The following is a 72089-nucleotide window of genomic DNA, read 5'->3' as shown; positions in this document are numbered from 1 at the left end:
ACGAAAGAGAGATTAGAATTATCTTCTCTGGACTAATCATACAACTGAAGCTTAAGGGCGTAGTTACTAAAGGTGCAAAAAATACATAATAATGAGCAGGGTGCCCTGATGTCTAAATGTGGGGCACAAGGTAATAAGAACTCCTTATCAAAGCAAGGCCTTCTAAGGCATCATATTGTAGAATTTGGATGTGAATATAATTTAAAAAGCATCCAATGTATGCTCTATAAAGTATAAACTAGTCAGTAAGATTATAAAATAAGACCTGTAAGAGAATATGAAAAACTATTATGTTACATTTCTCCTAGGTGAATCAATCAAATTTAAGATGCTCTTTTGAAGTCTGAAAGAGTGCAAAGAAGCAAGTCAGCCAAAGAACGAGCTTCACGAAAGGGCTGCTCTGGACATGCGCCTAAGCATGAGGACTACACTTCGGCGCACCCTGTGCATAGGCACACACCTGTTGTGGTTTCAATATCTTGGCAACGAGAATCTCGAGGTTAAGAAAAATAAGCTCAATAAAAAATCCGAGGATACAATTTGGGCAACACAAGTCGTCATAACTGCAAGTAGAGACAAGATGGAACCCAAGGCATTGAGCTGCAGATCAGTCACTGTAGCAATTCCAACACCCACGAGAAGAAAAGCAAGAGAGAGCTGGACATTCCTACTGCGAATGGCAATCAAGACAAAATAAGTAGTAAACATTAAAATCTTATAATCATGAACTTGGCATATAAACTTGAAGTATACCAAGCTAAAGTTGTGAAAAAGCTTGGCAAGTTAAATCTTGACTGCGACAGAGGAAATTGAAAGAGCACCAGATATTTTTAAAATTAAACCATGGATAACTGATGTTTTACTTTGAGAGGTGTATTGATAAAAAAAAATTAAACATAGCATATCAAACTCCGCTCCCATGCCAAGAATATAATGATAAACGAACAAGCAAATTTTCAAATGAACCATATGCCATTGGTCAACAGAGCTATTGTTACAACAGCTCAACTAATGCCTTATCTCTTAAAGGTGCTGGACCACAATACAGATAACCTATACGAGTCCTTATTGACTCATAAATTCTGGTCTACACGGATACCATAGGCAACTAACAACTATCTCAATCTTCGCCAGAACATTCCCTCCAACCATCATTTCTGTAAATATTTACTCGAATTGTCTTTATGATGAACTAAAACCCAATTAATTATGAACGGTAGAAGGGATACTTGTATAAATAAGAAAGAATAAGGCATAAAAATGAGGTATCTGATCATCATATAAGCTAACGGGATGAATCAAGTATCAAATTACACTAACAGTAACCTGAAAATTTTTCTGAAGAAAAGAGTCTGTAGGAGGACAGTGCAAGGAATGATTGCCAACTTCGTCATCTGCAATTCAGAATCCCAAGAAAAATATTTAGAAAGTATAATTACTTGCAATATTGCAAAATATTTGGAATTACATAGCTCCAAATATGAATGTTACTGCAGATAACTGCTCAATAAGTATCTCAAACACAAAGTTAGTTTAACATACTCGTCTTTAAAAGACTAATCTATTTGTAATAATCAATCGACTATAATGAAAAGGAAATTAAAATAATGGAAAAAAACTAATAAATAGAAATCAAGGCAGCTAGGTACTTTCCAAACACTAAAAGTTGCATGCTTGCATAATCCTTTTCCTATCAGGCAACTACTATGAGGTATAAGAAGCTATAAAGGTTTCCCCTAAGTAGCTTGGACTCTTCTACTTGACATCTATACTTCACTATCTCCAACAGCTGTGGACAGAGTATATTAACGTGATCTACAAATATGAACAGTCTTTCGCAATTCATTTTTTAAATTGATACAGAACGTTGAGCTCGAGGTACTTCAACTGCCTTCAGCGAAATTTGGAGCTACCTTGAGTGGTAAACTTACAGAGAATTCTTTCTTCTAAAAGAAGATAAATAAAAAGCTAATAATTACTATCCAAACCTAGTGGACTGAAAATTTCGATAAAGAAGGCAACTCAGATTAACCTGATAGAAACCAACAGAATTGAAACCCAGGCTAAGATTCAGAAGTCCAATTGAGGTACCATTAAGAATTCCAAATCCCATAACAGCTCTAGGATCAAAAGGCTTGTGCTCAAACCATTTCATCCACAGAGCTACATGAAGAGAGCAAAACGTGACAAGAAGATGCCAGCTTGTCAAGGTAGTAGCTGAGGGAGCACAATCAAGGTAAAGAACCAAAGTTAATGACTTCAACAATTGTTATGCAGAATTAAAACAAGAGTAATTAGGAAAATCAAGAGATAAACGAGAGTGATGTGGCTGAGTCATAATGACTTTCCATCATATCAGACAAATAGGAATATTTAATGCACAGACTCAACAAATTAACAAGGTAAAAGGTTCTCAAATTGGGGTTTGACAAGGTTTGTACATATTACTTTTAGAGTATCATCTGCAGATTGCGAGTATAAAGCGTCTTCCACGAAAGAACTTCCTTCAAAGAAACATTAAAGTAATGAAATTCCCAGCATAATTTACATCCTCATCATTAACTAATTATGAAGTTTACTCAAATAACCAATGTTACCTGCTCATGAAATTAAGTTTTTTTTACTACAAATTCATGAAACGGGATACAATGACATGGCAGATATGCTGAAAAAGGAGAAAGTTACAGCTCAAGTGAATGCGAGCAACAGGGGGTACTCAAATGAATCATGATAAGGTGGGAAATAATATGAGACAGTATCCGAAATATTCATAATTGAGCTAAAAGCATGGGGCAAAAGTAAACAGACTCACCAAAACCCACCACCTTAAAAATATATAAAATCAGAGCCCTGGAGTAAAATATATTAATAGCATCGAAGTATGGAGCCCTCGTGCAAGGAGAGAAAGCAATATATGAATACAACTTTCAGGATAATGTTGCCAATACAATACTTTAAATTTGTCGAGATAGTTAAATCATAGAGACGGCCACAGAAAAACATAACACCACCACTCATGACCCACCAACTCATGTAGCTAGGGAATATAGATAATCAAGTGAATGACTTTAAAAATATAGGTGCATAGCTCAATTTCTGTTGACATTGATACCAAGTTGCATAGGAAAAAAATCAACTTGAGATGTCTATATATAATAGAACAACCATAACATCGAAATCAATTTCCTGCTCGGATTCACTTGCAGCTTATTCCCTGCTTTGAAAATTTTCCTGTTGAAATATAAAGTAACTCTTTGTTGATTCACCCATCACCACTGGATTACAGCCAACAGAAAGCAAAGTCTTCAAAGTTGATGTATAAACATCACTTACGCAGAAAAATTGATTTTTTTCCTTCTCAAGATGGCAGATTTTGTGCTTTATAAAAGCTTTCTGTCTTTTTCTGGGGCCAAATTAAAGGTATACAATCAACTTATGTTAAGTTTTGTACTGCACGGTCGTCTTAATAAAAACCATCATTTGTTCTTCCAACGAAGTCATAAAGACAGTAATGCACTTTTAATTCAAAAAACATTGTAATTTCTAGATTCCATGACTCATCATTAAACGAAATATAAAATGCAGTTGCGACAGCAAATTATTAGATCATACATTGAGCAGGTTGTTCCAGTTGTGATCAGCCAAGTATCATCTTCAATCTTCCAATTCCATTTTCAACATAACTATACAACCGTCCCCAGATTATTAAAAAATATCACGGTACAAATTACAACGTAATTGCTCACCAAATTAATAATTCACTCGATTAACTGTGTAGCTATGAGTCGAACAACCACAATGATGAAAGTACAATATCAGAAAAACACAAAGCCAATTTCAAAACGGAGCATTAACAGCAGCCCAATATGCCTGGATAAGCAAAGAAACACGTAACAGGCACAAAAATGAATTACTCCCAGAACCTCTCACCGAAAGTGAAACCAAGAGTGCTAATGAGCGCCTTGTTGCAAATCACAATGGACACGGATGAAACCACAGAGAGGCTAAGCGCTCCAATTGTTCCCAGCTGATACCGCTGGCCTTCGCTCATCTTTACGTTCACAGCTTCTGATCTAAATCTTCAATATTTATTCATCAAATACCATATGTTGCCGGAAAAAGTTCGCCTCCAAGATCATGAATGCTTATTATTTCAGTCAGTCATACAAATCAACCAAAATCCAGACGAAAATCCGCGGGTCCATCTAAGTGAATAGAATAAAGAATCTAAACAAAAAGGAAAAAGTTGAGAAATACTCATTAACATCAGAAAAAAGAGAGCAAAAGCAAGGAAAAACATGAAATTCACACATTATATACACTAGATCTGCTTCATCACAAGAACAAAAGCAGCATTACACATTCTATATATTGAAGCAGGTATACAAAAGTCGATGTGCAATTGTAATCACCTAGAGCGGACTAAAAAGTAGCTCGAAAATGACTCCGATCACTGATATTGAAGATGTGCGTTTGTAAATGGGATCTCATCTTTTTTTTTTCCTGAGAGAACAAAATTATGATTTAAAGAACAAAATAAGCATCTGTCTGTGTAGGTAGATTTATAGATGGATATATATAGGTTGTGTGTGTGTGTGTGTTTTGCGGAGAAGTGTGGAGTAATTGGGGGCTAAGCGGTGTATTTGGATGATTAAAATTTTGGATTTAGATTCGAAAGTAGAATTGGATTTGGAATTAAATTTGAAAACTCATGGATTTAGAATTTCATGTTTGATATTAAATTTAAAAATTCTATTTATAATTCATTTCTTGTTGAAAAAAAGCAAGATTTGAATTTGAAAATTTAAAATTTTACTAAATAATATTAATTATTTTTGACAAAAATCAAGATTTAAAATATATCATTCACGTTTTCAAAAAACTAAAAAATTAAAATTAATTTTATCATATATTTTTTTATATCATTTCAATTATACATTTGTGTTATACAAATTATATAAACTTTTATATAATTAATTAACTAATCTTAGCAAACACAAAATAAATTATTAAAATAAAATAATTAAACATAACATATAAATATTCAAATTTAAATTCTACGAAATAATATTTTAAAATTAAATATTAAACCACATCTAATTTTATAAATAGAAAATTAAATTTTTATTGAATAAAATATGCAAACACAAAAAATAAATAAATTTGTCATTTAATCCAATCATTACACATATAAAGATGGTAGAAAAATAATAATTAAAAAAAAATTGTTATGTATATTTTTTAGTTTTATTCAAATCCAAATCTCATCAAATCTGATCAATTTTGAGAATATTTGTTTATACACAATGAAATCCAGTCAAATCATGTCGAATCCCTTAAAATCCAATTCCATTTTAAAATTCGACTAACCAAACGGCTAAAACCAAGATTTACAAAACCAAATCCCTACAAATTCATCCAAATCCATGCTTCCAAACATAGTAAATGTTAATAACTTGTTTTTAATTAGAAATGGAAGATATTATATAAATTGGTTTTTTAATTTGAGACTTTGTTTTAAGTTTGCGATTTTGGAATCAAATAAGTTTAGAGATGTAAATGAATCAAGTCGCTTGCGAATTATTCGGAGCTCGGCTATAAAAATCTCGTTTGAGATCGTTAAACTTATCGAACCGAGCTCCAGCCGATCGCGAGTTTAAGGATATTCAGCTCGTAAGCTCTGGAGCTCGGCTAATTTGTTGAGTCTGAGTGTACAATAATTTGCATTGTCCCATGTAGAAATTTAAGTGTAAGTGAAGATATTGTAAGACTATAAAATGATAAACATACCCTTTAAATACACATATCTTAGTTGATCTTTTGACTAAGAACGTTCGACGAGCTTGAAAATGAGCTCGAAAACAAAGCCCATTTAACGAGTCGAGCTCGATCCAAACTCGTTAAACATGATAAACAAGTTATTAAAGAGTCGAGCTCAGGATATTCGCGAGCTTAATAATTTTAAAACGAACCGAGCTCAAACTCCATGATAAAATTTCGAATCGGCTCGACCTGAGCTCTACATACCTTAAACAAGTCGAGCTTGAACTGAAGTACATATGAGGATGTCATTTGCTTAATTAAATAGTTGATCGAGGTTATTTTACAAATTTTTCCGTTTGAAGATGTATTTTGTTTTTTAACCTCGATCAATTATTTAATTAAGAAAATCACTTCTCATATGTATTTCACTTGATACTGCTCGGCTCGACCCGACCCGACTCATTCACATCACTATATAAACTATAAGTCAACCTGATAAATTTTTTAATTTAATAGGTCTGAAAAATTGCGAACGGCGAGTTAAGAGTTAATTAAGTTGGTTGACCATCTGAAGCTAATCATGTGGGTTTTGGCATATTGCTTGGAAATTGAAGGTTTCATTGTATTTATTAAAATTAATTTAGGTTGATAAATGATTGCTTCATATTTATTTATATATTAAGGCCCAGTTTGGTTAGCCTGATTAAGGCGGGATTGTCTAGTTATCCTTTGTTTGCTTTCGTTTATAAATGTGATATTGACTATTAGTTAGATAAACTTTACTGTTCTCCTTGGACAACAAATCCATGCATTCATTGTGAATGGTATTTATCCTGCTGCTCACATAACGTTTATTGACCAAAATACCCCTTCTCTATATTAAAAAAAATGCAAGTGGCCTACGGACACGTCATTCTCCTTCTTCCTTCTGAAGAATCGATGGAAGCGCAGTACCTTAGAAATCGAAAGTGGTGAACAAAAAATCCTCATTTCTAAGTCCGATCTGTTCAATTTTCAAGTTTATTCGAAGGTAAAACTCGATAAACTACGACTTTGAATCTATGTGTGAGTATTGGTTATGTATTTATTCGAAGGTAAAACTCGATAAACTACAACTTCGGTTCATATCTTTCACGGATCTGACCTCGACTTACGATATTGAAGGAAGAACGATGTGGAGAGGGTTTTCATTTCCCGTCACATTTTTTGGGATACAGGGCGATGCTTAGGGGAGAAGTGAACAATTATGGCAACTATATCCCCATTTCTTCGAAAGATCTGAATAAAAATAAAATTTATTTAAATTAAAATATTAAAGGGTATTTTGGTCAAAAATCAGTTTATCAACATTTTATCCCTCTTGTTTATTTCACACCACACATGATATTATATATATCTCAAATTATATATATTAACTTATCAAACATTTATCAATCAAATTATCAATCATTCAATTATCACATCCTAAAAACCAAGCGAACCCATAACTAAAATGCAAGGGATTCAAATATTACCTTATAATGTTTATGTTGGCACGAGCCACAGTTAATCTTCCGAATATCTCATATTATAATATTTGAAACTTTTGTCAAATATTATCTTTATCTCACCACAAGAGATCATTAAGCAATTGGTACTAGAAAAATGTAATAATATTTGTGGATGTAAGTTGTTATACACAGTTCAATGTTCTCATGAACATAATATAAAAACAAAATTAATTCTCATTTTACAAGTCATGAAATATCTTTCCATTAGTGACTCTCTCACAACACAAGAATAAGGTCCTGCGACTAAAATAAAATCCTCCATCCAAGATAATTGTGAGAATCCGGACGCTAATCAGTTCTTAATCGTCATCAGGATCAATTTACTAATCAAGTAATTAGGGTTATAAAATTTTTTTCCTTTTAATGCGGAATGTAGTGAAATCAAACTAATATACAACTCAGTATAAAATAAAGTACAAGTCCTGTACCGTCTACAATTCAGTAAAAACTAAGGTTCAACATCTAATTATCAAGTGCCAAAACCCTATATACATCAAAGTCCGAAGTCTCCACTTTATCACGATCTCTCCTCATCTCCTGGACCTTGATCCTGTCCCACCTGTTGTCATGTACACATACAAACAAGACAACAGCCGGATAATTCCGGTGAGAATATAATCCCAGTATAAATCAACGAAACATGCAATCATATAAACAAATATAAAGCATGTAACAGATAACAACAATATGTATCAAAATCTGAAACATAATCAATATCAGACTGTCGACAATGCTCGTAACTCTACAATTCAGACTAGACTCAATCCTAGTCTAGGGATCCCGGTTTCCAGAAGTTGGCATTCCATATCGATCACCAGTAATAGAAGAAATTCCGATTCTATCCACATCGATATGGTATCGATTACCAGTAATAGAAGAAGCTCTGATTCTATCCACATCGATATAGTATCGATCACCAGTAATAGAAGAAACTCCGATTCTATCCACATCGACATGATATCGATCATCAGTAATAGAAGAGTTACGATTCTATCCACATCGATACAGTACCGATCACCAGTAATAGAAGGAGCCACATTTCTATCCACATCGATAGCCAATCATCCGGTGACAGACTTTGGCACTATCGCCCATACACTATCTTGTGACATCGTGCAATGTGCCCGTGGCGATCCCGCCACTATCAGGCACTTTTGTCACAAGATTACTCGTCTAATACCTGCTATCTATAAATCCAGAGAACAAGTACATCAATCAAATCAATGCAAATATCAATGCAATAAAGTAAAGTATGTGATTTAGGAAAACTCAAGTCTAAACCGACTTAAGTCGATCTCCCAATACCACATTGACTTATACCTTTCGTTTGTAGTCTCGGTCTGAAGCAATATCAGTTCTGAACTCAAGACTGTCTCTGTAAATCTGAAACGACATATTGAGAATCATAATATCAATATTCCATTCTCAATTCAACATTGAATCTGATTAATCCGGATTTAATTCAAATCACGGCATAACAGCACAATCTCAGTATCCCCGTCAATACCATATCAACAGACATCAATTACAAATCATAACTCATATCCGATACAATCTATAATCCATCCACAATTCAAATCTGTCTGGTATAAATCAATATACCCTGAAAATTCATAACAATTCCATAATCGATCTGTTTCTCAATCTGACTTCGATTCTATGATGTCTAACATGACAAGAACATCATATTTGATTCCTATTCAATTCTGACAATAGCATAATTTCAAAACATGTCAAAACGTAGTAAAACTTACGTCCAGTTGTAGCCTGCGTTGATAGGAACACAGTACCGTAGTCAGATTCAAAATCAGACGGACGGATTGTACACAACCGCGACTCCACGATTTCAAAAAACAATTTTGACAACGTTTCTTCGCTTTCCCTTTTCTGATGCTTAAAACGTATATGTTGATATATATATATATATACACATACACGTACATGCAACAAGGCAAATGGCTCACTCTACGTGCAACACGTCTCGCGCATATGCGCGACATCACTCGGCGCATATGCGCGAGACACTCTGTCTCCGCGCGTATCATGCACATCGCCTCGCGTATATGCGCGAATCTAAGTCGCGCATGTGCGCCCAACTCTCTGGACCTCTCGCGCATGTGCGCGTATTGAGGTCGGGCATGTGCGCCCAACTCTCTGGACCTCTCGCGCATGTGCGCGTATTGAGGTCGCGCATGTGCGCCCAATGCTCGGTCTCTCATTATGGCTTCCGCACAGCTCGCGCATATGCGCGCCTACTCTTCGCGCATATGCGCGAGACCTTCGGTCCTCACACCAACAATTCCCACATAAAATCTTCTTTTGTGTCTCGGTTAGCCCATCTCATAATCGTCTCGATTAAAATCAATAATCGTAATTTAACACGATATTAAATCGCGGGCATTACAATAATAATGACTCTACCACTTTTTTTATTTTATTTTTATTTTTAGTTAAGTGAGAAGTTTGTTACAATTGAATCTCGAATTCAAGATCTCGTCTTATATTTAAGACATTGATACTAGATAAACTATAAATCATCGACCTAAAAAATTCGATATACAAATTTGATATACAAACGCGACATGAATTATTGACAAATAATTTATGGTTTTAGCAACTCAAGCCTCAACAAATTGTTACCAATCCAACTCAGCTTGTGGAATCCCTTTTAATCATTTTCTCGACATCTCTTAAAAAAAACACTTGATATATATTTAGAATCAACTCCGATCATTCCATTTGATCCTTATTATTTGAAGAATAATATTTACCTTATTTTAAACTAGATATAAACCATTTTATATAATTAATAAATATGGTGTTGATAATTAGAGTCACCATTGAATTTATGCTTTCGAAACGGAGAAAATAATGATACTAGCGTATTCAATCATAACGACCATTGAACATACAACACATTTCATATATTCTTTTATATATATAACTACACGTTTCATATTTAGTATTAATACAAGATAAATGTGTGTTTTACCCATATGATGTCCTTAACCTACAATTGAGTTGCTCGGAGTGGTCGAATTATTGAAGTAGGAGAATGTTTAATTAATATGATCATGAGTTTGATTTTCTATGTCGAAACCTTCTCAAATGAGTTTGCCATACATGGTTTATTTGATGCGATTTATCTGACTAACGTGATATATATGCATGATGTTTCATTAACCAATGATTTACCCAAAACATTTACATTGCATGGTGTAACTAATAAAGTGCACGTGTATGGTGTGTAAACATGGACTGAGCTGTGCAGCCTGGGATTGTGAAACATTACCCAAATTTCTATTTTCCACCACGGTTCACAATTTTGGAACCGTCTAATATTTCGTTGAATTAAGTGCTCTTAATTGAATTCTTGTTTGTAATAACTTCTTTGCCAAAATTGTCAACAAAAATATCAATATAAATATATTTTCAAACATTTTAATTGTTGATTTAATATTGATGGAAATATATTTTTATTTGTTTCTAAAATTACAGGAGTTAACAAGATATGATATGGTGGAGATGTTTAATTTTAATGTAATTATTGATACGTTGAAAAAGTAATACTTTCACTTATTTTAAAATCAACATCATTGAGAAAAAAGTATACGAGGCTTCTCAAATATTCAATCTTACGTAGCTTATTTCATTTGTTAGAGCAAGTATCCAGTGAGTCAACTTGTGGTTTAAGTGTTATTGACTTTTATATAAAAATAATATTTATTTTAATAATATTTTACAGTTCTATCCAATTATTACATTTACTTTATCTGCATATCTATGCAAGCTGCATTGGTAAAATACTTGAATATATCAAAAACTATCATGATGTCTCTATCTCAATGTAAGATCATGAAATTTATTAGGAAGTGTATCGTATATTCTCAACAGGTTCCTAGTCGAATCAACAGAATAAAAATAAGGATAAATGTCGTTTGAGCTTGAGACTAACATATGTGATGTAAACGACATATCATCAGTAAGGGCAAGGAGATGTTTATCAATACAAATGAGTGATCATATGATAATGAACTGAACAATCATCTCTCGTATTGTCCAAGTTGTTATCATTTATCAAACAAAATAGTCTATGGTTATGGTTGTACAAAATTATTCCTCTAACCCAGGACAACGTAGAGGCTCTACATGCTAGCATGCACTTTCATCCGCTTACCGACTCCATTTACGGTAATCAGGTGATGAGATATGGTGTAGTTTTGAAATACGTTGGAGCCAATATATTGTAGTATGAGATTCACAGTTTGCCTACGGGTGAAAATATTTCATGTGATTTCATGAGTTAATAGTGCAAGAAGTCTCGGGCCAGAGCAAGACATGTGCTTTAGGGAAATCTGTTTTCCTTGTTGCATATACCATGCCATTGTTTATTACTTAAGATACATCACATCATTATCAAATTTATTTACAATTTTCGATTTACTAATGGTTGCAGATTTGATTGGGTTACATGAGTTAAAGGGACCATACTGTATGCTAAGTATAACTGAAGGTTCTTGCAGGCATTATCAGTGATAACTACAGGATCATGGGCGATGCTGCTAGACGCTCTTACCATAATCTAAAGGATGCAATCAGACTTGAGTTCTGACATTCTTGATCAAACGGTTGATGAAAAGAATAAGGCTGATTAGGGTAAGCGCGAATAAAAATAAATGTTATTCTGAATGACATGAAGTTGTGAACTCATGACTAGTTGTATCTCTGAACCATTGAGGGTCACACAAGTATTGTATTCTGTGTAACCGTTGAGAGAGTCAAGTTCAAAGAGTTGAATTTGGAGACTTTTTAAAGGAATCAAACAAATTGCTTGTAAAAGAGTTTATAAGTGGATTCCACATAATGGAAGTTGTGGAAGTTAGCTTAACCGTTAATTTAGTGAGGAGAGTGGAGCTGCATGTTTTGGTAAAGAGTTCACAAAACTGACAACTGCCAAAATGATAAGTGGAAATTTCGATATTGGAAATTTGAAATTTTTATTATATGAACAAGATTGTATCCTAGGTATATCGACGCTGTCAGATCTTTGATCAGGGTTGTAATGAGTTCACAATTATTTATTTAGTGAATTTAGAATCTGCTAATTAAATAATAATGTTAGTAGTGACGACTGCTATATGTACATAATTCTCATGAAATATTCTAGAGGGGTTTCGAATTGTTAATTAATAAAAAATTAATTAATAAATTAAATAATAGTTATTTAATTTTACATATATGTCTATATATGTACATATGTGCATATGTATGAATAGAGAGGAATTCCTAATATGATCAGGAATCAAAACTTATAAATATTTCATTAAAAATCATATGAAATAACACAAGTTTTATACACAAATTTTGGCAGACAATTTTTTCCACCAAATTTTTTTTCTCTTTTCCTCTCTCAAGTAAATTTCTGCCACCTTAGTTTTTTCATAAAGAAAATTAGGATATTTTCCACGGCCACATAGTCGTCGGATTTCTGAAATTCCAATGATTTATTCTAGACGCAAAATTGTTTAAGATCTTTAATGCGATATAAACAAGGAATCCAGTTTTCGATCGTGTACTTGATTAGGCGATCAATTGAGGAAAATCCGCTAATCTCGTACTGGTTTGCTGTCCAACATTGAATACACGAAGTTAAACAAATCTAAATACCATATGATTGAATCATACGACACCCAAAGAACGTTTCGAATGTCCAAAATACGATAACGTAATCCAACTGCAAGCAAATCTAAGGAAAATGAAAACTGATTAATTAAATAGTTTTAATGGCATGAATTAATTATGGTGTGTATGATTACATGTTTCAAATAGAGTTTTCTATTAGAATGCATAAAACTGTGTTTAAAGATTATTCGATACGCGATCGAGGAACGGAGACTTGAGACCATATGAGGGAAAATATTTTAATTCAATAATTATTTGTAATTGTTTAATGTGTGATGTATTTTAAATGGAAAGGAAGTTTTATGAGGTGTTTTTATACGCCGAATAGATGGTAAAGAAAAAAAATTATAGTACATTAAAAAAAACGAGTAGTGAACGTTTCATTTTGAATTTGAAAGAGTAACTATTTTTGACAACTAAGAGAGTGTTTGACATGTATCATAAGCTCTAAAAAACAACTTATAAGTTGTTTTAGAGCTTATAAGCTCTCACGGTTTGTTTTGTAAGAAAAATTACAAACAACTTATAAGTTGTCAAATAACATGTTTGACTTGTTATAACCTGTTTTTTAAAAAATTCAGGATATCTCACATTTTTCAAAAAAATTATTTTTATATTTCACATCCAATTTTTTAAATATTTTTTAAAATCTTCATTTTATCATCAGTTCATAAATCACTCACCACTTTATCACTTTATTTTTTTTATCAAATTTAAAATACGATTTTGTTTTATTTTTTTATAAGATATAAAAAAAATTGTTACTATTTTATTGAGTAAATTATCAACTACAATTTTTTTTAATTAAAATTTTATTTACATATATTAAAAATAATATTAAATATTTTTTCTCGTAAAGAACATAAATATTTTTAAATATAAATATAAAATAGATAAAAATTGTTTCTTCTTGAAAACGGTGTCGTGTATGATTGCGAGTTACAACCCCATTGAGAAGTGTTTTTCTAGTACACCAAAATATTTAGGGAGCCCAATTTGACATTTATTATTATTTTTAATTTTCCAACTGAAACAGATTGGATTCAAATTGCATTCGACACGATTCCCAGCAATCTAATCCCTCGTTTCGATTTTATCTTCAAATCAGGGTTTGCACGCTTTATCCTCCGGCATGGATATTGATCCCGATATCTCGAATTGGATCCTCGATTTCCTCCTCAGACAACCTTTAGAAGATCGCACGCTCAATACCCTGCTTCGCACTCTTCCTCTCCCAAACGATAAACCAAACCTTAAGATATCACTTCTGTTAAGGAAACTCGATTCTGATGTCTCACGTAATTCAGTTTCCGAAAGTGCTCTCGAAGTCTTGGAGCGACTCGAAGAACTCTCATTCCAACGAGGAACTGAAGAGGTTGCAGACGAAATGAAGCGTGCCTACTGCGCGGTGGCTGTTGATTGTACGGTGAGGTATCTAGCCAATGAGAATTGTGGGGAGATTAATGGTAAGTTCAAGTTTTTTGAGGCGGTGAAGAGGGTGTGGAGGGGAAGAGTTGGGAGAATGGAAAGATTGTTTGGGAAGGGAGGATTGGGTTCGGAAGAGTTGTGGGGTTGGAAGGATGAAATGGAGGCTGCGGTGTGGGAGGATGGTGCTTGCGATAATGTTTTGAAGAGGAGTAAGATGGTTAATGCGGTTGAGGCTGTTAGTGTTTATATAAGACAGGAAAGGGAGAGAATGGGCCCTTCTTTTATTGAGTTGGTGGCGCAGAGATTGAAGGATGACGAGGTTCTGAGGGAAGTGCTACTAATGGGTGGAAGTGATCCGATTGCTGAAAATCAAGAAACTTCTCATTACATTGAACGGAATACAGATGCTGGAGTACCCAGTAACGGTAATTTATAGTTGTTCAGTCAGTAAATTCTGTAATTAGTAAGTGACATTGGAGAGATCACAGGTAACCGGAATTCTTTGGTGACTCTTTACTAAGAATCATAGCTAATAATTATCTCTTTGGGGGCCTGCATGGTTAATGGAAAAAGTTGGGCTTGCAAACTAATTATAGAATCTTTGTTTATCAACTTGTTTTAACCATGTTTATGCTATTAAGGTTTCTCCTGCATGCGAAAGATTTCTACTGAGAACCTGACTGGTAATTTAGCCGTTTCTTGTTTTTTTTTAGTTATATCAAATGCTTTTGTTTAGATATTATAGAGAAGCTGAAAGGAGGTGACCAGTTAGTCTTTTTAGAACGTTTTTCCCATACAAGGAGCAGAACCCTGACAGAAAAAGGTGTTCTGCAAAAGTATAATGTCATGAAAACTTTATTGGGACGTGGGACAACTTCGTTTGATTAGGTTGAGATGTCGGTTTGGACGATGCAGCATAATGAGGTTGATGTTGAATCTGACGATGTCTCATCTACTTAGAATTTTCCTTGGGCACTCCTCATCTCCAGCGAACACTCTACCTGGAAGTCTTTGTCAATCATCTGTGGCACTTGATCAATTGCCATCCATCATAATGTGGCGACATCTCACCGCTGCAGACTTCATAACTGTCAATATTTCATCCTCCTCTTACCCGAGCCACTACTAAACAAATTAATAAATATGCATAATTAAACTTGATAATAACAATTAAACAACGGAACCAAATAATTTAATTATCTTACAACCCAAACGAAAAAAAGAACAATAATCGCAGTCTTAAACATTAATACAATCAATATCGAATCATAGTCATGCACGAGAATAGGAGAAACCAAATAAAATCTCCATTGGAGCACCAACGAAAACCAACTGCACTAGCCATTGCCCTGGCCGAACGAACCGTACAACCTAAAATTTGCCTCGTGGAATGGGGTGTCTAAAATGAACATAAGGACGTGGACGACAATCATCCAATACTATAATGTAAGAAGTGATTTAAAACTTGGGCTAGGCGGCTGCCTAGGCGCCGCTTGACCGCACCGAAAAGGTTCTAGGCGGCCAGCCTATGTGGCAAGGGCGCCTAGGCTGTTGAAGGCGGGCCTAAGCGTTTAAAGTTTTTTCGAGAAATTTTTTTTGGGCTTTTAATTTTTGAAAGCCGAATTAAACTAGAACATGACATGATAAAGAATTATAAGCTCGTGCTTTTAATTTTTTTGGATTGAAAGCCCAATTAAAACCACGATTTGTTGGCTTGCGCTTGCCCTAACACGCCACTCTCATCTTCTTTGTGTATTTAATTCTGCACACATAACAAAATCGAACCAGACCCTAAAGGTAATTTTTTTCTTTATTTTGATTTCTTTTGCATTATTATTCTGATCCGCCTTAAGTAGGAGGAATGAATCGGGTGTCAATTGAATTTTAACAAAGTTTCGGCTGAAATTTAGTTTTTAGAACCATTACAAGTCTCTTGATACCGTGGAATCCACCTAGCGACGCCTAGTCCTCGTTTAGGCTGCGTAGGCTCTAGGCGCTAATTTGGCACCCGACTAGCGTCTAGCGAATTTTAGAACCATGTGTAAGAGTTTATAAACTGATATGATGCATGTGAAATATCATATGCTTGGATATCAAGGATCAAGTCAAGAATCTCATCCTCAGTCTACAGGCGCTTGGGTGTGTAGTCTCTGATTTGCCCAAGACATGTTTTGCTCCCACATTCATCATCAAGCCGTGGATCTACAATGTCCAAGGTCATCGGAGCTCGCGGGTTCCGTCGGACACTGTAGCTCTCAATACCCACCGTCCACAATACAAAACAGGACCGAGCTCGCCAACAAACGAGATATATCTCAAAAGATATCGGGCCCAATGTGATATGCCATGCATAATACATCAAAGCAGTAAAACAAATATCATCATATAATAGATAAATATGCAGCATATAAGTGTGCATACTGCGCTTGAATATCTCAGTCAGTACATCACGTACATCACTAAGGCAATCTGACAGAAAGTCTACTCGTCTGAACTTAGACAATACAAGTGTACTGAAATTACTATCAAGCAAGATCTAGAATCACTAAACATGTTCTTCCTAATGATCTTTAAATCATTATTTAAAGTTTTAGGATTATATACGCGTCCATCGTCAGCACCCTAATGACGTCTCGATCTGCATGTTCTGGTTCACCGACCCCTCCTCGAGTCAACACTAGCTCCGAAGCTTCCCGCCACTAAACTGCCCAATAAACTAGCTAAAAACCTAAGGGATATGGCTAGAATTTGAGAGAGAAGATGAGGAAAAACGGTGTAGGAAACAAATGAAATCAACTTTTATTTATATGCTGCATCCGGATTAGTTTAGAAGATCCGAACTCAATCTTATCTGCCATGTGTCATAATCTCATTCGTTTAGTTGGATTTCTCTGGATAATATAATTTGAAGTAGATTGGATGATCTATTTTAATTCAGTGCGTACCAACATGTTGATCCCCAATTAATCAGTTCCTTAATAGTGCTTAATTAACAACTATTTAATCATGTCTTAATTAGTACTTCATTCAAATAAGGATTTGGGTCGTTACAACGACTGACAACAACTATACATTCTTGAAATTTCTTGATGAGACTTCAACGAGATTTCCAATATCTCATGAATTAAATAATTTCTGGATGTTTTACTAAGAATATGCACACAATTAGATTAAAAAAGGAGGGGATGAAGATCAAATCAAGGATTGGGATCAAAATACCAAATTGACAATGTAATTACGTCATATAGCTGCTCTAAATTCCAAGCTATAATCCACTGCAACTATACATGTCACATTATTAGTGGCTCTACTGAAATAGGAATTGATTATAGCAAAGTTGAATGGAGGTACTAGGTGTTATATGTGGCATCATTTTCTCATTTGGGTTTTTTCATCAAGTTTGTAACTATAGGCTCCACAGGGTTTAACGATTGGATCCCTTGAAAAAATAAGCGAGCAGATTCATTCATGTGTTGCAGTAGAGTCAGGTGCAAGGGTTTGTTGTACTTCAGGTGTAGAGGTGATAGTTGTGAAGCTTTCATGACATGGATTGCCTGAAGAACTTGTGTTTGGAAGGTGTTTGCTCTTGTTTCATTTTCTCTTTTTCGTACGCCTGCATGTGTCGGTTGTTGTCTGTGAGTTTGTTGGTTTGTTTGTGTTTACTTATATATTTTTCCATTTTAAGGTTTATAGTTGTTTCTTCAAGGGATAAAGGATTGATGCGAGCATGTAATTGGTTGCCCAATATATACATGTTTGGCCAATCTTATGGCCCAGTTAGGTATGTGTTGTACCTCATTAACACGAAATGTAATCACACGCATAATAATTTTTCCACCAAAAAAAGTATCTTCTTTCCTCAATTCTTTATGGACTGAAGGCCACTCGAAGTGCCAATTTATTTTCAATTTTTAGGTTCTATCTTTCCAGATAATAGCATCTTGTTGATAGGATTCACCTTAATATAATTTGTGGCAAGGAAAGAACCAATGTAGTGAATCCTAACTGTGGAAGTTGAGAATGAATCTTTCTATTCAATTAGGTTGGTCAATTAGGTTGGTTGAGGTGACGGAGGTGACGCATTATGAATGATAAATTATGCAGTGAGTATTAAAGTGATTAGATATCATAAGAATTATTTACAGATAAATAATACTATTTGTCGTGCAGATGATTATGTTTGGGAGAATTAATATGCTTAAATGGAAAGTTCAGAAAGTTAATATCTTAATCCCCAAGCAATATCATCCCCACCACCAATTCGATTTCTCATGTAGAGCCAGTTACCCTTGTTCATTTTTATGACCATATCATTTGTCTGCTGATGGATATATTTCACCCTTAACATTTTGCTTTTATTCTTTGTACTTTGTGGCTCACTTGAATGGGAAGCAGAAAACTAGAATTTGTGTGACTGGGTGAAGTTAAATAGAAACAGTTTATTTACACTCTTAAGGATTTTCAGGAAATATCTTACATTTCTATTTTTCATTAAAAACACAAAATGGTACCAAATGGTTTTTTCAAGTTTAAATAAAATATATTGCCTTTGTATGGCTTCTGCAAATCCAATCCCAGATCTAATGATTACAGTTTCCATATTTTAAAGCAATTTCTTTGTTTTGTTTTTATAGATGTTGAAAAGGGAAAATTTCAGCCCCAAAACATGCTTGCTGGTTTTAATCGTTCCAGAGGAGTGAAAATTGCTGATTCTAATTCAACTAAAACAGGAAAATCATATAGAAACTATAAATTACCACGTAGTTCGGAAGTTAATAGAGTTCGGGAAGCTCTGGAGTCAAGCTCATTGGAACTCCAAGCAGTTGTGAAGGATCCACTTCCTGATGCATTACGACTTGCAGAAAGAATCTCGAACATGGCAGGGCAGAGTATGAGTCATGATCCCATGGAAGTGGAGCATGTTGAAGCTAACCTTTTTGTTGTGGATGGTGCTGGTGTTGTTCATGGTAATGGATGTACTGTGGATAATATGCATAGACCAAGTTTGATGAAACGAAACAGCTCTGCCCGTACGCATGAGGTAAGTAACTTTTGCTTATTGTTTTATGTACTTCATTTGTTGTCGTGACCTAAGGGTGTCAAAATGCAACATGACCCGTCAATCTGACACGACCCAACACGAAAAAAATCAGGTTCGGGTTGGGGTTTTTCGGGTTCGGGTTGGGTGGGTTCGGGCTAGTGCCATGTTAGACGGGTTTCGGGTTGGGTTGGGTTGGGTCGTGGGTTGACCCGAAAACTTTTTTTTTGAAAATATTACCTATATTTTTATATATTGTATGTTTGAACAAAATTTATTGTATATTTATATGATAAATTTTCATCAATAATATTTATTTTGTATATTTTTTTATTTTTTTAACAATTGTTTATTTGATTTAGTAAATATATCTTAATTTTCTACAATTAAACTTTCAAATTTAAATCGAAAATTTTGTTATTGCGTGTTTAAATTAAAATTTTATTATTAGTTTTTATTTTTTCGAATTTTTTTCATTAATTTTTTTTTAAAAATAAATAATATTCGGGTTAGGCGGGTTGAGTCGCGTTAGACGGGTTCGTGTTCGGGTTACTTGGGGTTCGGGTTGAAAAAAAAATTTCGCGGGTTGACCCGAAACCCGACCCACCCGACCTGATTGACACCCCTATCGTGACCCGAACTTTTTAGTTTTTCAAGTTGATGGAGAAAAAGTTATCTTGCAATCTATTATTTTAGTTTATGTGCAGTGTCATGTCTCATTATTATTTGCAAATCTCGCAGTGGGAGGATTCAATTCGTGATTCACGTGGAGACTCAGAAGAAGATGGGGTTAGGCTTCAGTTACCTAGCCCAAGGACGATATGTGTTTCTCCTCTCAACAAATATGAAATCAAAACTTTTAAAAAGAGGAGGAAAGTTAGGAAATGGAGTCCTTTGGAAGAAGACACTTTGAGGACTGGAGTAGAGAAGTATGCTCTATGATTTTTTATTCATATAGTAGATCCATATATATTGTTTCTTATTGTTGTTCTCTAGACCTACCTTTATCTTGTAATTCTTGTTAAGAAACCCGTTACATAGCATAAAAACATCTAAGTGTGAGGCATTTCTAATGGCTATGATATTTATGAACTGATAAATTTCTCTGCAAGATGCTTCCTATTATGTGCCATTTTTGCTAGAGTTCTCATTTGTTTTTTCTATTTTACTTCCCTAAAATCGGTTCACTTCAAGTCTTGTAACATATGAATTTACCATGAATTATGTGCTAATTCATATTTACCATATCCTGAAGGTATGGAAAAGGAAACTGGAAGGTCATCCTAACTGTCTACCATGACATATTTGAAGATCGAACCGAGGTAAGTCTGCTGTGGCTTACTCTATTTTTGATTTCTTACCTTCATTTTACCCTAGGTATTGAATTTGGTTTCTTCAGGTTGATTTGAAGGACAAGTGGAGAAACTTAACACGCTACTAGAGAACTTTAGAAAGCTTCTCATGTAAACCGTAAAGGCGTGGCTATCGGACATTGGTGATTTTGACAGAAAGCATGTTCATATGGTTAGTGAAGTAGTAGTGGAATTGTATACGATGCCAATCTTACAGATATAATTTATTGGTAGTTGTATATTGTGTCCTGTAAAATTATCTACCGCAGTCTCCTTGTGTAATTGCAAGTTTGTCTTCAACCGACTTTTGTTTTTATTGTAAATTATGATTTTATTTAAGAGATGATGCAAGGTTACCGATTGTATGATTTTTTCAAATTGGCGGCCTCATTTTTCTTTTACTCCTGAAAATTATACTGTCTCGACTTTGTCTTTTGGGGGAATTTGTTCCTAAATGAAGTAGTGATGAGGTTTAGCTGAACCTTCTAATCATATTCTTCAGATCGTTTGACATCAAAGGGCTATGAAGTTCTTCAAAATTTTCCTCCTGATGTGAGACTCATTGTTCTATCTTTATTCCATCATAATATGCTTATAAATTATAAAAAATTCTGGTTAGGAAAAACAAATGTATGTTTCGAAACACGCGTTTGGTTTGCATACTTCATGATCCAACAAAACAATAATTTGTCAAATATGGGGACAATTACTTAAATTTTCAATAGATTATGTCTGAAATGATGAATTTGATTTAGGTAGGATTAAAGAGATACTTTCAAATGACAATTATTGTGGGTGTATTTTAAATTCATTGAATGTTATTTGAAATTCAACGTGTAGATTTAAAATTGACTTCAGTTTTTTTCATTCAAATAGATCAAGAAATTTGAAATCCTTTTACTTGAAATCTGTTCTCAAATCCATCAATAAAGCAAAATCTAAATTCTTTTTTGTTTTGAGAAATTCCGGCACAGATCATCATTGCATTTTTCATTTAGAAAATCCAAATTTTTACTTCCCTCGATATTTCCAAATTTAATAGAAAAACATATTTAAAAATACTATTTAATTGAAGTCCACTCTATTCTTATTCATTCACATAATATATAATCTATCACGTATCTTAGACACATGCTATTTATAGTTTTTGTAATAAAAAATAAATCAGGTTAGTTTGCAGTCTACAGTGACTTTATATTTATATTTATTAATTTTACCTCAATAAGATTAAATGTTATTATTTTACATAAAAATAAACAATTGAAACTTTTAATCGTTTATACAATTATTTAAAATATATATACCACATTTTGAATCACTTTTGTCAGTTTATTAATTTTATCTCAATAAGATTAAATGTCAGTTTGTTTATTATGATATCTCCACCTGCTTGCACATGCCACGATTATATGCATATCATTATCCAGAGAAATGCATCCAAGATATATAACAAGCCTGGATCTCAGAAAAGGAATCGGTTGAAATTATGCTGCTCATGCAGAACCAATTATTGATCAAGTTTTTTGGTCCCAAATGTTGAAAAAGATAGCCCCTTTATCCAGTTTCTTCTTGTCCTCTGGGCAACTTGAATTCCATAATTGGTTGGCATTCTTCCAACAACCCGTCGACATCAAAATTTCAGTCTTTTCATCAGCCAACGATTTTTTTTTAACTTAAATAATCAAGTTCTACGTTGTACCAAGCTGCTTAATTTACTCTTAACAGATTGATTCTGTCTGTTTATATCAATATTTCCATTGTTGAAGTGAGGAAATCAAAGAACATAAGTGCGAGATCCTCGTCTCGGGCATCACAATCCCACCAAGCATTTAAGCAAAGATAACAAAGCAACCGGCGCCGTCCTTACCACGGGGATGTGAGTTTCGACAACAATATGGTGATAATTCTGGCCTTTTACTTTGTGCGCTGATAGAGGTCATAATTACGTATTTTAGTGCATCGTGTGAGCCGTAGTTTGCATCGTTTTGGTTGTATGAAGTCTGCATTTTGTTCATTTTATATTAAATTATTGCATATGATCACCGCTCACTGAGTTGTACGAATGGACAGGGAAAACGACGTAAAAGGAGAAAATTAAACCGGAAGTGAATAAGAGAATACACCACTTGGCGCTGGGGCGGTAATTCTTGACCGCCTTACCGCCCCAGCACATACAGAAGCCAAGAAGAAGTTGGGCAGAAGACCTCGCGCTAGGAAGTACTTCTTGACCGCCCCAGCACAATCACAACAAAAAATTGGGTGTCCGAATAGAAGACCTCGCGCTAGGGCGGTAATTCTTGACCGCCCAGCGCGAGTAATCAAGGAAATTTTCCTTATTGGCTTGTTTCTAACTTGGAAAGGGGGAGGCAGCTGAAGAAAACCCTAGGGACGAAAAATAGGATAATTCAGCAGCCACCAAGGTTTTGAAGACAGAAAAAGGCTTGGAGCGAAGATATCAAAATTTCCTGGCAACATTCTTCGCGTTTTTGTCACGTCTAGTATCTTTAGTTTAATTTCTCTTGTTTAAATATTGTTTTGCTTAATTTGAGCATGAATTCTTGTAGCTAATTTTTATTATTTGTTGGGATTTAATGGGATCCTACCCCGAAATCGAGTTTAGTTAATTCACCTATCGACTTTTGATTATTCTTGATTGTGCTATTATTTTCATTGCGTTGTTGAAGCGTAGCTAACTTTAATAATGATATCATATTGCGAGTGAGTTCAAGAGAATAGCCCGTGATAGGAATGAGTAACTTAATCCGTGGATTTACAATTTATATAGAAATATGAAGTTGGATACACGTCGATAGTTATAGTTCAATAGGTCGATAGCTAGGGGATTTCATAGAACGACATGCAGTTCACCTTTGATAAATAATTAACGAGATTTAATTACTTCACTGAGTTGAATTAGTTTGGAATAGCTCGAGAGGACGTATTCAATTGGATAGGAAATTCCTTCGAAAGCGTAGATCATTGTCGAACAAATTAAGTAGATTTGAATCGAAATTCCCAAAAAATTCATTTCTCATTGAATCTTTAATAAATCATTGTAGCTTATTTATCTCATAATTTAACTTATGAATCATTTTGTTGAGTTTTTATTTAATCATTATAGTAGTAAACAATCATTCCAATTATCGTTGTTAAAGGTTAAATAACTGAGAATAACAATTGCGAAATACAGTACCTAGAGGAACGATACTCGTACTCTCGTACACTATATTATTACTTGACATCGTGCATTTGCGATTATTTCAAGCTTGAATATTATTAATTTTTATTAAGCATTTACAATGCAAGTTTTGCTCTATCAAGTTTTGGCGTCGTTGACGGGGACTGTTAATCCGCAATTTTATTTTCAGTTCTTTACTTTAGCATTCTTTACTTTGTTTTGCTTGACACCTTCGATTTATTTGCAGGTATCTCTCTCAGTACATGCCAAGATCTCTAGAGTCTGAACTAGAGATATTCGATATCCCAAGATTGAAAGAAACCTATGCAGATGAAGAAAACAACAAAGGCTTAGAAACATGATGAACAGGAACGAGCGTGAGGAAGAGCAGCATGAAGATCTAAGAGTCGAAGAACCAAGGTGCATACCGTGCATACCCATGTTGGAATACACACAACCTTCGCTTGATGGAGCACGTCCAAGCATAGTGCGACCAACCATCAGGGCAAACCAGTTTTAGATCAAACAAGCCATAATTTAGATGATCCAGAACACTGTCCAATTTGGGGGAAATGCGCTTGATGATCCAAACACTCACATCATCGACTTCTTAGAAATTGGTGACACTTTTAAATTATGCGTTTATTTCCTCTCTCTTTGCATGACTGAATTGTTTGCCTGTAGGTTCAATCACGACTTGGGAAGATATGGCCAAGGCATTCCTCTTGAAATACTTTTCTCCATAAAAAACCATGAAGCTGTGAGCAGACATAACCACCTTCTCTTAATTTGAACAGGAGTCACTCTACGAGGCTTGGGAGCGCTAAAAAGACTTATTGTGGAGATGCCCACATAATGAGTTGCCTCTTGGGTTAGTTGTCCAAACTTTTTACTATGGTTTAATTTCGTCTAACCATAGCATGATAGATGCTGCTACCTGTGGGAATCTGTTGAGGAAAATGATTAAAGAAGGGTATGAGTTACTGGAGGAGATGGCTGCTAGCATTTATCACCCTCAATAAAAGAGAAACAATTAGAGGAGGAGTGCAGGAGTTCACCAGGTAACCGATTTTTCTTCTGTCACTGTACAATTAGAAGCACTTAATAGGAAAATAGACAGCTTGAATGTAAACGGAACAGCGATACGCCTGCAAGATATATTATGTGATAAATGCGGAGGAGAACATTATGTTAAGGATTGTCAAGACAGTTGTCCTTTCTATATGCAAGAGGAGGCACCAGTAAATCAAGTGGGGATTCAAAACTGTCTTAAGAACGATCCTTATTCGAACACATACTGTAAGGTCCAAAATAAGATGACTTAATCCAACTGCATGCAAATCTAGGGAAAATAGAAAATAACTAATTAAATGATTTTAATGACATGAATTAATTATGATATGCATGATTATACCTTTAAAAATATATGGTTACTGTTAGAATGCATAAAACTGTATTTTCTAAAAGTTATTCGAGATGCGATCGAGGAACAGAGACCAAGGGCTGAAAAAGGGAAAATGTTTTTATTAAATAATTGCTGCGTGTTTTCGCTACCGCAAGTGTACGTTGTCAAGTTTTAGTACTGGTCTGAGTACAGATATCGACCCCACGAAGAATAATTATTTAAAACTGTATATTAATTACCATAATTGACATAGTTCAATTTTATTTAGAAAAATCGAAGAGATATTTTATAATCAATTCAAAGAAAATAATGAATCTTATTAATTCTTAGAACGCAGTTGAAATTCAGTGAGTAGATCAATCTAGAGATATGATTTCGTCTGGTCTCCCATATACTAAATTAAAATCGACTAACATATTATTAAATTGCATCATGTTTATTAACCAAGAACTTGAAATTTTCCTATTCCCTTTTTCAAGTGATAAATAGAACTGTATTATCTATTAATGATTTTAATATGTTTATTCAAAATCACGTAACATATAATATATGCAAAAAAGGTTCTTTTTATTGATTCACCAGAGTTATACGTCTTTTGCACGTTATAAACATCTGACGATGTGATTTCCTCTGTCCTTATTTCAATCCCCTCTCTTGAGTGTTAGATCTTAATTATTTGATCAATCGAATTATGGCAAGTAACCCAAAATCATTAAAGACAAGAAATTACAAATAAACACGATGAATTAACTCAATGAAAATTCAAAACGTCAATAACATAGGTTCGACCACGACTACGTCAATCTCTAGAAAATAAAATTAGTTCATACTCGAATCTAAATCAATACAAAAATTGTTTGTAATAATTAAAAACGTAAAAGTAAAGAACCGAATTAGAAACGTGTTGAAGAGAGATGAAAGTGCATCTCCGTGTCCGGATTAAGCGTCTTCTGTCTCCGTTCTTCACGTTCCGTCCTCCGCTCTCACTTTTGCTCTCCTTTTCTGTGTTATGTTGGCTGTTGCATAGAATTAATTCTCTTTTCTTTCGCGTCGCATGCATATGCGTGTACTAAACTCGCGCATATGCGCGGGTCATTATGCGTATGGGCTTCTTCTCTCGCGCTATGCGCGCCCAAGCTCCGCGCATATGCGCGAGACTCTCTGGTTTATGCATCTGCTTTCCTTTCTTGCGCGCATATGCGCGCCCATGACTCGCACATATGCGCGGGTCTTTCTGCCTCTACGCTGGGGCATGCGCACAAATTTCTTCTAAGCGTCATTTTCACGTCCATGTAGTAGCCTTACCTAGATTCCTGCAATCACACCAAAAATAACAAAAACGCATAATTCCGCCCAAGAAAACTAACAATCTATATGAATTATAAAGATAATTTAAGTGCACAAAATGCACTTATCAAATCTCCCCAAACTCGAACTTTTGCTAGTCCCGAGCAAAAATAACAATAAAAATAAACTTCACGGAAGAATTAACGCTAACAACTAAAGTCATGGATATGCAAAAGTGATATTGGCCTCCGACTCATCTATTTTCATGTAATTCATGATTACTCAAGAGTTACGTGCGTGTGTGCTATGTCAATGCTCATTCACCCAATCAACTGCTCAAATAGATTCACAACACTTACTAGCCTTATAAACTCAAAAGATTTTCAGTTCAGTTTAACTCACACTTCATTAACATACAAATTTACTTGCACAGATCTCAAAGGACTTTGGTGGTTATTATTTGGCTCATTAAGTATTCAACATACATATACCAAAAGTTGATGTCACACAAAGAGATGCTTCCTGGGAAATGATTAAAGTCCATACTTACTAACAATGTCTTTCAGGTATCCATAGGCTTGACTTGAACAATTTTTCTCCATTAGTATATTGGATAAACGTGATAAGGTTAATAGGTCTTGTAAGCTTGTAACGTTAGGCTATGGTTCTTGGCTACAATAGAAGATATGGAAATCAAAATTTGAGAGAAATAATAGAATTTTCATCATCTCCACTTTCATTTTATTCACCATCACTTTATTGTTTTATTCTCAATCATATCCTCTATTTCTCATATTTTTCTTTTTCACCTCTTTTTGATTCCTTCCTTTGATTGTTTTTCTTCTTTTTGTCTCTTTTATGCACATTCAACTTTTTTTTTCTTTCAAGGAGTATTTGAATAATTACAACACCAATGAACTTATTTCTCTCAAAATTTAGGTAGGACACTAAATTGTATGTGGGGGCTAATTGTATGTCATCGACACACACCACTTGATTTTTATCAGGCTCAAAATGGGAAACTAGGGATATTTCATGTTGATTTGGTAGGCTCATAGACTCAAACGGTTCCAAAGATTGCCTAAATCATTCCTATGTCACATATTATCTGTATTTCACCTCAAAAAGTGTTCAAGCAAGTTCTAGATTTCTGTCAATCCATTAGTCAACTCGTAAAAACCAATCACATGTATGTTTCAATAAAACAGATATAAGAGATAGGTGAACAAAGAAAAATCAAGCATCTCAATCTACTCGAAGCTCAATGGGTTAACAAACGATAATAACAATGAAAACATGTCCAAAGATATTGAGAAAGATTGCCTAGGTCATATCTGTGTTTGCAAATGTGTCAGTTAATGTCATGTGCGAAATACTAAAATTCAGTTATCTATTGTCTATTTAGCATCACAAGTATGTTAATTGTCTCTTAGCATTGATAGTATCAACAAACATGACCGTGCAAAGATATTTGTGACTCCCAAGTTATCATGAATACATATATGCATTAAAACCACGATTTCATTATCATCATTGGCCACACAACGATGTATCCATGACTTTTTCTAACAATTCTAGTATGCAATAAAAAAAAATAAAGCTACTGTGCAGAAAATAACTAACAACGAATTTAACTAACAATGAATTAAAAACTCAAACAATCAAGAAAATTGACCCCCCCCAAACTTACAGTATGCATTGTCCTCAATGTATAAACAGGAAAGAACGGAACAATCATACCTCCCACGACGAGCGTCAGTGCTCGCCGTCACCATCGTCGTCATCCTCATCCATGTGCTGGGGTGGGGCCTGTGAAGAAGCTCCGGGGTACTGGGGTGGACATACAGGTGGCTAGGGAAACAACGTATCCTCTGGACCTATAGGCGGAAACCGCTGAGCGAGCACGGAAGTGAAGTCCATCATTTATCCCATAAAATGGTCGATGCGGAACTGAAGTGAATCCAGCACCTGGCGCTGATCAACCAGTAACCTCCTCTGGTCCTGCATCTCGTTTTCTAATCATCGAAATCTGTCTCCCCTACTCTGTCTGACTGCTGCAGGTGGTGGTGGTGGCGGAAGCTGTGGGATCTCCTTTTCATCCGAAAACTCATGGGGAACATAGGAGGTGGCTCCAAAGAAGGCAACAATGGGGGCCTTCGGCTTTAGCACTGGTTCATCAGGGGCCCATGATATGCCAGCCTGTCGGCATAGCTCCGTAACAATATGAGGACATGGAAGAGCAACCGTGGCTAACCTTGTGCCGGCTCTCATAATCGATCCATAGATGATTTTACCTAAATCAACAGATTTTCCCATCAGAATAGCAAAGACCAGTGCAGCTTTGTCTTTGGTCACATCATATTAGTGCGAGGACGGGATAATCCGGGCTAGTACGAAGGATGTCCAAGCACTTGCATTTGGGCCCATGTCGGATTTCTTAAAAAAATAGGACCGCTCGAGCTCATTTTTCAGGCATCGCCGGCTTGACATATGGTCCAGATTACCTCTGTATAATCAACACCCTCTTCGAGAAATTCGCTGTACTCGTCATGGTCGAGGCTGGGCATCTGATATATCATATTGATCGTTCGAGAGTCGAACGACACCAACTTACCTCGCACCAAGACTTTAGACTCGTCATGACGAATCCGGAGATTGGCATAGAATTCTCGCACAACCGAGATAACGGCATCCAAAGTGTGTTGTGCAAATTCAACCCATCCTCGGCGTTCTAGTTCCTCCACAATAACACCACGTGGAATTGACAAATAAAATCCCTGTTTCGGGATTATGGATCGTGTCATAGAGCTCTCATATACTTGTTGGGCCTCTTCATTCCAAAACCGATGCGAATAAAAACTTGAGGAGGAAGAGGCACCCTTTTTCGATTTCTTTTTCGGCGCCATGTAATATAGTAATGCAACGATTACACCCACACACTTAATTCAACCAATCGAAGGGCCAAAATTACTGATAATTGCACCCCAAACTTGCGTTAGAGCAAATATAATTTTACCACACCAATTAGTCAAGTAAGCAATGCAATGTACAAAACCAGTCACAAAATACTTTAGTTTAGAACACCCAAATCAAATCTCACAAATTCCCCATAGAGATTGAACACCAATTCTAACCAATCTCGGAAGATTTGAGAAAAAGCTGAATAAAAACCCTTGTACCAGATAGTGACGGCAAATAGGAGTGTGGTCGGAGGTCACGGCGATGGGCGAAGGAGGCGGCCGGTTTTCAGATGACGGAGGTGGCTGTCGGTGAGGAGGGTTTTGAAGAGGGAGGCAGCTGTGCTGAATTATTTTTGAGAAGGGTTCACGTTTCTTTTTTTTCCTTAAATCAGGCCGCACACATATGCCGACATAAATCGACGCATATGCGCCGATGTTTCTGTCCCGCATGTTCTGTCTTGTCATATCGCGCACATGCGCGCCCTGAGTGGCGCATATGCGCCGATGTCTCTGCCTTCCGATTGTATGTGCCTTTTCTTATCGCGCATATGCGCGCCCTGAGTGACGCATATGCGCGACATCCTCTGCCTTCCGAGTTGGGTTTCGCGCATGTGCGCGAAAATAAATCGCGCATATGCGCGAAGCACACTGTCCATCAATTTTTCAATTTTTTTTAATAACACCTTCAAAAAAAAAATAAAGTAATTCAAATCAATACTCGAATAGAGAAAATTAAATTTAACAAATAAAGGATTAAAATTGTGGGGACCCGGACGCTAATCAAGTTCTTAATCATCATTGGGACTAATTAATCAATTATAAAACAGGGTCTAAAATTTTTTTCTTTTTAAAATGCGGAACGCAGTGAAATCAACTAATATACAACTCAGTATAAAATAAAGTACATGTCCTGTACGGTCTACAAATCAGTAAAACTAAGGTTCAACATCTAAATATCAAGTGTCAAAACCCTATATACATCCAAGTCCGAAGTCTCCACTCTATCACGATCTCTCCTCATCTCCTGGACCCTGATCCTGTCCCACCTGTTGTCATGTACACATACAGACAAGACAACAGCCGGATAATTCCGGTGAGAATAAATCCCAGTATAAATCAACGAAACATGCAATCATATAAACAAATATAAAGCATGTAATCAGGTAACAGATATATGTATAAAAATCTGAAACATAAACAATCGTAGACTGTCAAACATATACGTGACTCCACGTTTCAGACTAGACTCCATCCTAGTCTAGGGATCCCGGTTTCCAAATGTGGTATTCCTATATCGAATTCCGTAATAGAAGGAACTCTGTTCCTATTACTCGATATAACCAAATATGGTGTTCCTATATCGAATTCCGTAATAGAAGAATTCCAATCCTATTACTCGATATAACCAACATCCGGTGTCCTGACCTATCCCTCATGGACTGTAGCTCTATCGCTAATATCCCATCTTGAGACATCGTGCAATGTGCCCGTGGCGATCCCGCCACTGTCAGGCACTTCCGTCCCAAGATGTCTACACTATCCTGTAACATCGTGCAATGTGCCCGTGGCGATCCCACCACTATCAGGCACTTCTGTCACAAGATTTCCCGTCTGATACCTGCTATCTATAAATCAAGAGAACAAGTATATCAATCAAATCAATGCAATATCATTGCAATAAAGTAAAGTATGTGCTTTAGGGAAACTCAAGTCTAAACCGACTCAAGTCGATCTCCCAATACCACATTGAATTATACTTTCCGTTTGTAGTCTCGGTCTGAAGCAATATCAGTTCTAAACTCAAGACTGTCTCTGTAAATCTGAAACGATATATTGAGAATCATAATATCAATGTTCTATTCTCAATTCAACACTGAATCTGATTAATCTGGATTCAATTCAAATCACGGTATAACGGAACAATTTCAGTATCACCGTCACTATCATATCAACAGACCTCAATTACAAATCATAACTCATATCCGATATAGTCTGTAACTCATTCATAATCTAAATCTGTCCGATTTCAAATCAATATAATCAGAAAATCATAACAATTCCATAATCAGTCTGTTTCTCAATCTGACTTCGATTCTATGATGTCTAACATGTCAAGAACATCATATATGAATCCTATTCAATTCTGACAATGACATAATTTCAAAGCATGTCAAAACGTAGAAAAACTTACGTCAAGTTGTAGCCTACGTTGATAGGATTGCAGTACTGAAGTCAGATTACAATTCAGACGGACGGATTGAAATATAAAGGCGTAAGGATTTTTCTTAAGAATTCTCTGAAACTTCTCCTCGATTTCTTGCCGGAGGAAATGAAGGAATCGCTTTTATATATATCAATTGCATGTAAAGGCAACGTGTCCCATTCTCCATGATTTTCAGTCGGCGCTCGGGCGGTTATAAACTACCACTCGGGCGCCGTACACTCTGCCCCAGTACTCGGCTTGTTATCCATTGGCGCTCGGGCGGTAATTTTCTACCGCTCGGGCGCCACAGGTTCTGCCCGAATGGTATTCTTATTGAAAACTGGCGCTCGGGCGGTCATTTCCTACCGCTCGGGCGCCAACAGTTCTTTCCAAACATTTTACTTTTCATATGTTTTGCCCAGTCTGGTCTCGGAATGGCCCGGCTATAATCACCTCAGTTCAAAATCAATAAATCATCTCAGATTACAATAGTCAAATTCTCGGGCATTACATTTCTCCCCCCCTAAGATATGATTTCGTCCTCGAAATCACAGGCAATCAAATCATATCATAAGAAGGTATAACAGAAGAAGCTAGGTAACATAATTCACATCAGTGAAATAACTCTGGAAACTTCCGCCTCCAATCTGACTCAGTTTCTCAGATAACTTCTTCAATGCTATTACGACTCCACTGGATCCTCATACGAAGGAAATCCGCAGTTCTCACTGTACAATAACTCGACTAAAGCTATTTCAATATTCATCTAATAGCTATTATTGTACAATATTTCATAAAGTGACAAGACCTCAGGTCACTAATGCTAAAATCAAGCACTACATTTCCTGGATATCCTCCAGTATCTAGATAGTTCGCTCCGACTATCTGTCTATCTATAAACCATAGATAAAAAATCAGGCTATACATTCTGTTAAAGGTACGAAATCAACCGAAAATCACGGTATGATATAATCAACTCTAGCATTCAATACAATCCGACCCCTTTTCCGACATAAATTTCAGTCATCTAGTCACATCTGTACGTCATCTTGTACAGAATAAAGCATGCGGATTTGGTCAATCTGTCAATCATAACCCAAATCGCATCGCAATCTCGGGAGAAATATGGTAACTGTGTCACAAAATCCATGGAAATGTGATCCCATTTCCATTCAGGAATGGACAGACTCTGTAATAATCCTCCGGGTTTCTTTCTCTCAGCCTTCACCTGTTGGCAATTCCGACATTTGGCTACAAATTTAGCAATATCAGCTTCCATTTGTTTCCACCAAAACTGTCTTTTCAAATCATTATATATATAATTTCTTGCCACCAGGATGAATACTGAATCGAATGTTGTGCGCTTCTGATAGTATCTATCGTTTCAACTCCGAAACATTTGGCACAACAATACAATTATTTACATACAGAACATTGTCACGAACCTGGTACTCGGATCGATGTCTTGCTCTAACCCTCGCTATCTAGTTTTGTACATTCTGATCAACTTTCTGAGCTGCTTATATTTCAAAATCAGCTCTGGTTCGGACTGTACAATATAAATTCCCCACTGTCTACTATCTGATTCAAATCCAGATTCAAAACAACAGCAAGCTTCAATCAGATTCAAAACATCACTCATCGGTACTGATCTGCTAAACTCATAAACCGCAAATGTTTGACACTGATATCCACCTCGGCCAACTAATTCCGGTTTAACTCTGCTAAATTCAACAGATACATCATCTTAAGATATAACACATCCTGAATGAAATCTGTCTCCACCAGGATTCACCATTTCACAATTTCTGATATCAAGTCAAGGTTAAAATCAATTTCTCTGATTGGAATCGAATCAGAAGTCTTATCGGGGAAAACATTATTAACTTTCTTATCATTGGTAAATCAGCCAATGATAGACTCAACTTCAGTAAATCAACTGAATACATAAGGAGTCCCTCTGTTCCTTTCTGTAATAATCGAGTCATAGATAGTACGAATTATCAAAGGAATTCTCAATCTAGAATCCTTATCGTACACTATTCATCCCTTGGCCATCTCAGGTCCGATTCTCACCATCTTCTGGAACTAATCTAGGGTAGCTCTGTACTTGGTCAGCATATCAATATCAATAATGCAGTCTCAAAACCAGACAACACTAGTACAATACAAGCTACCACACGATCTAACTCAATCTCATTCTCATCCTACTGTAGTATACGATATTTTACAGAATTCACTGATATAAAAAAAACTCTCCCCAACCAGTAAAGAGATATACTACAGTAGATAAAAACTACACAGGTAATGCATGACACAATGCAAATCGTTCAAAAATAAACGTATGGGAAGCATCCCTATTCCTCAATACAAAAGCAGGATAACTACATCAAGAACAGTTACCTGCAACATCATCATCTGGTGCTTCCTGAGCCTGCTCCTCAGTCAAAGCAAATACTCTGGCCTGCTGTGACTGAGATGGTGCTGGCTGAAATGAAGGAACAGCAGCTGATCGTCTACTCCACTGTGCCGCTGATCCAGATGATTTGACTCCCTGGAATCTTTGAGAATCCGTCTATGGACACACTCTGGCAAAATGTCCCTGTTGTTTGCAGAAGTGGCAACTACCAAGTACTCCTTGGCATTGTTCAGTGGAATGTCTCCCTCCACAAATTCCGCAGTAAGCTCCGGTATAACTCTGTTGGGGACCACTGGAGCTAGAAGAACTGCCGCCAGACTTCTTAAACTGCTTTCCTCTAGCCTTCAGAAAATCTTTCTTTCTACCACTGCTACTGTCACTCTCGAATCGGGGAGGTGGTTGCTGTGGTCTCGATTCTAGGGGAACAGATGCAGCTCCTCTCTGCCTTATCAGGCCCGCTTCAGCGCCCTTTGCTCTATTCATGGCATTAGCAAAGTTATTCGGTCGCCATGTGTTCACCAATGTAAATATATCGGGATTCAAGTCATTGATGAACTGATCAGCAATGGCTTCGTCATTTTCAGCCACATGTGGAGCAAAATTCAACAAGGTAGAGAACTTGGTCACATATTCTTCAATGTTCAGCTGACCCTGTCTCAAATTGGCAAACTCCGCCCCCTTGTCTTTTCTGTACGACACTGGGAAAAATCTTTGATAAAACTCAGTTTTAAATACATCCCAAGTAATAGTCGTACCTCGCTGTTCCAAGGCCCTCTTCATCTTAATCCACCAGTTCTTTGCAACATCAAGCAACTGGTGCCCAATCAATTTAATTCGGCGCTCATCACTGTACTCCAGTGAATCAAACAACATCTCAATGTTATCTAACCAACTTTCACACTCAACTGATGTCTCAGTACCCTTCAGTGTCGGTGGTTTGAACGACTGAAACCTTTTCAATAATGTCTCCATTGGAGTGGCTGTAACATCCATTGGAGGATTCGATGTGCTACCCTGTTATGGTATTCTTCGAGGAGGCATATCTGAATATCAAAAGGATTAGTAACCCAATCCAACAAACCTGTTTCAATTCAGTTCCCTCCTCCGATCATCTTACTGCTGATCGAGAATCGATTCAAATTCGTTCCCAATAATACATATTACACAATCAAATCAGATAAGTCAAGTAACATGTATTATATAAAGCAGTAAAACATAATCTCATGCTAGCATCACATGCAAGGAAAAAAAACTCAATCTACCCCACTCATTCTCTTCTATCTCAGTCTACTGTTGTCATGTACACATACAGACAAGACAACAGCCGGATAATTCCGGTGAGAATAAATCCCAGTATAAATCAACGAAACATGCAATCATATAAACAAATATAAAGCATGTAATCAGGTAACAGATATATGTATCAAAATCTGAAACATAAACAATCGTAGACTGTCAAACATATACGTGACTCCACGTTTCAGACTAGACTCCATCCTAGTCTAGGGATCCCGGTTTCCAAATGTGGTATTCCTATATCGAATTCCGTAATAGAAGGAACTCTGTTCCTATTACTCGATATAACCAAATATGGTGTTCCTATATCGAATTCCGTAATAGAAGAATTCCAATCCTATTACTCGATATAACCAACATCCGGTGTCCTGACCTATCCCTCATGGACTGTAGCTCTATCGCTAATATCCCATCTTGAGACATCGTGCAATGTGCCCGTGGCGATCCCGCCACTGTCAGGCACTTCCGTCCCAAGATGTCTACACTATCCTGTAACATCGTGCAATGTGCCCGTGGCGATCCCACCACTATCAGGCACTTCTGTCACAAGATTTCCCGTCTGATACCTGCTATCTATAAATCAAGAGAACAAGTATATCAATCAAATCAATGCAATATCACTGCAATAAAGTAAAGTATGTGCTTTAGGGAAACTCAAGTCTAAACCGACTCAAGTCGATCTCCCAATACCACATTGAATTATACTTTCCGTTTGTAGTATCGGTCTGAAGCAATATCAGTTCTAAACTCAAGACTGTCTCTGTAAATCTGAAACGATATATTGAGAATCATAATATCAATGTTCTATTCTCAATTCAACACTGAATCTGATTAATCTGGATTCAATTCAAATCACGGTATAACGGAACAATTTCAGTATCACCGTCACTATCATATCAACAGACCTCAATTACAAATCATAACTCATATCCGATATAGTCTGTAACTCATTCATAATCTAAATCTGTCCGATTTCAAATCAATATAATCAGAAAATCATAACAATTCCATAATCAGTCTGTTTCTCAATCTGACTTCGATTCTATGATGTCTAACATGTCAAGAACATCATATATGAATCCTATTCAATTCTGACAATGACATAATTTCAAAGCATGTCAAAACGTAGCAAAACTTACGTCAAGTTGTAGCCTACGTTGATAGGATTGCAGTACTGAAGTCAGATTACAATTCAGACGGACGGATTGAAATATAAAGGCATAAGGATTTTTCTTAAGAATTCTCTGAAACTTCTCCTCGATTTCTTGCCGGAGGAAATGAAGGAATCGCTTTTATATATATCAATTGCATGTAAAGGCAATGTGTCCCATTCTCCATGATTTTCAGTCGGCGCTCGGGCGGTTATAAACTACCGCTTGGGCGCCGTACACTCTGCCCCGTACTCGGCTTGTTATCCATTGGCGCTCGGGCGGTAATTTTCTACCGCTCGGGCGCCACAGGTTCTGCCCGAATGGTATTCTTATTGAAAACTGGCGCTCGGGCGGTCATTTCCTACCGCTCCGGCGCCAACAGTTCTGTCCAAACATTGTACTTTTCATATGTTTTGCCCAGTCTGATCTCGGAATGGCCCGGCTATAATCACCTCAGTTCAAAATCAATAAATCATCTCAGATTACAATAGTCAAATTCTCGGGCATTACAAAAATAGAATAATAAAAACAAAATGAATGCTAAAAAATAATTGTAGGTTTCCTCCCACACAACGCTTGGTTGATAGTCATCAGCCTGACTATCACTAATCATGTTCATGGTGGGTCATATGATTTCTTGGATTTCTTTATTTCCACTATTTGACCGTCAAATTCGATGGTCAAATTCCCTCGTTTCACGTCAATGATGGCTCCAACAGTAGCCAATGATGTTCGTCCTAGAATGACGTGAACGTTCTGACTATCCTCCATATCAAGTACCACGAACTCTGCTAGAACCTTCAGTTTATCGATCCGAAGTTCAACATCTTCCACAATACCCGACGGTATCTTGATCGATTTATCTGCCATCTGTAAGCTTAGTCCTATGGGCTTCATCTTGCTCAATCCAAGTTTCTCGTAGAGAGAACTTGGCATTATATTCATGCTCGCTCCTGAGTCACAGATAGCTTTTTCCACTAAATGACCCCCTATTTCACATGGTACAATAAATTCACCGGGATCTTGAGGCTTATGATGAAGATTTGTTCGTGTTCCTTCGGTAAATTCACCTTCCACTTGATCTGCAAACTCAATGTTAATGTGTAGGTTCTTGAGATCTTCAAGACCTTTTTTTTTTGAAATTCGGCATTTAATTGTAAAAATCTCTGGTGGTAGGGGAGTAAAGAAATATTAATGCATTGATTTGAGTCATACCTCTCAGTTTCCTTACCTCAGACTCTTTTGCTCGGTGTTGACTTATCTTCCCGGATAGGTGTGTAATCAGTCCTTTTCTCTTCTATGTTTACCCTCTCAATCTCCTCATGCTGAATAAAAACAACATTCACTTCCTCAGATTTGGATCTGCAGTCTTTGGTACTGCACCTGATGGTTGAGACATGAGTTGCTTCGTTATCTGCCCCACTTGTGACTCGAGGATTTTCAAGGAAGCACCAATATTCGCCTTGTGTGTCTCTAGGTTTTCAAGCCTAGACTCAGTCCTAGTCATCCTCTTGCCAGTTCAGAAACGAATGTCTCAACTAAATCCTCAAACGACGGATTCCCTTCCCCATTTGATGTATTGAACTCCGGTGGAGGATTCGACACATTCTTATTATTTACGTATGAAAAATTTTCATGGTTTCTCAAACCAAGATGATAAGCGTTAGGGGGAGGATTACCTCGATATCCTCCATAGCCTCCAAAGTTCTTGTTGTTGATGTATTGCACTTCTTCAGGAATTTGTGATTCTTCAACGACAACCGATGGTCCCTCAGTGTTTGATGTACTCACTTTATTCATTGTTGCTATCTATGTAGTCAGTGCTGATACTTGCGCAGTGAGTTATGTGATAGGATCCACAACATAAACTCTAGCTGTCCTCTGTACTCCTGACCTCTCAGACGGCCATTGGTAGCTATTAATAGTCATTTGCTCAAGCAAGTCATAGGCTTGAGCAGGAGATTTGACAAAGATTGTGCCACCTGCCACTGCATCCACTATTGTCCGTGTCTGACCATTTAACACGTTATAGAAAAGCTCAATTTGTACCTATTCTTCAAAACCATGATTCGGGCACCTACGCAACAACTCCTTATACCTTTCCCATGCCTCATAAAGCTTCTCAAATTCAGTCTGCCTGAAAGTACTAATCTCAATCTTCAACTGTACAGACTTTGCAGGGAAAAATATTTAGACAGAAACTTTGTTGCCAATTCTTGCCACGTTGTGACGCTCCCCAGCGGAAATGATTGGAGCAATCCTCTTGCTTGGTCCCTAAGAGAAAACGAAAACAAACGCAGTCTAATAATATCATCAGGAACATTATTAATTTTTACCGTATCCGTGATCTCCAGGAAAGTCCTCAGAGGATCAGCAATGGTAGTTCCTGCAAATTGGTTCTGTTGAACCATATTTATTAGTGCAGGCTTCAACTCGAAATTGTTGGCATTTATGGTCCCCCGAGCAATGCCAGAATAAAGTGTGTTGATCACTGGCCTGAATTGATCTCTGATAGGTATAGCGTCTGGCAGGTTATATCTCGTGTAGAATCCGTAAATCAGTAGACATATAAGCCATGCATAATTCTAGATTTTTAAATTTAATTGACTTCATTGCATGATTATTTTAAATGCATTTATTTGAAGTTAATTATTCATTATTTCAGTTCAGTAGTTTGATTTTTAGCATTTCAGTTATTTCAGTGAGGCTGGACCGGAGTCGGAGTTTTGAGATAGAATTTAAGATTCGAGAAATATTTCCAGAAGTTAATTTAGCTAGCAAGTAAGTTCATTTAAGTTACAAAGGGAGGTTTGAGGATTTAATTTAATTATTTGAGGTGATTAAGAAATGAGCTCATTTAAGTTACTTAATTAAGGGGTTAGCTCACTAAATTAATTAAAGGATTAGTAAGGCTTTTAAGGGTTATTAAATTACTAGATAATCAATTTTCCCCTACCATTTATCATGCATTTTCGGCCACACCCCTAGAAGAACAAACTAGGACTTGCCAACTCACCTTTGACCCATTCTTGGTTGATTAGCATGCTAATTCTTTTAGCTATTTTTCCACCTTAATTAATTAATACTAGACCACTATCCTAACCCTTGTTTGGCATGATAAAATCGGCCACTATACTCTAGAATCACCCAAGAGATCATTTGATAGCAATTCAAAATTCAAAATTCAAATGCATGAAGACTTGGTCTTGATATGATCCTTATATCTTGCACCATCCTCCTCACCCCTCATAACCACTCCATCACACTCCCTCCCCACCGAAATCAGACCCCTTTTCAGTAGAAAAAACGTGAGTAATAGCTAGGGAGAAAGGGAGAAAAATCGAGAACTAGAAAGAACAAGAAAAGCGCTCCACCTCCTCCGTGCCGCGTCGTCATCGTTTCGTTCGTTTTCTTTCGAAACGAAACCAAGCATGTCTAGATTCTTTCTAAACCTCAATCAAGTCATATTATCATTTATTTTTCAGTACATGATCATGTTTATTCAAGCAAAAATCGAGATCCATGTCCAAACATTTTGAAACAACACATGCAGAATTTCGGCTCTTCATGGCAGCTTCACGTTTTCTTTTAGTTTTGATGGTTTCAGGTTGTGGTTCGACCCCAGGCTCCCAAGGCGGCTTATATACATGTAGTAGGATGCACTAGGACCATGTTGGTCCATTCAAACCAGCCCCATGCTTGCTGAAAATTCAGAATGACAGCAAGTTCCCATAGGCGCAGATTTGTGTTTCGAAATTTCAGTTTTGTGTCAAGGGTTGTGGATCTGATCTTGGCTGCCCCAAGGGCCTATAGCCATGGTTAGATCACTTCCCTAGCAAGTCTAAGACGTGACTAAGTCACCCTTTTGGTGGCTTGGTCCATGGCCCCTCGGTTTTTAATCAAAACATCAAAACAGCCCCTTTCCCCATTCGGCTTCTTCCTTTGTTCAGCATATGGTTTCGGTTTGTGGTTGCTTGGTGTGGATCTTGGTTGGCCTATGGCCCTTAGCCATGGTTCATATCATGCTCCTAGATGTCTAGATTGTGACATGGTCAATCAAATGGCCACTGGAACGACGCAAGACATCGATCTAAGCAAAACACTACACACGCATGCACGTTGGTTCTCGGTTGGAGTTTCGGTTGGGTTATGGTGTGACGCGGATTGTGGCTGGCCTAAGGCCCTTAGCCATGGTTAAAATCATTCTTTGGGGTGTTGGTAAGAGTCTCTGGTCGGTGGTTCACGCCCCAATGGCCGGTAGTCTCGAAAACAACACAAGTTACACGGGTGTGCAGCTGCTGGAAATTTACAGCAAGTTGCTGTGTCGTTTAGAAGGCTCATTTGAGTTCTTGGTTGGCTTTTAGCCCATGGCCTTGGACTGGACAGTGACTTATTGAGTTGGGAAGGTCATGTTTTTGACCGTTTGTGATTCGGATCATTTTTGAGGTCGTACGAGAATTTACGGTGCAATGTGCCAAATTGACTCTCGAAAGAGCGTTTCGTGTTTTGGCCTCCATTTCACCTAGATTTCGACCCTATCATTTTAGGAGCATTATTTTATGATTTTTCAGCGTATTTTAATCATGACTATACGTCGGTTCGGTGTCGGTTCAGGTTGGCTCGGAGTCATGATTAAATGCGAAGTCAATAGGCGTCATGGTCGCATCTTTTGAACGTAAATTGCATAGTTGGTCAAGTTTAAGCTATTGCATATTTTTCATGGCACAGTTAGGTTGCAGCGAGCCTGGGGACGATCCAATCCAATCCAGTTGGTAAAATTACGGGACATTTTCATTATGCCAGTTAATTATTTTACGTGCATTAAATAGAAAATGATTATTTTTGAGATTTATGCGGTATGGCTTGTGGTTCATTCACTATGTGGGAGTGTTATTTTATACGGTCGCCAGTGACCGATCAGTTCAGTATGGTACCACCCGGTCGCCAGTGACCGGCCAGCTCAGTTCAGTTTCAGCCTCCCCGGTAGCCAGTTACCGATCAGTTCAGCTTAGTGCAGGGGCCACAGGCGTAAAACATAATCTCAACAGAAAATTTTACCAGTTATTTCAGTACAGGCTCCAAGGAGCAAATATTTTTACAGTGATTTTCAGTTCAGTTATGCACGTATTATAATTGCTCAGTACAGATTATTTTCAGCATGCCTCAAGACAGGATATGTTATCTCATGCATATTTTAAATTCAGATTTTTACTCGTTACCTGCGATATATGCATGCTGAGTCTTTAGGCTCACTAGACTTGATTGTTGTAGATACTGATGAGGCCAGGGCCGAGGGCGGGGATCAGAGAGCCAGCTTGGGTCGGCAGTAGTGGCACCCGAGGACCTCAGAGCAGCAGTTGTTATTTTATTCCGCAAATATTTTATCAGTCGTTGGATATTTTTAAATTGTGATTTTTGACAAACTTTATTTTCTACCGCTGCAATATTTTGAAATATTGAACTTGATTCACCAGTGATTTTATGAATGAGGCCATTTAAGTTCTTTTAAAAAAGAAAATTTTTAATTTTCCGCAAATTTTCAAGCAAGAAGTTACAGGGCCTTCTGCAGTTGGTATCAGAGCGGTGGTTCTGTATAGGGTTTCACTACTACTGACCGCGAGAAGCTCACGAAGCCACGCCTTTGGTCTGTAAGTTTTTCAGTTCAGCATTTTGTTCAGCATTTTAGTTAAAGCATGAATTAGTTTGTCAGCATGCTTCCAGATTTTCAGTATTTCAGGGTTCATTTAAAATAAATTATGGAATTATGCATGTTAGTTACGTATGGGTTATGTTGGAACAGTATGCCCCCTAGACGCATTTTAGAGTGCAACAGAGAGGAGGAGCCTCGCTGAGAGGACAGGGAGGAGCGTAGACCGGAGGGAGACCTACCACCTCCTCCACCGCCCCCACCGGACATGAGTGCCCAGATGTTAGCTGGGATGACACAGTTCTTCGCACAGTTTGCGGGGAACAATGCCGCAGCCGTAGCCGCAGCCGCAGCCAGGCCGACAGGGCCCGAGGCTGTTTTTGAGCGATTCATGAAGATGCGCCCGAAGGAATTCTCTGGGACATCTGACCCCATGGTTGCCGAGGGATGGATCAAATCCCTCGAGGTTATCTTCGAGTTCATGGAGCTGGGAGACGCAGACCGAGTCCGGTGTGCCACCTACCTGTTCACTGGAGACGCCCGCTTATGGTGGGAAGGAGCTTCGTTAGCCCTGACCTTGGCTACACTTTCTTGGACCCGCTTTACGGAGGTTTTCTACTCCAAGTATTTTGCTGAGGAGGTTCGCACCAGGCTGACCACCGAGTTCATGAGCCTGAGACAGGGGGATATGACGGTTACGGAGTTTATCCGTAAGTTCGAGAGGGGCTGTCACTTTGTGCCCCTGATCGCGAATGATGCCAGAGCCAAGCTGATGCACTTCCTGGTGGGTTTACGGCCGATCTTGCGCCGGGATGTTAGGGTATCTGACCCTGCTACTTATGAGATTGCCGTCTCCAAGGCCTTAGCCGCAGAGCAGGATCTGCGGGATATCGAGAGGGATCGCCAGGGCAAGCGCCCAGTCCAGGCACCGCACCGCCCTCCTCCTCATCAGCATCAGCAGCAGAATAAGAGGCTTTTTCATGGACCGCCCAGGAACCGAGGCCAGCAGCAGCAGCAGCGGGGACGCCCAGCCCCGAGGACTCAGGAGCACCCAGTTTGTCCCAGGTGCTCACGTCGCCATCCTGGAGCATGTATGGCTGGCTCAGGAAAGTGTTTTAAGTGTGGCAGTCCAGACCACATGTTGCTGCAGTGCCCTCAGAGGAATCTGCCTACCCAAGGCAGAGTTTTTGCTCTCCATGCTGCGGAAACCAACCCGGAGACTATGTTGTTGACAGGTACCTTTAAACTTTAAGTTATTCTTCGAATTTCAGCATTTTGGGAATCAGGATTTAGATTTTTGAACTTAGAACTGTTATAGGATTGCATGCTCTACTCAGATTTATTTTAGGGGAATTAAGCTAGAGGAACCTTGACCTTTGCATGTCTATAAGTTTAGATCTTGTAGTGGGATTCAACTTAGAGCTCCGCTCTTTCAGGGAGAATTTTTATATCTGGTTCCGCTACCAAGGCCTTGATAGATTCAGGGGCCATTCACTCATTTATTTCGGAGGTCTTTGCAAACTTTCTCAAGATCCAGACCATTGGGCTAGATACAGCCTTTTCAGTAGTGTTGCCGTCAGGCGAGGAGATGACAACCACTAATGTTATCCGAGATATAGACCTTGAGCTGCACGGTAATCTTGTTTATGCGGATCTGATTGTGCTACCGATGCCAGAATTTGACATCATCCTAGGGATGGACTGGCTATTGAGGAACAGAGTGTTGATAGACTTCCAGCGGAGATCTGTTCTTGTCCGACCGCCTGGAATGGAGCAGTTCTTATTTGAGCCGGACAGGTACTTTCCTTTACCGCGCATTATTCCATATGTTCAGGCTAGGAAGCTCATGCATAGAGGGTGTCGGGCATTTCTAGCGACCTTTTTATCTGTCCCCGAGGAACCCAGCCAGGCAGCTTCAGATGTTCCGATTGTCAGAGATTTCTTAGACGTTTTTCCTGAAGACGTCTCTGGTATGCCACCCGAGAGAGAGGTGGAGTTTTCCATCGAGCTTATGCCAGGTACGGCTCCGATATCCAAAGCGCCGTACCGAATAGCACCGACAGAGATGGCAGAGCTTAAGAAGCAGATTCAGGAACTTCTCGACAAGGAGTTCATTCGCCCGAGCTTTTCACCATGGGGCGCGCCGGTCTTATTTGTGAAAAAGAAGGATGGCATGATGAGGCTTTGCATTGACTATCGGGAGTTGAACAGGGTTACAGTGAAGAATAAATACCCATTGCCGAGGATTGAGGATCTGTTTGACCAGTTGCGGGGAGCTTTGATTTTCTCCAAGATAGATCTGCGTTCCGGTTATCACCACTTGAGGGTGAGAGATGCTGATGTTTCGAAGACAGCTTTCAGGACTCGTTATGGCCACTACGAGTTCCTTGTGATGCCGTTCGGCCTGACGAATGCACCAGCGATCTTCATGGATCTCATGAATCGCGTATTTCAGCCATACCTCGACCAGTTTGTGATAGTGTTCATAGATGACATTCTCGTCTACTCCAAGAGTCGGGAGGAGCACAGCAGACATCTGACCACAGTGTTGCAGACATTGCAGAAGCACAAATTATTCGCAAAGTTCAGTAAATACGAATTCTGGTTAGAGAAGGTGGCGTTCTTGGGCCATATTGTCTCCAGCAGTGGTATTGAGGTAGACCCCGCAAAAGTTGCAGCAGTCAGAGATTGGGTTGTGCCTCAGAATGCATCCGAGATCTGCAGTTTTCTTGGGCTAGCAGGATATTACAGAAAGTTCATTCAGGGATTCTCCTCCATTGCCGTTCCAGTCACAACACTGACCAAGAAAAATGTGAAATTTGTGTGGAGCGAGGAGTGTCAGAAGAGCTTCGATACTTTGAAGCAAGCTCTTATTTCAGCACCAGTTTTGGCCATGCCATCAGGGCCCGGCGAGTTTGTCCTTTATACCGATGCTTCGAAGCTTGGTTTAGGTGCAGTTCTGATGCAGCATGGGAGAGTGATAGCGTATGCTTCTCGACAGCTGAAAATCCACGAGAAGAATTACCCTACCCATGATCTGGAGTTAGCGGCCGTAGTTTTTGCTTTGAAGATTTGGAGGCACTATCTGTATGGAGAGAAGTGTCAGATCTTTACCGACCATAAGAGCCTCAAGTATTTCTTTACGCAGATGGAGCTGAACATGCGTCAGAGGCGTTGGTTGGAGCTTGTGAAAGATTACGATTGTGACATTAGCTACCACCCGGGTAAAGCTAATGTAGTTGCGGATGCTTTGAGCAGGAAAGTCGCAGTGATGGCTCATTTGACGATTCAGAAACCTCTTCAGATCGAGATGCAGAGGTTTGATCTTGAGACTTACCCTCGAGGTAGAGTTCCTCGTCTATCTACCTTGACCATTCAGTCTTCCCTTTTGGACCGTATTCGCAGTGGTCAGGCCGCAGATGAGCAGTTGGCACAGTGGAAAAAGAGAGATGAAGCCAAGGGCAGTGTCTTGTATACAGTCAGCGACGGTATTGTGAGATACCGAGACAGGATGTGGGTTCCTAGAAGTGGTTCTATCCGAGCAGATATTCTATCAGAGGCCCACATGTCCCCGTACTCTATTCACCCTGGGAGTACGAAGATGTACAAGGATCTGCAGCTATTGTATTGGTGGCCAGGGATGAAGAAGGACATCAGGCGATTTGTGTCCGAGTGTCTGACTTGCCAGTTAGTGAAGGCCGAGCATCAGAGATCAGCAGGTTTGCTCAAGCCTCTCCCTATTCCCGAGTGGAAGTGGGAGAATGTTACCATGGACTTTGTGACCGGATTGCCGAGGTCAGCCAGAGGATCGAATGCCATCTGGGTGATTGTAGATCGTCTTACCAATTCAGCGCACTTCTTGCCTATTAAGACGACTTTCACCATGGTTCAGTATGCAGAGCTGTATATCCGAGAGATAGTCCGACTCCATGGTATTCCAGTTCTGATCGTATCCGACAGAGATCCCAGATTCACTTCCTCATTTTGGAAGAGTTTGCATTCGACTATGGGTACGAAGTTGCTGTTTAGCACAGCTTTCCATCCGCAGACAGATGGACAGTCGGAGCGAGTTATTCAGATCTTAGAGGATCTTCTCCGTGCTTGCGTCATTGATTTCTCTGGGAGTTGGGAGTCGAACTTACCATTGGTAGAGTTCACCTATAACAACAGTTTCCAGTCATCTATAGGTATGGCTCCGTATGAAGCACTGTATGGCCGCAAGTGTAGATCTCCTGTTCATTGGGATGAAGTAGGAGAGAGAGCAGAGTTGGGTCCAGAGATTGTTCAGCAGGCAGCAGATGTAGTAGTCAAGATCTGTGATAGGATGAGGACTGCTCAGAGCCGACAGAAGAGTTATGCCGATCAGCGGAGGAGAGACTTAGAGTTTGCAGTGGGCGATCATGTTTTCGTGAAAGTGGCACCTATGAAGGGTGTCATGAGATTTGGGAAGAAAGGGAAGCTCAGTCTGAGATTCATTGGACCGTTTGAGATCCTCGACAGAGTTGGGACGCTAGCGTATCGTGTGGCTCTTCCGCCGAATCTGGCCGGAGTACACAATGTGTTACACGTCTCCATGCTGAGGAAGTATATGGCAAATCCTTCGCATGTGCTGAATTTCGAGCCGTTGCAGCTTACTCCGAACTTATCTTATGAGGAGAGACCCGTGCAGATCCTATACAGACAGGAGAAGAAACTTCGGAACAAGCTTGTTAAGCGAGTCAAAGTCAAATGGCTCAACCATTCTGAGGAGGAAGCTACGTGGGAGTCTGAGTCAGAGATGAGGGAGCGTTACCCCGAGTTATTCGGTGAGTTCTAATTTCGAGGACGAAATTTCTTTTAAGGGGGGAAGGATTGTAGAACCCGTAAATCAGTAGACGTATAAGCCATGCATAATTCTAGATTTTTAAATTTAATTGACTTCATTGCATGACTATTTTAAATGCATTTATTTGAAGTTAATTATTCATTATTTCAGTTCAGTAGTTTGATTTTTAGCATTTCAGTTATTTCAGTGAGGCCGGACCGGAGTCGGAGTTTTGAGATAGAATTTAAGATTCGAGAAATATTTCCAGATGTTAATTTAGCTAGCAAGTAAGTTCATTTAAGTTACAAAGGGAGGTTTGAGGATTTAATTTAATTATTTGAGGTGATTAAGAAATGAGCTCATTTAAGTTACTTAATTAAGAGGTTAGCTCACTAAATTAATTAAAGGATTAGTAAGGCTTTTAAGGGTTATTAAATTACTAGATAATCAATTTGCCCCTACAATTTATCATGCATTTTCGGCCACACCCCTAGAAGAACAAACTAGGACTTGCCAACTCACCTTTGACCCATTCTTGGTTGATTAGCATGCTAATTCTTTTAGCTATTTTTCCACCTTAATTAATTAATACTAGAACACTATCCTAACCCTTGTTTGGCATGATAAAATCGGCCACTATACTCTAGAATCACCCAAGAGATCATTTGATAGCAATTCAAAATTCAAAATTCAAATGCATGAAGACTTGGTCTTGATATGATCCTTATATCTTGCACCATCCTCCTCACCCCTCATAACCACTCCATCACACTCCCTCCCCACCGAAATCAGACCCCTTTTCAGTAGAAAAAACGTGAGTAATAGCTAGGGAGAAAGGGAGAAAAATCGAGAACTAGAAAGAACAAGAAAAGCGCTCCACCTCCTCCGTGCCGCGTCGTCGTCGTTTCGTTCGTTTTCTTTCGAAACGAAACCAAGCATGTCTAGATTCTTTCTAAACCTCAATCAAGTCATATTATCATTTATTTTTCAGTACATGATCATGTTTATTCAAGCAAAAATCGAGATCCATGTCCAAACATTTTGAAACAACACATGCAGAATTTCGGCTCTTCATGGCAGCTTCACGTTTTCTTTTAGTTTTGATGGTTTCAGGTTGTGGTTCGACCCCAGGCTCCCAAGGCGGCTTATATACATGTAGTAGGATGCACTAGGACCATGTTGGTCCATTCAAACCAGCCCCATGCTTGCTGAAAATTCAGAATGACAGCAAGTTCCCATAGGCGCAGATTTGTGTTTCGAAATTTCAGTTTTGTGTCAAGGGTTGTGGATCTGATCTTGGCTGCCCCAAGGGCCTATAGCCATGGTTAGATCACTTCCCTAGCAAGTATAAGACGTGACTAAGTCACCCTTTTGGTGGCTTGGTCCATGGCCCCTCGGTTTTTAATCAAAACATCAAAACAGCCCCTTTCCCTATTCGGCTTCTTCCTTTGTTCAGCATATGGTTTCGGTTTGTGGTTGCTTGGTGTGGATCTTGGTTGGCCTATGGCCCTTAGCCACGGTTCATATCATGCTCCTAGATGTCTAGATTGTGCCATGGTCAATCAAATGGCCACTGGAACGACGCAAGACATCGATCTAAGCAAAACACTACACACGCATGCACGTTGGTTCTCGGTTGGAGTTTCGGTTGAGTTATGGTGTGACGCGGATTGTGGCTGGCCTAAGGCCCTTAGCCATGGTTCAAATCATTCCTTGGGGTGTTGGTAAGAGTCTCTGGTCGGTGGTTCATGCCCCAATGGCCGGTAGTCTCGAAAACAACACAAGTTACACGGGTGTGCAGCTGCTGGAAATTTACAGCAAGTTGCTGTGTCGTTTAGAAGGCTCGTTTGAGTTCTTGGTTGGCTTTTAGTCCTATGGCCTTGGACTGGACAGTGACTCATTGAGTTTGGAAGGTCATGTTTTTGACCGTTCGTGATTCGGATCATTTTTGAGGTCGTACGAGAATTTACGGTGCAATGTGCCAAATTGACTCTCGAAAGAGTTTTTCGTGTTTTGGCCTCCATTTCACCTAGATTTCGACCCTATCATTTTAGGAGCATTATTTTATGATTTTTCAGCGTATTTTAATCATGACTATACGTCGGTTCGGTGTCGGTTCAGGTTGGCTCGGAGTCATGATTAAATGCGAAGTCAATAGGCGTCATGGTCGCATCTTTTGAACGTAAATTGCATAGTTGGTCAAGTTTAAGCTATTGCATATTTTTCATGGCACAATTAGGTTGCAGCGAGCCTGGGGACGATCCAATCAAATCCAGTTGGTAAAATTACGGGACATTTTCATTATGCCAGTTAATTATTTTACGTGCATTAAATAGAAAATGATTATTTTTGAGATTTATGCGGTATGGCTTGTGGTTCATTCACTATGTGGGAGTGTTATTTTATACGGTCGCCAGTGACCGATCAGTTCAGTATGGTACCACCCGGTCGCCAGTGACCGGCCAGCTCAGTTCAGTTTCAGCCTCTCCGGTAGCCAGTTACCGATCAGTTCAGCTTAGTGCAGGGGCCACAGGCGTAAAACATAATCTCAACAGAAAATTTTACCAGTTATTTCAGTACAGGCTCCAAGGAGCAAATATTTTTATAGTGATTTTCAGTTCAGTTATGCACGTATTATAATTGCTCAGTACAGATTATTTTCAGCATGCCTCAAGACAGGATATGTTATCTCATGCATATTTTAAATTCAGATTTTTACTCGTTACCTGCGATATATGCATGCTGAGTCTTTAGGCTCACTAGACTTGATTGTTGTAGATACTGATGAGGCCAGGGCCGAGGGCGGGGATCAGTGAGCCAGCTTGGGTCGGCAGTAGTGGCACCCGAGGACCTCAGAGCAGCAGTTGTTATTTTATTCCGCAAACATTTTATCAGTCGTTGGATATTTTTAAATTGTGATTTTTGACAAACTTTATTTTCTTCCGCTGCAATATTTTGAAATATTGAACTTGATTCACCAGTGATTTTATGAATGAAGCCATTTAAGTTCTTTTAAAAAAGAAAATTTTTAATTTTCCGCAAATTTTCAAGCAAGAAGTTACAGGGCCTTCTGCATCTCGCGTCCTCTCTGTTTTCAGCCATTACTTTATTTTCCTCTCTTCTTGCTTTCCCTAATCTCCTGGTAGTTCTTTCGATTTCCGGATAAAAAATCAGTAAGTCTGGATTTTGATATCTTCACATGCACTGCAAAACAGAAAATTTATAAATTAACAAAATAAATAAATAAATAAAATCTAAATTAAAGTCAAGACTACTTAGTAACGGTATTAATATGCAATTAAATAGTTTACTCCCCGGCAACGGCGCCAAAAACTTGTTGCGTGTTTTCACTACCGCAAGTGTACGGTGTCAAGTTTTAGTACTGGTTTGAGTACAGATATCGATCTCACGAGAAGTTATTATTTAAAACGGTATATTAAGTACCATAATTGACATAGTTCAACTTTATTTAGAAAAATCGAGAGATAGTTTATAATCAATTCAAAGCAAATAACGAATCCTATTAATTCTTAGCACGCAGTTGAAATTCAGAGAGTAGATCAATCTAGAGATATGATTTCGTCTGGTCTCCCCTATAATAAATTAAAATTGACTAACATATTATTAAATGGCATCATGTTTACTAACCAAGAACTCGCAATTTTCCTATTCCTTTTCAAGTGATAAATAGAACTATATTATCTATTATTGATTTTAATATGTCTATTCAAAATCACGTAACATATAATATATGCAAACAAGGTTATTTCTATGGATTCACAAGAGTTATACGTCTTTTACACATTATAAACATCTGACGATGTGATTTCCTCTGTCCTTATTTCAATCCCCTCTCTCGAGTGTTAGATCTTAATTATTTGATCAATCGAATTATGGCCAGTAATCCAAAAGTATTAAAGACAAGAAATCACAAATAAACACGATGAATTAATTCAATAAAAATTCAAAACATCAATAACATAGGTTTGACCATGACTACGTCAATCTCTAGAAAATAAAATTAGTTCATACTCGAATCTAAATCAATACAAAACCTGTTTGTAATAATTAAAAACGTAAAAGTAAAGAACCGAATTAGAAACGTGTTGAAGAGAGATGAAAGTGCGTCTCCATGTCCGGATTAAGAGTCTTCTGTCTCCGTTCTTCGCGTTCCGTCCTCCGCTCTCACTTGTGCTCTCCTTTTCTGTGTTATGTCAGCTGTTGTCTAGAATTATTTCTCATTCCTTATAAAGCCCACGATGTAACCTAAGGAATCTGGAAATCGCGCTTCTTTTCTCGCGCATATGCGCGCCCAAGCTCCGCGCATATGCGCGACTCTCTGGTTTATGCATCTGCTTTCCTTTCTTTGGCGCATATGCGCCCCCATGACTTGCGCATATGAACTTTTTGAGAACTCGGATAATAATTTCACGAATTTTCCTAAACAAAATATTTTAAATAATTACTATTGGGATTAATGAGTCTAATATGTCATGTTAATGGGCCCAAGCTTTCATCACTTGTTTTAACCAAAATAAAAAGCCCTAAACTCTACCCCAAAACCCCTAGCCCCACACCTCTAGAAACCTACTAGGATTCTCCTAGCAGCATTCAAAAACACACACACACACACAAAAAGGTCAAGGGAAGTTCACATTTTCTTGAAGAAAATTTAGCGAGGTCCTCAGTACGTCGATGTTCTTCACATCTCAACTTGTTTTTTGTCCGTAAAATACACAAAGGCACGCCATAAACCTCCTATTTCTCATCTATCACACCATATTACGTGTTTGAATTAAGTTTTGCATGAAAAACATGTTTACCTTATGATTAATTTTGTTTTTATGCCTTGACATGTGAATAAATTATGATTTCATGATCCAAAACCTATGATATTATTTCATGAAGGGGCTTCCGTGTTAGGATATCTTGGAGGGACACTTTTCCATCATGTTAAGGGGCCATCGATGTCAAGATAAGGACTGCACACGCCTAGGAGAAAGCTTGATCGAAAACTTGCATGATTTGAACACTAGGGTTCGGCTAGGAAGCTTGAGGAATGCGGCTCAAAAAGGGCTCGACCACGGCTTGGGCTGGACATGTTTAGGTTTGAGGAAGAGTCCTAGCCATGCTAGGACTCAAGCATGATAGCTGGGGAAGAGCCCATGTGCGATGGGACTCTTCCCATGTAGCCGAGGGCTGTTCCGCGCAAAGGGGAGCCACGGCTTGGACGGGGGGTCCAGGCTAGGTATAAAGTTGGTCTAGTGAGGATCTCGAGGGGGTGGGCTTGGGAGGTGGCTCGGGCGAGGAGTCCTAGTGGTGTTAGGAGGCCTAGGCGCAAAGATGAAGGAATGCGAGCAGGTTCTTGTTCAGGCAGAAGGCTGCAGCGTGGGATAATTGCTAGTTCAAGAGGTCACGTCTGGTCATTAGGGTCCATATGTGGACAGAGTCTGGATCGAGGTGGTTTGGGCTTGGCTCGATGAAAAGGGGAGATGGTTCGAGGGTAGGCTAGCTAGGGTTCGATTTTTCGAAATATATGGTTAAGGGGTCAAAACATGGTCCACCGGGGTCGATTCATGGTTCAAGAGGGTAATTTAGGTATAAAAAGTAAATGTTTAAAGTTTGGGATTAAAATAATAAATTTTGAATTAATTTGGGAATTAAACGCTCTACGAATTAATAAATATGAAATTAAATATAAAACCTTGTATTTAAGCTAAATAAAAATATTGGAAATTTAATTTAAGCTTAAATAATTATTTGGGATGGTCTAGAGTCAATGAAATGAAGAAAAAGTCAAAATCGAGAAATTCTAAGTCTAGGGGTAAAACAATCATTTTACACCAAAAAATTGTTAGACGTTCTGACAGTGCCGTGAATGCTGTAATATATACTAAAATGTTTATGGAGTTTTATGATGAAACATTAAAGCTAAAATATGTGTTGCATGCTTGGTTTAAAAGAAAAACGATATATATATGCACAGATTTTTATAAGTGATGAAAATATGAAAAGTTGAAGGACGTAAAATAATTGTGAATAATACGATGATATGATGATTATGATGATATGATGATATGTAAAGCCAATGCTCAGTTCACGGGTGAGAGTGTTGCTGATGTTCCCGCCGCCCAGTACTGTGGTTACACGTAGATGGATCCATCGACCTTCAGCTGCTACGAAAGTCACAATTAACGATCCAAATTCAATAAAAGTAAAATGTATATGAATATGATGAAAAGGAAAATGTATATAATGAAAGGAAAATATTTAAGTTTATGCATGTTCATGGAAAGTTATTTTATGTAAAAGTATTTTCCTTGTTGCATGTGATTATATATGTATTACTTGCTATCATGGTTAAGGTTTGATGGGTCAATAGTATCACTAGGTGTGATCGATGCAGGTGAGCATGATATTGATGTTGTTGAGGGACTTGATGGTTGATCTTGCTGGACTGAAGGTGCACATAACCCGAGGACCAGCGCTAGTTTTCTGCAATTTAATTTAACTTTATGATTTAAGTTTACGTTAAAGATTTTATGAATTTTATGATGTTTTTGAGAGGTTTTTGAGATGATGCTAGAATTAGTTTTATTTTGAAATATTGCTAAGGTTAGGTTTGGGAAACGAATGACGATTTTGTGTTTTGAATTCATTCCTTTGAATTTTCAAATGTAGTTGGTCGTTTTATTTTTAAAAAATAGTGTAAAGATAATTTAAAAATACATGTCTATATATATATGTATATATTTTCAGCCGAAGTAAAAAAAAGAAATTTTTTAGTAGTTTTTAAAGAAAAATGATTAGTGGACGTTTCACATACAACCCTGGATGGAGACAACATCCCAAATTCTCCTGGTGTGGTCAAAACAGCCAGAATCGGCCACACGGAAGACAACAATATGGTAAGCAACCGATGTATAGAACTGAGCCCAGAGAGGAGAAGTTTATTCTGGAGCAAACGATGTCTAAATTTATCTCATCCACCGAAACTAGACTACAGAGCCAGGATGCGTCGATAAAGGGGTTAGAATATCAGATAGGACAGTTAGCTAAGATGATTGCTAGTAGAGATCCGGGCACCTTGCCAAGCAACACTGAGACTAATCCAAAAGAGCAAGTGAAAGCCATATCATTGAGAAATGGAAATGTACTTGAACAAGAGGGAAAGGAAAAAGAGGAGACCAGAGAGGGAGCGGCTGACACGTCCACAGGTAAGTCTTCTAACTGTACACCCGCAGCCACTACACAATCTAGAATTGTTATCCCTACACCTTTTCCCGCAGCATTGAAAAAGGCAAAAATGGATGCGTAATTCGGTAAATTCCTAGAAGTATTCAAGAAATTGCACATTAATATTCCCTTTGCTGATGCTTTGATGAAAATGCCTAGCTATGCTAAATTTCTAAAGGAAATTTTAGCAAATAAGAGGAATTTGGAGAATCACATGACTATAAACTTAATTGAAAATTGCTCTGCGTTGGTACAAAATAAGATCCCACCAAAACTGACGGATCCAGGGAGTTTTTCTATTTCTTGTATGGTTGTTGGTGAAAGTGGACAAGTTCATATTTTCATCAGATTTTGTAGTACTTGACATGGAGGAAGATAGGGAGATGCCCCTAATTCTGGGGAGACCGTTCCTTGGAACTGGCAAGGCTCTGATTGATGTGCAAGAAGGAAAGTTGATATTAAGAGTGGGGGAGGAAAAACTTACTTTTGATGTCTTTAATGCTCTTAAACACACACTCCGCTCTGATGACTGTTTTAGAATTGATGTTTTGGATTCACTTGTGAACAATTTTGTGCAGGACGCTGTGAAGGACCCATTGGAAGCCACCCTAACGACTGAATTGAAGGAGGATGAGTTGGATGATGAAAAATATAAAAATCGTGGCATATTTTAATGCCAACCATCCATGGAAAAAGCCAGTGAGAATGAGGCTCGAGGAATTGGGAGAGCAAAGAGACTTGACCCCTCAGAGGTCAAGCATTGAGGAACCACAAATGCTTGAGCTCAAGCCATTACCTCCGTACCTAAAATACATATACCTAGGTGAGAATAACTGAAGGATCGAGTGTGCTAGTGCCTTCAAAGGCATTTCAAACACTATATTCTCCAATTAGCTGCAATAGCTCGTGTTCTAAGAATGTTAACACCGATGAATTAAATCGAGTTTGGTTTTAAAACCAAGCGGAAGAAACTCGAAGTAATACTTCGTGAAGAAGACTGTTATATTAGAAAACATTTTAACTTATGTAAACTGAATCACTGAAAAATGGTAGATTATATTTTGCATTCATCAGTTCAGTTATGGTGACAACTGAACTGACAGATACTCTAACTGATCCAAACAGTTTGAAAAAAGCAGTTAATCAGTTAAATACACAAAATATGTTTATGGATATTCGAAGACTTCAACTGCTCCTACGTCACCACTTCTACCACCTTGGGTAGGATCCACTAGAAGACTTTGATTTATACAACTACTTGTACAAACCCACTCAGCTTAGGACTTACCCACTTCCTAACTGAACTCCTAGTCTAGACTGAAGGCAGCACCTTCCAGCCAACACTTCTTTTATGTTTATGTGAGAAGACTACATACACAAGTTTAATGTCTTTGTGCAAGACTGTATTTGAGTGGTGGTGAGAGTGTTTGTGTGTGTGAAAACTGAACAAATATGTTCTCCCACACTGAGAGAAATAAGATTCTAATCTAAGCTGATATGACTGTGAAGAGTTCCCTCTGGGCTGATTGCTTCTGAAAGCTGATGTGCAATGTGTGTGCCCTTTCTTTTCTCTTGTATTTGTGTTGAAGCTTCTTGTCTCTGTATATTGAGTCTTAACTGATCTTCTTTTTATATAGGCGGGAAAACTGATCGTACAGTGAGACTCAATTATTGTATCCGTTGCATCTTGAATTCATTTATTGAACTTTGTGTCTCGACTTTCCGACTGTCTTTCTGAAACATTTTGTCTTTAATGCTCTGATGCAACGTCCATTATTGTCCTTTGACTGGGCAATTGCTTTGTACCTTCGTGTATAGCTGGAATCCTGATAAAGAGTTTGTCTTCATCTACAACTGAAAGAATCTGATTGATGCTTCGAACTAGTCAACTGAACTGATCTTCAGTTGGACTGGTGAAATCAGTTGACTCATCAGTTGAACTGATTTCACTCTCGTTCAGTTGATTTTCGTCAATGAACAGTGTCTATTCGACCGCCTAGTGGAAAGCCTTTTGTCTTTGAGGCGGCGAGAAACAAGCAAATGCCGCACATTATCTCTTGTCTATGTGCGATGAAGCTAATTAAGCGGGGATGCCAAGCTTTTCTAGCATGTGTCACTACTGTACATGCATCTATCAGTCAGAAGTTAGAAGATGTCGATATTGTTAGATATTTTTCTAGCGTCTTTTCCGAGGACGTTTCTGGCGTTCCGCCCGATCGTGAAGTGGAATTCTCTATTGATCTAATGCTGGGCACATTTTCTATATTTAAAGCACCTTATCGTCTAGCAACCGCTGAAATGAAAGAACTAAAAGATCAAATCCAAGAATTGCTAGATAAGAGTTTTATTAACCCTAGTTTTTCCCCATGGGACGCACCTGTTTTATTTGTAAAGAAGAAAGATGGAAGTATGCATCTTTGCATTGATTATCGAAAGCTTAATAGGGTCACTATCAAAAATAAGTATCCACTGCCAAGAATTAAGGATTTGTTTGATCAGTTGCTAGGAGCATCGATATTTCTAAGATTGAGTTGCGTTCGGGATACCATCAATTGAAAGTGAAAGAATCAGATGTCCACAAGACAGCATTTCGCACGAGATATGAACACTATGAGTTTATGGTCATGCCATTTGGGTTGACCAATGCACCAACGATCTTCATGGATCTCATGAATCGGGTATTTCAGCCGTATCTGGATCAGTTTATTATAGTCTTCATAGATGATATATTGATCTATTCCAAGAGCAGAGAGGAGCATAGCCGTCATTTGAGGACAGCACTGCAAGTACAGCAAGACAGAAAACTTTATGCAAAGTTCAGCAAGTGCGAGTTTTGGCTTTATAGAGTGGCATTCTTAGGCCACATCATTTCTAGTGATGGCGTTGAAGTTGATCCGAGTAAAGTGGAGGCAGTGAAAGAATGGCCAGTACCGAAAAGTGTTACCGAGATTCGCAGTTTCTTGGGACTAGCTGGATATTATTGCAAGTTTATTCAGGGGTTCTCATCTATAGCGATACCTATGACCGCCTTGACAAAGAAAAATGAAAAGTTTATTTGGGAACCCGTGTCAAGACAGTTTTGACAAGTTGAAGCAAGTCTTGATTACAGCACCAGTATTGTCTATGCCATCAGGGCAAGGGGAGTATGTTCTTTATACTGACGCTTCTAAACTTGGTTTGGGCACAGTTCTGATGCAAAACAACCGAGTTATCGCCTATACGTGGAGACAGTTGAAAATTCACGAGAAGAACTACCATACTCATGATCTTGAGCTTGCAGCAGTAGTCTTTGCACTAAAAATTTAGAGACACTACCTTTATGGGGAGAAGTGCAAGATATTCACCGACCATAGAAGTTTGAAATACTTCTTCACCCAAAAGGAGTTGAATATGAGACAGCGCAGATGGCTTGAGTTAGTGAAGGATTATGATTGTGACATTAGCTACCATCCGGGGAAAGCTAATGTTGTGGCAGACGCATTGAGTAGAAAATCAGCAGTTAGCACTCATCTATCACTCCAAAGACCGTTGCAGTCCAAGATACAGCAGTTTGAGTTTACAGTGTATGCTAGGGGCGAGGCCCAAAATCTTGCCACATTATCAGTACAGTTGAATTTGAGAGATAGAATTCGGGATGGACAGTCCACTGATGAGAAGTTACAAAAGTGGAGAGCTAGATATGAAGCCAAGGGCCGGAATTTATATTCAGTGGGGGATGGTTTAATTCATTATCGAGATCGCCTATGGGTTCCTAGTGACGAATCTTTGAGAAATCTTATTATGAAGGAAGCCCATGACACACCTTACTCCATACATCCAGGAAGTACGAAGATGTACAAAGATTTGCAGTTGCTATATTGGTGGCCAGGCATGAAGAGGGACATTTTGAGATTCGTGTCCGAGTGTTTGACTTGCTAGCAAGTTAAAGCAGAGCATCAAAGACCAGCGGGGAAATTGAAGCCACTCCCTATTCCCGAGTGGAAATGGGAAAATATCACTATGGACTTTGTTGTGGGATTGCCAAAGACTGTCAAGGGATTGAATGCCATTTGGGTGATAGTGGATCGTCTTACGAAATCAGCGCATTTTCTACCAATTAAGACGACATTCACCATGATTCAGTATGCAAAGTTATATATTCGGGAGATAGTTCGTCTGCATGGGATTCCAGTGTCTATTGTTTCTGATAGAGATCCGAGATTTACGTCATGTTTCTGGAAAAGTCTGCATCCAGCGATGGGGACCAAGTTATTGTTCAGTACAGCATTCCATCCTCAAACCGATATTCAGTCAGAAAGAGTTATACAAATTTTGGAAGATCTACTGCGAGCATGTGTTATTGATTCCCAAGGCAGTTGGGAACCAAAGTTACATCTAGTGGAATTCACCTACAATAATAGTTTCCAATCATCAATCGGGATGGCTCCTTTTGAGGCACTTTATGGAAGGAAATGTAGATCTCCTATTCATTGGGACGAGGTTGGGGAAGACGAGATATTTGTCCAGATGTGATTGAAGAGACTGGCGAGCTTGTAGTCAAAATTCGTGAGAGAATGAAGACTGCACAAAGCCGACAAAAGAGTTATGCGGACAAAAGACGAAGGGACTTCGAGTTTGCAGTGGGGGACCATGTATTTGTGAAAATAGCACCTATGAAGGGTGTTATGCGTTTTGGCAAGAAGGGCAAGCTTAGTCCAAGATTCATTGGTCCGTTTGAGATTTTGGAGAGAATTGGGACACTAGCTTATAGAGTGGCATTGCCACCAACACTTCCTGGAGTTCACAATGTGTTCCATATTTCGATGCTGCGGAAGTACATGTCAAACCCATCACATGTACTAAATTATGAACCACTTCAATTAACTCCAAATATGACATATGAAGAAAGACCTGTCCAAATCTTGGCAAGACAAGAAAGAAGATTGCGAAATAAAGTCATTCCAATGGTCAAGGTCAAGTGGCTGAATCACTCGAAAGAGGAAGCTACTTGGGAAACCGAGAGGGACTTGAAGAGTCGCTATCCAGAACTATTCGGTAAATTCTAATTTCGAGGACAAAATTTTATTTAAAGGGGGGAGGAATTGTAAGGACCAAAAAATTAAGAAGACGTAATCCAACTGCATACGAATCTAGGAAACATAAAAAAAGGTGAATTAATTGATTTTAATTGCTAATTAATTATGTGACATACATGCTTATATGTTAAATAAGATTTTATTATCATCATGCATAAAACATTATTTTTAAGGATTATTCAAGTGGCGATCGAGGAACGGAGAACGATGGCTGAAAAACGTAAAATATTTTTATTAAATAATAGTTTTTAATTATTTAAAATATGAGTGTTGCTTTTTCATATTTTTGAAAATATGGGGTTTTTGAGGTGATTTTATACGTCGGGACGTAAATTTTATCGGTGTTGGTTTTTCAACAAAAATACGAACTTTTTGGCAACCCGGCTAATAAATTCGCAAAGTTATTTAAACAAAACTATTTTTATTTTTTTAATTAAAGTCTAATTAAGCACTAATGGGCCAATTTATCTACCTAATGAGCCTAAAGCCTCGATTAGAGAATTGTTTAGTATATATAAGGTATAAAACACCCCAAAACCCTACCATTGTTCACGCTTCCCACTCATTAAAAAAAAATTCAGAAACTCTCTCCCCAAATCTCACAGCACACACGACAACACACTTAGCATATTCAAGGAATTTTCGAAGGGTTCAAGGTAGAATCAAGCCAAGGTTTTGCTCCGTTCTTTGTCGTCAACGTTTATTCGTGCGTTTAAAACGCAAAGGCACGCCACACATCTCCTTTTCTCATCCATCATGTCGTAATATCGTTTTAAATATTGTGTGCATGAAGAACATGAAGTTATTTTTCTGTATTTTTGGATTATTGCACTTATAGTGTTAAACACATGACTTTGGATCCAATAAATTATTTCATGCATGTAAGGGGCTGCCATGATGTTAGGATATGATCAAGAGTCATTTATACATGATTTTAAAAGGGTACTAAACTCACAAAACATGCTGCACAACAAGCACACGCTGGAAATTGTTTTTTTTTGCTGTCACGGGGTCTTTGTGATCGGGTGGCTTGTGAAGGGTCGGCTGGGTCTTGGCTTGGTCCAGGGCTTGGCCAGTGTTGGTTATGGGTCAGGGGAGGGTCCTAGCTAGGCTAGGAAATGAGTTAGGGTCAAGGGAAAGAGTCCTAGCCATGCTAGGACTCCTACCGAGAATCTCGCAGCACATGCACGAGTGGGTGCAGCCTTCCAGCGGGTTGAGGGCTTGGTACAGGGCTCAGGGGCTGGGCTAGGGCAAGTTCTTAGGGTCCTAGGTAGGTGTACTAGAGGGTGGTTTGGATGCTGGAGCGTTGGCTGGGTTCCTAAGTCCACAAAACTAGAGTCCACACTAATTGCACCTCTCGGCCACTGCATGGTATTAGTTAGGGTGTCACGTTTTTGGGTTGGGGCTGGTTCCTAGGGGTTCCAAAGGTCCAGTAGGGTGCAATAAGGAGTTGGTCAGGGTTTGGGAAGGTATGGCTTGAGGGTGGCTTGACAAAATCGAGACATGGCTCGGGTGGGACTTTTATGGGTCATTTGAGGGTTTTCAAAGCAAAATATTTGAAACATAGCTCACGGGGGGTCAAGCCATGGTTCATGAGGGCTAAAACAATATAAAAAGTTTAAGTTTTAAGTTTAGAAATTTTATTTTAAAGTTTGGGATTTTTTGGGATTAAAACACCGTCAAAACGACTAATTAAAGATAAATTAAAAAGCCTAGTTTTTAAGCAAAAAAAATTATGGGAAAATTAATTTAGGCTTAAATAATTATTTGGGACATGTTAGAGTTAATGAATTCAAGGAAAAGTCAAAAACGTAAAATGTCACGTCCAGGGGTAAAACGGTCTTTTTACACCCAACAATTAGTAAACGTCATGGCAGTGCTCTAAATGTTGTTTTTATGATATTATGAATATATGTAAATGTTTATGAAATTTTACATGATGAAATTATGAGTTTTAAATGTCTATTTGATTTTTATGGTTTAAGAAAGACATTTAAAAGACATGTTGCATGCTTGGTTTCAAAAACAAAAAAGGCTATGTTATGCATGATTTTATAAAGTAATTAGAATGTAAAACATTGAAGGAAGTGAAGTAATTGTGACTATTGAGGTTATGAGGTTTGAGGTAAGAATGAGAATATCGTGAGGGAAGAAGGCCTTATATGGAGCCCATTTATGGGAAAAGGCCCCAGAGGTAGCCCTGACGATCGTATTCTATTCGAAAGAGGATAGGCCAGGGCCCAGTTGAACGGTGAGAGTGTTGCTGGTGTCCCCCGCCATCCAGTTTTGCGATTTCATGTAGATGGACCCATCGACTTTTTGAGTTTTAAGGAAAGTCACAATTAACGATCTGAATTCAATAAAGGAAAAAGGGAAAATGTTTATGATCATGAGAAAGGTTTTATGTCATGTCATGTTGAGGAAAAAGAAAGGTTAAGGTTTATGTTTGCATGTCATGAAAAAGTTATTTTTACATAAAAGTATTTTCACTGTTGCATGCAATTTTATACGTATTAATTGTTATAAAGATTATGGTGTGTTGAGTCTTTAGACTCACTAGGTGTGATGGATGCATGTGAGTTTGAGGGAGGTCTTGATGGATGAACCGACTGGACTGAAGGTGCACACAACCCGAGGACCAGCGCTTCTACTTTTCCGCATTTATGATTCATTATTTACGTTAAAGATTTTAAGCCTATTTATTTATTCTTTTGAGAGGTTTAGTATGGGCTATACTTTTCAAATTTATTGCTTTTAGGTTGGTAAAACAATTGACGATTTCATATTTTGACGTTTCCTTTGGTATTTCAAATTCTAGTTGGTTGATGGTTATAGTTAAAGTAGTGTAAAATATTTTATAAAAATATTTTCATGGATGTTGAGGGTTCGGCCTAGGGGGTAAGCTTTTAAAAAAAAATTCTAGTACTTTTAAAGCAATAAAAAGGACAGACGTTTCAATATTTACTTTATGTGTAGCTATCTATCAATTGCTGGTTACAGGATCTACACGCTCATTCATATCTGAGACGTTCGTCAAGTGACTAAAGATTATACCCAAGGATTTGGAATTGGGCTTTAGAGTTTTCCTTCATTCTGGTGATCAGATGGTTACCACGAGCATTGTGAAGAATTTGGATCTTCATTTGCAAAAGGATGTGGTTCGGGCAGATCTTATCGTGATCCCGATGCCTGAATTAGACATCATTCTTGGCATGGATTGACTATCTTCGAATGGAGCTTCGATAGATTTTCGGCAGAGGTCAGTATCTATTCGACCACCTAGCGGGAAATATTTTGTCTTTGAGGCAGCAAGAAACATGCAAATGCCGCATATTATCTCCTGCATCTGTGCGAGGAAACGTATGAAGTGAGGCTGCCAAGCTTTTCTAGCATGTATTACTTCAGCGCATGTTCCTGTCAGTCAGATGATAGAGGATGTTGAGGTTGTCAAAGACTTTCCTAGTGTCTTTCTCGAGGACGTTTCTGGCATTCCACCGGACCGAGAGGTAGAATTTTCTATCGAGCTTATGCTAGCACCCGCCGAAACGAAACAACTGAAGGATCAAATTCAAGAGTTTTTTGACAAGGGTTTTATTCGCCTGAGTTGTTCTCTGTGGGGCGAACCGGTATTATTCGTAAAGAATAAAGATGGCAGTATGCAACTCTGCATTGATTATAGAGAGCTGACCATAGTCACCATCAAGAACAAGTATCCCTTACCTAGATCGAAGACTTGTTTGATCAGTTACAAGGAGCTTCGATTTTCTCGAAGATAGATCTTCGTTCGGGATATCATCAGCTGAAGGTGAAGGAGTCCGATGTTCATAAGAAGGCTTTTAGGACTCGATATGGGTACTACGAGTTTATGGTGATGATATTCGGGTTGACCAATGTGCCAGCGATATTCACGGATCTCATGAATCATATATTTCAGCAGTATCTAGCTCAGTTTATCATAGTCTTCATAGATGATATTCTGATTTACTCGAGGAGCAAATAAGAACATAGTCAGCACTTAAGAACGACACTACAAATATTGCATGATAGAAAGTTTTTATCTAAGTTCAGCAAGTGCGAGTTTTGGCTCGAGAGAGTGGCGTTCTTTGGCCAAATTATTTCTAGAGATGGAGTGGAGATCGATCACAGCAAGGTCAAGGCAGTTAGAGAATGCCAGTACCAAAGAGCATAATTGAGATCCGTAGTTTTTTGGGTCCAGTTGGTTAATACCGAAAGTTCATTCAGAGTTTCTCGTCTATTGCGGTACCCTTGACTGCCTTGACAAAGAAGAATGCAAATTTTATTTGGCGATCGGAATGTCAAGAGAGTTTTGAGAAGCTGAAGCAAGCTTTGACTTCAGCGCCAGTTCTATCGATGTCATCAGGGCAAGGAGACTATGTTCTCTATACGGACTTTTTGAAGCTTGGTTTAGGCGCAATCCTGATGCAGAATGATTGAGTGATAGCTTATGCGTCTAGACAATTGAAAGTTCATGAGAAAAATTACCTAACTCACAACCTCGGGCTTGCAGTAGTAGTTTTTGCTATCAAGATTTGGAGATATTACTTATATGGGGAGAAGTACAAGATTTTCACTGATCATAAAAGCTTGAAGTACTTCTTCACCCAAAAATAATTGAATATGAGGCAACAAAGATGGTTAAAATTGGTGAAGGACTACGACTACGATATTAGATATCATCCGGGAAAAGAAAATGTAGTTGCAGGTGCTTTGAGTAGAAAGACAACCATCAATACTAAATTATTACTTCAGAGACCATTGTAATATGAGATTCAGCAATTCGAGCTCGCATTATATGCTAGGGGCGAGGCCCCCAATATTTCTACTATGACAGTTTAGTCTACCCTGAAGGATAGAATCCACGAAGGTCAGTCTTCTGACGAGCAATTACAAAAGTTGAGACTGAGAGATGAATCTAAAGGTCGGGAGCTGTACTCCGAGGAGGATGGCATAGTTCGATATCGAGATCGAGTATGGGTTCCTAGTAGAGATTCACTGAGATAGGTTATTATGAAGGAAGCTCACAATATTTCGTACTCCATTCATCCTGAAATTACGAAGATATACAAGGATTTGCAGCAATTGTATTGGTGGTCGGGCATGAAGCGAGACATCTTGTGTTTTGTGTCTGAATGTTTGACATGCCAGGCAAGTTAAGACAGAGCATTAGAGGCCAGCAGGGAAGCTTAAGCCACTTCCTATTCCCGAGTAGAAATGGGAAATATTACGATAGACTTTGTAGTGGGATTGCCAAGGAGTATCAGGAGATTCAATGCCATTTGGGTGATAGTTAATCGTCTTACAAAATCAGTGCACTTTCTACCTATTAAAACGACATTCACCATGACTCGGTACATAGAGCTGTACATCCAATGGATAATCCAAGTGCACGGAATTCCGATGTCTATTGTTTCTGACAGAGATCCGAGATTCACATCGTCCTTCTGTAAGAGTATGCATTCAGCGATAGGAACACAGTTTTTGTTCAATACAGTGTTTCATACTCAAACCGATGGTCAATATGAAAGGATGATTCAAGTTTTGGAGGATCTACTCCGAGCTTGCGTGATTGATTTCCAAGGAAGTTGGGAATCGAAATTGCCTCTAGTGAAGTTCACCTATAACAATAGCTACCAATCGTCAATAAGTATGGCTCCGTACGAGGCACTTTTTGCGAGGAAGTGTAGATCACCGATACATTGGGACGAGGTTGGTGAAAGATGAGAATTCGGTCAGGACTTGTTCAAGCAGCCAGCAGAGGTAGTAGTCAAAATCCGAGATAGGATGAAGACTGCTCAAAGCTGACAAAAAAATTACGATGATAAGTGACGAAAAAGCTAGAGTTTACAGTGGGTGACCACGTATTTGTGAAGGTAGCACCTATGAAGGGTGTTATGAGATTTGGCAAAAAAGACAAACTCAGTCCGAGGTTCATAGGACCATTAGAGATTCTGGAGAAGATTTGAACATTAACTTATAGAATGGCGTTGCCACCTATGCTAACTGGAGTGCATAATGTGTTCCATATCTCGATGCTGCAAAAGTACATGTCGAATCTTCACATGTACTGAATTATGAGCCTCTGCAGTTAACTTCTAATATGTCATAGAGGAGAAGCATATACAAATCCTGGATAGGCAAGAAAGAAGACTCCGAAATAATGTCATTCATATGATCAAGATTAAGTGGCTAAATCATTCGGATGACAAAGTTACTTGGGAAATTGAAACTAACACGCGGAGTCACTACCCGGAGTTATTCGGTAACTTTTAATTTCGAGGACGAAATCTCATTAAGGAAGGGAGGAATTGTAAGGTCCAAAATGCGATAACCTAATCCAACTGCATGCAAATATAGGAAAAATGGGAAATACCTAATTCTATTATTTTAATTGCATTTGTTGAAAGAGTAGGCATGTTTACATGTTTAAAATAGAGTTTTATAATAGAATGCATAAGATTGTGTTTTAAAGATTATTCGAGACGCGCTCAAGGAATGGAGACCAAGGACCGTAAAGGAAAAATATTTTTATTAAATGATTATTTTTCTTTATTTAATATATAGTATATTTTATATGATATTTTCAAAAATGATGCTTTTTGAGATGTTTTTACACAGCAAGTCCTATTTTAAACGGATAATTGATTTTTGACGAAAATAGGGATTTTTTGGGGACTCGGATAATGTTTTTGAAAACTATCCTAAGCAAAATAATTTTCCTACTATCTAATGAGCCTATTTTACTATGGTTTTTGGGCCAAGATTTCCACCTTATTATTTAATACCAAGGATTGTGTTTTAAACCCTACACATCTCACCCCTAGAAACATTAGGAATCTCTCTAGCAGCCATCACACGCACTCACACACTAATTTTAAAAGCAATTCACGTGATTTTGGAAGAAGAAAACGCATCAAGTTCTCGTCCCTCTTATCAACGTTCCTCGTTTCTCAAATTGTTTTCGTACATGAAATTTGCAAAGGAACGCCTTAGTCTTCTTTCACTCATCGTTCATACCATATTATGTGTATTTAACATGATTGCATGAAATATAACACACTTTCTAATATTTTTGTTTTTATGGCAGTACATGATCTAAACTTGAGTTTTCATACTTTTAAATCTATGGTTATGTTGCACAAAGAGGCTGCCATGATAGGGCTATGGGAAGGGAAATTTCAGCATGATTAAGGGTTTATAGAGGCTTGGATAAGGGCTGGACAAGCAAGGAAATAAGCTGAACGAAAATTTGGGTTTTAACAAGCTAGGGTTTGGTTTTGAGGGCTAGGAAGGAGCAGGCCGTGTGCTGCTTTTGGGTCACTTCTAGGGGTCTTAAGGGGGTCTAGTCATGGTCCTAGATGTATAGAGGGAAGACTGGTGCAAGGAAGAAGGCCGTAGGTTAAAGCTTGTGTCGCGCAGTTCTTGTGGAGTGACGGGTTGAGGGCTATGCAAACTAGGTTTGTTAGGTCTGGTCTTGTAGCTTGTAAGGACTCGAGTATGGTCTTAGGATAGTTGGTTGGGGTCTGGACTTGGTGGTTAGGGTCTAGGCTTGAAGGAACTCTTGGCTGGTCAAGTTAGGGTTTTGGAAACTAGGGAAGAAAGTTCAGTAGGCTTCCTAGGCTTGTTCAAAGGTTTTAAATGGCTTGGTTTGGGTTGCATAGAATATGGCTAGGTGTTAATAAGCTATGATTCAAGTTTGGTTAAGTTTCGAGTTAATTCGGGTTAAAACTGAGATGTAGGTTCAAGTTTCAAAACAAATTGAGAAATTTATCGAGGAGCTTAAGTTTACATCTAAGAAATTTTTATGGGTGTATTTTAAGATGTCATGTTAAGTTGGATGGATTTGAATCATCATTTTAAGGTCCAAGGATAAATTGGGAAAGTTAGGGTTTAAGGGACAAAACTGTAATTTTACACATGAAAAGTGTTAGACATCCTGGCAGTGCCATGAACGCTGTAATGAATGTTAAAATGTTTATTTTGAAATATTTAAGATTATGAAATTTTATGATGGAAAATGATAAATGCTAAATGATGTGTTGTATGCTTGGTTTAAAAGAAATTGATATTATTGCATGTATTTTTATAATGTGATGGAAACGAGGAAAAATGTTTTGGAAGTAAGAGATTTAATTGTGACGGTAATGAAATGGAGATTCGTGAGGGATGAAGCCCCAGTGGAACCCGTTTATGGGACAAATCCCCGTGGGAAGACAACGACCGAATTTCCATCGAAAGGATATGATGATATGTATGGCCAAGGCTCAGTTCACGGGTGAGAGTGTCGCTGATGTCTCCGCCGGCTATAAGCCAAGGAACATAGCAGAAAAGTTATTAATGTTTCCTTGCCGCCTGATACCATGGTTACAGCTGAGATTGATCAATCGACCGAATGATGAAAGGATGGTCACAATTAATTAATGGAATTCACCTTAAGAGAATGTATATGTATATGTTTATGATGAAAGAAAAATGATACGATGATAGGAAAAAGGTTAAAATATACATATTCATGAAAAAGTATTTTTATTAAAAGTATTTTCACTTTTGCATGTAAATGTATATGTATTACTTGATATCATGGTTAAGGTTTGCTGAGTCATTAGATTCACGGGCTGTGATCGATGCAGGTGAGCGTGATTTTGATGATGTTGGATGACTTGATGGTTGAACTAGTTGGACTGATATGCACATAACCTCTGGACCTTTGCTAGTTTTCCGCATTATTATGATTTAAGATTATTCTAAAGATTTTATGACTTTTATGCTTTTGAGTGGTTTTTGAGAGAATTTAAGAGTTTATTGTATTTTGAAAAATGCTAGTTTTAGGTTTGGTTGTCGGTTTACGATTTTATGTTTTGCATACGTTCTTTTGGATTTTTAAATAATAGGTTGGTTAGTTCATTTAGATGGTGCAAAAGAATATTTAAAAATATATTTATGTATATATGTATATTCAGCCGAAAGCTTATAAGGAAAAAATTTCTAGTATATTTTAAAAAAAATGAGTAGCAAACGTTTGATGTCTATTGCGAAGTTCTTTGATTCTCTGGTCAAGTATCAGAACATGTTCTTCATATGTCAATTCTCCTTCAAGGGTTACATGTGTAGGGTCCTCTATGGGTGTTAAGTCAGCAAAGCTTTTTCTTAATTGGGATACATGAAACACGTTATGTATTCCAGATAGTGTCTTAGGTAGCTGGAGTTGGTAGGCTACATGTCCTTTTTTTTTCAGAATTTAAAAGGGACATATGATTCGAGGCTGTAACTTTCCTTTTTTCCCCGCCCTTCGGATTCCTTTTGTAGAGCCCAAAAATCAGTACACGTAAATCTCATGCATTTATTTAATTTTTAAAACATCTATTAAATTTAAAATGAGTTTAGTGATGCTTAATTTGTGAAAGTTTTATTATTTTAAATTATTTATGTTTATGTGATGCACGTTAAAATATTTTCTCGAGTTTCATGTTATAGGCGAATATTCGATGTGGGATCGAGGAAAAGAGACCGGTGACGATTTTGGCGATTTTAAATGCGGTATCTTATTTTTAAGTTGGATTGGGGCATTTTAAAAGATTATTTAATTTTCGCATTCTAAAAGCCTAATTTAATTATTAGGTGATTTTATGATTTTAAACTTTTAAAGTTATGGCACTTCGTGCATTTTATTTTAAATTAGAAGATTTTATTAAAATTAATAATGAGTTAGCATTTATTAGCATTTTAATTATCATTTTAAGTGGCATTTAGTTAGCCTTTTATTTTCCTTGTTAATTAGGTAAATGAGCTAAATTATTTACCTTAATTTTAGTAAACACACGCACGCACACACTCACACACACAACTTCATGGCACACAACACACACACACATTTTTCATTTCATTTTCTGATTTTTGAGAGACAAAAACCTAGGGTTCTTAGAAGGTTGAGCAGCCGCCCCCTTCTCTAAATTTGTCCAGAAAGTTTTCGTGAGTTTCCTTCAAGGAAAAATCGCGCCACGTTCGTCCCGGTTCAACCTCGCATCTTTCCCCGCGTCGGTATCGTCGCTTCGGTATTTTAATCATCAAAAGGCATGTATAATCTTTTGTTTCTGCATCGATCTCGTTATATTATGTTTTGTGATGTTGATTATGTGTGAAAATATGTGTATGTTATGTGGAAGTTTGGGCATAAACTTGTCGTATCGATTTTTGAAAGTTTTTAGATCTGAAATTTCGTTTTTCACTGTATTGTGAATTACTGCGATTTTTCGGTCGATATTTTGGGAAACTTTCAATATATGAAACGAAGATCTTTTTGATACCTTCGATTTGATACAAAATTCGAATTATTTGGAAAAAAATTGAGTGAATTATTGTGTTTTTCGTGGGACTGCTCAAACTGCATTTTCTTAAAAATTATGTTATTGACGTGTTCTTGAGAATTTCTTGTTGCAGGCTTCGTTGGGAATCTTCGGAGGTTCCTTGCTGTGTTTAAGAGTGTCCATTGGGTTGATCATGTGAATTTTGGGGTGTTGTCTCGGGTTGGTTAAGTTGTGTATGCATTAGAAGTCAAAGGAGCTCATGTGCAGAATTTTTGGGGTGTGCTAGTGCAGGACTAGCGCCAGCGCTGCAGGTTCGTGCCAGCAAGCTCCTGCAGCGCCGCAGTGCTGCTGGTACGCATCAGGAAGCGCCGCAGCGCTGCAGGGCAGCGCCTAGGCGCCAGTCTGGCGCTGCACTGCTGCGCCTAGGCGCTACTTCGGGAAGATTTTTGGCTTTAAATCGAGGTGCTCTTGCTTCCTTTGGGTACTATTAAGTCTTATGTCCTAGTATACTAAAAGTTAATTTAGATGTCATGAAGTTTGATTTGGGAACGTTGAACTATGTTTTAAGCAAGGTCCGTACCTTCTATTGGGTGAGGAAATTCATGCTTCTTGACAAGATTTGTTTTGGGGTTGAGTCGGGGGATAGTATGTTGTTTATTTCGGGGAAGTCCCGAGCATTAGTAGAAGGTCATAAGTTAGTAATTCATTGGATAATGCATTCGATAGGCATGATTAAGTTGTGGAATTTAAAGTTCATGGTAGCATGTTAGCATGTGCAGCAATGTTCTCGAACGAGATCCAACGAATCCCTCAACGTCAAGTAAGTATGTTCGACGTGCAAAGAAAATATTTCAAGTTTTTGAGGTATGCTAAATGTCTTGTGACCAATTTATGTATGGGATTGGAAAGCGGTAAAGCATGACCAGGGACCAATCCACCCCGTTAAATCATGAACAGGTTTAGATCAGGATTTGAAAGCGTTAAAGCATGAACGGGGACCAATCCACCCGTTAAAGCATGAATGGGGATCTCATGTAGCTGGCAGTGGATTTGTCCCTGTCAGCCCAGTATTGTGGTTTAGTCTGATCAGGCAATTTATGTTATGGGTCACTTGCTTTGAAACATGCCTCTACGCAAAATGATGAAGTTATGTATGTTCAAGTATGCAAGCATATTTAAGAAAATTTTTATGACAATGGCACGTCTATGTATGTATGTACGTATGTTCAAGCTTTTGATATGCAAGTTCAAGTTTCAGTATGTACTTCCTATTTTAAAGTTGCTTGTGATTTTATTACGTATTACTTGTTACTTCTAGTTTATACGTGTTGATTCTTTAAACTCACTGGACTTGATCGATGCAGGTGAGGATGATTTCGAGGAGACTAGGGGTGGGGACAAAGGAGCTGGCTTGGACTGAGCAGGAGGCTAGACCCGAGGACCGTCCAAGTTTTTAAGTTTTTATGAAATGTCTAATACTCTGATTTCACGCTACTGGTTATGAGATTTCAAACAAATACTTTTGTTAAACTTTATTTTTAGATATTTTGTTGCAACTACTTTTGGGACGTATGGTTTACGTTATCAAAATAGAAGTTTGATTACTCTTTTAAGAAAATTTTTAATTTTTCCGCAAATTTTAAGTAGTAAAAGTACGGTACTTTACACCTTTCCTAGGAGATATTTTGAGGAATACTTGATCTCCTACTGCAAATACTAAGTCCTTTCTTCTTTTGTCAGCATAGCTCTTTTGTCGACTTTGAGCTGATTGTATCATTTGCTTGATGACTTGTACTTTATCAATTGCCTCTTTTATAATATCTAGCTTTGTGGAACAAGTTTTCCCATCTTTGGTGCACCACCATTCTCCAAGATCTCAGTTCATAGGGGAACAACATTTTCGTCCATATAGAGCTTCATAAGGAGCCATTTGAATTGTAGCCTGGTAGCTGTTGTTATATGCAAATTCTATAAGGGGTAGATGATTTCCCCAGTTGTCTTCGAAACCTAAAACACAGATGCGGAGCATATCTTCCAAAGTCTGGATAGTTCTTTCAGATTGTCCTCTGTCTCAGGGTGATATGTTGTGCTGAAATTCAACTTTGTCCCAAGGCATTCCTGAAGCTTCTTCAACAATCTTGACGTAAATTTTGGATCTCGGTCGGAAACAGTTGTTGAGGGTATCCCATGAAAACGAATTATTTCTTTTTGGTATAGACCAGTTCCACTCCATAATTACTACTCACTGGAATGAAGTGAGCAGATTTTGTTAAATGGTCCACCACAACCAAGA

At 38.1% G+C, this 72089-nt stretch overlaps 2 protein-coding genes across 5 annotated transcripts in view; one reads left to right on the top strand and one right to left on the bottom strand.

Moving 5' to 3' along the window:
• LOC142530799 (UDP-xylose transporter 3-like) overlaps window positions 1-4571 on the bottom strand; it is a 5573-nt gene extending 1002 nt beyond the window's left edge. The window contains exons 1-5 of one of the 4 annotated variants that reach the window (XM_075636649.1): window positions 4413-4571; window positions 3931-4205; window positions 2033-2217; window positions 1327-1394; window positions 538-670 (exon numbers count right to left, since the gene is read on the bottom strand). In XM_075636649.1, the coding sequence (XP_075492764.1) occupies window positions 538-670; window positions 1327-1394; window positions 2033-2217; window positions 3931-4051 (507 nt within the window). In that variant the 5' untranslated portion in view covers window positions 4052-4205; window positions 4413-4571. Of the gene's footprint in view, window positions 1-537; window positions 671-1326; window positions 1395-2032; window positions 2218-2448; window positions 2501-3612; window positions 4228-4412 lie in introns of those variants that run through there. The other 3 variants (XM_075636657.1, XM_075636641.1, XM_075636664.1) reach the window with 3 other exon arrangements.
• A 9440-nt stretch (window positions 4572-14011) lies between these two features.
• On the top strand, window positions 14012-21176 carry LOC142530790 (uncharacterized). Its single transcript, XM_075636629.1, has 5 exons — window positions 14012-14848; window positions 19058-19464; window positions 20203-20390; window positions 20717-20783; window positions 20861-21176. The coding sequence occupies exons 1-5, from the start codon at window positions 14128-14130 to the stop codon at window positions 20900-20902; spliced, it is 1425 nt and encodes a 474-aa protein (XP_075492744.1). The 5' UTR covers window positions 14012-14127; the 3' UTR covers window positions 20903-21176.
• Window positions 21177-72089: the final 50913 nt, after the last annotated feature.

Source organism: Primulina tabacum, chromosome 2 (assembly GCF_025594145.1).
Source record: "Primulina tabacum isolate GXHZ01 chromosome 2, ASM2559414v2, whole genome shotgun sequence".
NCBI classification, from domain to species: domain Eukaryota; kingdom Viridiplantae; phylum Streptophyta; class Magnoliopsida; order Lamiales; family Gesneriaceae; genus Primulina; species Primulina tabacum.
The sequence above is the reverse complement of the archived record's forward strand: the minus strand, read 5'-3'. Positions and strand labels throughout refer to the sequence as shown.

What these genes read in the sequence shown, in the direction of transcription:
- LOC142530790 (XM_075636629.1), top strand. Translation starts at nt 14,128, where the DNA reads ATGGATATTGATCCCGATATCTCGAATTGGATCCTCGATTTCCTCCTC. An exon ending in TGCTGGAGTACCCAGTAACG is followed by an intron (nt 14,849 to 19,057) that starts GTAATTTATAGT and finishes TTGTTTTTATAG; the next exon opens with ATGTTGAAAAGGGAAAATTT. An exon ending in TATTTGAAGATCGAACCGAG is followed by an intron (nt 20,784 to 20,860) that starts GTAAGTCTGCTG and finishes TGGTTTCTTCAG; the next exon opens with GTTGATTTGAAGGACAAGTG.